The 59,951-nt window shown below is 37.9% G+C and overlaps 8 protein-coding genes, 1 non-coding gene and 2 pseudogenes across 9 annotated transcripts; 5 read left to right on the top strand and 6 right to left on the bottom strand.

Moving 5' to 3' along the window:
- Positions 1 to 2,947: 2,947 nt before the first annotated feature.
- LOC137715673 (shewanella-like protein phosphatase 1) lies at positions 2,948 to 13,686 on the top strand (annotated as a pseudogene).
- Positions 13,687 to 14,592: 906 nt separating this feature from the next.
- LOC137715255 (uncharacterized) lies at positions 14,593 to 17,735 on the top strand. The gene is made up of 10 exons (XM_068454510.1): positions 14,593 to 14,962; positions 15,727 to 15,812; positions 15,917 to 15,983; positions 16,179 to 16,321; positions 16,624 to 16,672; positions 16,768 to 16,905; positions 16,999 to 17,079; positions 17,175 to 17,351; positions 17,431 to 17,517; positions 17,597 to 17,735. The coding sequence occupies exons 1-10, from the start codon at positions 14,705 to 14,707 to the stop codon at positions 17,657 to 17,659; spliced, it is 1,149 nt and encodes a 382-aa protein (XP_068310611.1). The 5' UTR covers positions 14,593 to 14,704; the 3' UTR covers positions 17,660 to 17,735.
- A 136-nt stretch (positions 17,736 to 17,871) lies between these two features.
- Positions 17,872 to 18,771, bottom strand: LOC137715256 (uncharacterized). Its single transcript, XM_068454511.1, has 2 exons — positions 18,651 to 18,771; positions 17,872 to 18,540 (listed from the first exon to the last, which is right to left on the bottom strand). The coding sequence occupies exons 1-2, from the start codon at positions 18,682 to 18,684 to the stop codon at positions 18,038 to 18,040; spliced, it is 537 nt and encodes a 178-aa protein (XP_068310612.1). The 5' UTR covers positions 18,685 to 18,771; the 3' UTR covers positions 17,872 to 18,037.
- Positions 18,772 to 18,825: 54 nt separating this feature from the next.
- Positions 18,826 to 18,896, bottom strand: TRNAG-GCC (transfer RNA glycine (anticodon GCC)). The gene has a single exon. It is a non-coding gene; the product is annotated as a tRNA-Gly (tRNA).
- A 450-nt stretch (positions 18,897 to 19,346) lies between these two features.
- Positions 19,347 to 21,345, top strand: LOC137715672 (probable protein phosphatase 2C 26; annotated as a pseudogene).
- A 381-nt stretch (positions 21,346 to 21,726) lies between these two features.
- LOC137716229 (uncharacterized) lies at positions 21,727 to 24,272 on the bottom strand. Its single transcript, XM_068455654.1, has 2 exons — positions 23,188 to 24,272; positions 21,727 to 22,387 (listed from the first exon to the last, which is right to left on the bottom strand). Exons 1-2 carry the CDS (start codon positions 23,968 to 23,970, stop codon positions 22,172 to 22,174), a joined length of 999 nt encoding a protein of 332 aa, XP_068311755.1. The 5' UTR covers positions 23,971 to 24,272; the 3' UTR covers positions 21,727 to 22,171.
- Positions 24,273 to 26,859: 2,587 nt separating this feature from the next.
- Positions 26,860 to 28,029, top strand: LOC137715671 (protein ATAF2-like). The gene has a single exon (XM_068455007.1). It carries the CDS (start codon positions 26,860 to 26,862, stop codon positions 28,027 to 28,029), a length of 1,170 nt encoding a protein of 389 aa, XP_068311108.1.
- A 4,954-nt stretch (positions 28,030 to 32,983) lies between these two features.
- LOC137715670 (NAC transcription factor 32-like) lies at positions 32,984 to 34,204 on the top strand. Its single transcript, XM_068455005.1, has one exon. It carries the CDS (start codon positions 32,984 to 32,986, stop codon positions 34,202 to 34,204), a length of 1,221 nt encoding a protein of 406 aa, XP_068311106.1.
- A 4,972-nt stretch (positions 34,205 to 39,176) lies between these two features.
- Positions 39,177 to 41,424, bottom strand: LOC137716427 (uncharacterized). The gene is made up of 4 exons (XM_068455884.1): positions 41,228 to 41,424; positions 40,779 to 40,917; positions 40,213 to 40,346; positions 39,177 to 40,108 (listed from the first exon to the last, which is right to left on the bottom strand). The coding sequence occupies exons 1-4, from the start codon at positions 41,368 to 41,370 to the stop codon at positions 39,337 to 39,339; spliced, it is 1,188 nt and encodes a 395-aa protein (XP_068311985.1). The 5' UTR covers positions 41,371 to 41,424; the 3' UTR covers positions 39,177 to 39,336.
- Positions 41,425 to 45,606: 4,182 nt separating this feature from the next.
- Positions 45,607 to 50,011, bottom strand: LOC137716081 (uncharacterized). The gene is made up of 12 exons (XM_068455475.1): positions 49,828 to 50,011; positions 48,334 to 49,491; positions 48,083 to 48,195; positions 47,828 to 47,947; positions 47,614 to 47,701; positions 47,343 to 47,434; positions 47,163 to 47,267; positions 46,952 to 47,061; positions 46,664 to 46,751; positions 46,532 to 46,567; positions 46,336 to 46,432; positions 45,607 to 46,234 (listed from the first exon to the last, which is right to left on the bottom strand). The coding sequence occupies exons 2-11, from the start codon at positions 49,304 to 49,306 to the stop codon at positions 46,349 to 46,351; spliced, it is 1,809 nt and encodes a 602-aa protein (XP_068311576.1). The 5' UTR covers positions 49,307 to 49,491; positions 49,828 to 50,011; the 3' UTR covers positions 45,607 to 46,234; positions 46,336 to 46,348.
- A 2,560-nt stretch (positions 50,012 to 52,571) lies between these two features.
- LOC137715470 (CBL-interacting serine/threonine-protein kinase 11-like) lies at positions 52,572 to 54,198 on the bottom strand. The gene has a single exon (XM_068454811.1). The coding sequence runs from the start codon at positions 54,031 to 54,033 to the stop codon at positions 52,645 to 52,647; it is 1,389 nt and encodes a 462-aa protein (XP_068310912.1). The 5' UTR covers positions 54,034 to 54,198; the 3' UTR covers positions 52,572 to 52,644.
- Positions 54,199 to 59,951: the final 5,753 nt, after the last annotated feature.

Raw genomic sequence — 59,951 nt, 5'->3', positions numbered from 1 at the left:
ACTGCTCTCACTCTCTCTTCTTTTCTCGAGCACACACACTCTCTCTCCCTTTCAAACTCTCTCTTCTCTGTAAACCAAAGAACCCTCCCTCTCTAAGCTATATGCACTGCACAGAAGGTGCAGCAACACGGGCCATCATCATCAACACTACCTCAGCGAGTTCTCAAGCCATCACCACTTACCATTAAACCAGGCGAGTTCACCTTTGTCAACTCTCCTTTTGTGCAAGTTCAACCACCTGGACACCACCACCACACAAACCCTTCGCCATGCCAGCAAACTTCAGACCATCGCACCATCATAATAGATCATCTCATCCCTACAAACTTAGCCCCAAGTTTGGGTTACTGGAATTGAGCCTTGGAGCTCAAGCATAGCTCATTTTTGGATATGGATTCCTGGTAAGTTTCCATGAATCCCAACCAAGGTAAGTGTTAGGACCTCTCTTCCCTTTACCCTTCTCATCATTAGTGGACGATCTCAAGGTTTGGATGCTTTTTGTTAGGGTTAGAAGTTGTTTCGACAAAGGGGATAATTTTCCAGATTTCTGGAAAATTTGGGACCATAGCCATCCGACCATTTTAAGACCAAATTCCCGGCCAACATGGACCATGATTGGGCTTCTAATAAGTATCGACACGTGTCCTGGAGGTACTGTGCTTTGTCGCCGTACATGGCGGCGCCAGCAACTCAACTCAGCGCGTGGCCTATCGGGTTGTCGAGTTATGGTGGCGCGTGCGGCGGCAAGTGGAAGAACCCGAGGTCCCTCCTTAGGTTTCTCGACGTGCCGAATCCGAATCTAATGTCCGTTTTTTGAAATTTGACCATTTTAATATAGTTCCTTTATTAGCCGTACTTTGTACAAAAACGTCTAATTATGTTAGTATGCTATATTTATATAAATGATCTTGTTTCTACGTGAAACGCATCGTAAGGACCTTCGATGCCCGCAAAGCGGGTTCGCCTTGACGACATGATCTATGAGTGGGTCTTTTCTTTGATATATACATATATATGTTTAGTTTCCATATATGCATCTAATAATGAATTTTCTTTATGACTGCTGTAATTAAACTAACGTTTATGGTAAATGACGTAACGATGAGAATTAGTAAATCGTTATAAATTTTACGGGATGCTTTACCTAAATTTACAACTATGAATAATGTTATATTGACTAAAGTTATCGAATCACTGTGGCATGACTATGTTTATGTTATATGTTCATCATTTGCTGCACTGGTGTTAGTTCCAACCCCGAGCCAAGGCCATTCTTTCACATGTATGTGCACATCGCACTGTACGCTCACTTTAGATCCATTGTACGTGCCAATCTTGTCCTAGATTGTTGTAGGCAATTGGGACTCGTATGTTCTGCGTATAGCACATGTCTTCACGTGATTGTAGTACTATAACGTATATCATTGTTACACCCAGTTATGTTCATATCAGAATATCTCTGCATGAACTTGTGTGTTAGCATGTGTCGATAAGCACTTGATATGATATATTTGTTTATGCAAGATTATGCAATTACGGACGTCATTTGTTTACTTACGAAATATTGTGCCATATTGAATTTTTGAGATATTGCAGGCTATGGAAGTATTTCTTACTATGCGTAGTATGTATATTTTGGAAACATACTTGTTTTACAGCGAAGGGTTATTATGTTTTCAAAAGGGTTTTTACAAAGCTTTATTTTCAGGCCCACTCACCCTTGTTTTTTGCCCCTCCAGGTTTTAGTGCTGAGTTTTCGTATCAACGAGGATTTTTGGAAAATCTCAGTGTAGGTGGCTACCTTTGATGATATAATTCTTATCCTACCTTACTATACTTTACTTATGCTCTGACATCACGTGTTAAATGAGTTCATTCCCACTCACAAGCGCACTCTTATATTAGGCACTTTTAGACATTTATTCACATTTTCCACATCACTACACTTTACGGCTTCGTCATCCTCCTGGTGTCGGCTAGCACAGCTATATTCGGAGTCTAGGTGGACATTCTGGGTCGGGGTGTTTCATGTTACAAGTAGAGTTGGGCTCGGAAAAAGAAGAAAAAAAAATTGTTCAATGAAAAAAAATCGAAATAAAACCAAACTAAACTTAGAAAAAATAGAATCGAACCAAAAGTTATTGGTTCGATTTCGATTTTAGAGATTTAGAAACCAGACCAAATAAAATATAAGTTATTTATTTAAGATGAGTATTCATTTTTCAAGCCCAATTCTAAGTCAACACAAGCCTACATAATCCCAAAGCTCTTAAAAAGTCTAAAAAATTCTAAAAACCTTAACTTATCTTCCATCATCTCTTTTCATCCCCTGCCGTGTCCCTCCTATCTTCTTCCTCTACAACTTCTCTTTTCTCTCTCTTCTCCCATCTTATTTTTTTGTGTACGACTTCTTGATTTCTTTCTCTTTCTCTCTCATGCAACAAGCCCTTAATCCAAAGAAATTCTCATTTTTTTTTCAAAAAATAAGGATTAGTTGTGGATCCAATTCACATCAAACTTCAACAATTCGAATTATCTATTTTGTAAGTCTCAATTATATGTCTTAAATATTTTCGATTTAGCTAATATTTTGCAACAAGGATCTATAAGGTGCAACTTGAAAAATAGACGTTTCCAACTATTGAAGTTCAATGTGGTGTTAGCACCACAAGTAATCCCCATTTAAAAAAAATAAATAAATAAATATCCCTTCCTTTATAAGCCTCCCTCGTATAAAAACACATACTTGAGAGAGATAGGATTTCACGAGTGAGGTGGCGTGTGATCTTGTGGCGGAGGAAGAAGAGAGCAATTGGTGGCGACGAGATTTTGGGTATTGTTTGGATTGCGATGGGATTGATGATCCAAATACGATGATTTCTTTGTAGGGAGGAGGGTTTGTGGGTCTGAATTTGGTGAGGAAACTTTCTGTTTAAGTAGGCTGATGATGATGCTTACACAGGATTGTGTGAGGCTAGTTGGGTTTGTGACTGATTCAGAAGAGGATAAGAATGGGGTTATCAGGATTGATTTGAATTTCGAGGATGATTATGGCGCGGAGGACCAAGTTCTGGTCACTAAGTGTAGATGAGTATGTAAAGAGATAAGGAAGAAAACACAAGATGTATGTGATTCACCTTAAGTTGGGCTACATCCACGAGTGTAGAGAAAATTTTATTAGTAATTTAGTAGTTAAGAGTTTACACAATACATATGTTCAAGCATAATCTTTATTAGTGAGTTCTAATGACGAGTTTAAGTACAATAATGACATTAGAGATTAAGTGTAGAAAAATGATCTCCTTTTATAATTGAGAAGAGCCTCTATAGGACTCTATGGCCTCATTTGGCACACGGTATAAGACCACTGGATAGTATTAATAGTACAAAACGAATGTTTGGTGAGCTTCGTATTAAATAAGCATCAGATTATTTAATCCGGGTCCACTTATTTTATACACCTCATGCCCGTTTGTTTATCCTAACCAAAACCTTCGGATAATTTAGTCGGGTAGAATGGCTCTCCTCGCTTACTTCGTCCCTCTCTATCTCTTCTTCGTCCCTCTCCTTCTCTCGCAGCACTCTCCTTCCACTTTCTCACATCGCCTGCACTCTCTTGTCTGGATCCCAAGTTCATCTTCGCCTTCTTCTTCTTTTCTCTCTCTGTTCCTCCTTCCTCCTTACACACGCACACACACCTCCCACCTCATCCGTTCGCCTTCGATATTTGACAAGTGACAACAAAACCTTCCATTGGTTGAAGGAGGAAGATGATGATTCGAATCCTTCCGATCTGGGTTTTGATGAGGAAGGGAGCTGGGCTCCGACGAGGACGCGGATAGCAATTCGGATCTAGGCTCCGACGAGGAGCCTGTTGGTTTATTACCATTGAAAATATTCAATCTGGGATTTTAATTTTGGTTGGTGAATCGATGAGTGGGTTCGTATGGAGGGTCGGATTTGATAAGTTATAGTAAATATTTCTATAAGTCTGTAAATATTTATGGTATAATTTTGGGGATTTTACCATTTGGAAGAGAATTACTCTGGCGTGGGACACATGTTTACTGTCAAATCTTGTTCTTATGTTCAATGCATCTGGTTCTTTAACATGTATTTTCCAAACTTGTTTTTTCCTACCAAATAACAAAAGGCATGAAATTTATTATGAATGCTTTGTGCATGAGTTGCCTTGCTGAGCATTTTCACATGATTGCCTCTTATTATGCAAGTTGTGTTGGCAGCTAATGACTTGCCTTCTATCAATGATGTAACTTACACTGAACTGATTGAGATTATATCAATGATGTAACCTCCCTTTTCTTATCCGGTTCAGTACCAAACACAGTATAAATAATACGATCATTAGTCCGATACTTCACCAAACGCCCGACTAATTTAATCAGTACTATTCAGTGACTATTTATCCTATACGACAGAAATAGTCAGTACAGTCTGTGCTGCCAAACGAGGCCTATGAGCTTTATTCTAACATTGACATGTGTCTCATTGTGATTGGCCTTCTCATTATAAAAATATTCTTGTGCTTCGGCACGGGTCTCTTAACACGAATCTTTCAATGTGCCTTGAAGGTATAAAGTTAACCGATACTTGGTAATTTCGAGGTTAGTGAAGTATGATACAAACATGTGTATTTATTGGTTTGTATAATATTAAAAAAAAATTATTTGAACCCATATAACCTGAGCTACTCTTACAAACCTAATTTAATAAATAAATTTATCTTTACACTCATTTAAAAAGGAAAAAAAAAACCAAAATCAATGTTCTCCAAATCATTCAAGGTATGAAGAGAACAATATGTGAACGATCATTCAAAGAGGTAATTGGCTCGTTGGCTTAATTGGCTAATTCATCACTCACTTACTGTAGCCTCTCTCTAAAAGTGAACAGTTTCGAAAGCTTTAAAAAAAAAACAAATTAAACAATAATCAAGGAATGAAAAGAAAATCCTAGGACACAATGAAATCCCTTCTACAAGAATGAAGAACCATGAAACTGCATATAAAATGCTAAATGGACACAAGAACAATACATGATGAAATAGCGGAATACAAGATGTGACAGACAAAACCCCACAACCATTGTTCTATAGACTAGCACTGACAGATACACGATTGACCCCTTCCATAAAAGGCCATAGGAAACATGTCACAGTGGCATGAAGCACATCAAGATAATCAATTTTGAATAGGACGTAGGATAAAAATGGCATAATGGTAGGGTCTGATTATTGATTGTGAGTTTATGATAAATTTTAGTTTTGTTGTTAATTTCATCTTGTGTTTAATGGTAATTTTGTAATAGGGTAAAAAAGATAATTCATATTTAAAGTTTAAATTAAGTGTAAAGAGATGTTATATGAGTTCAAATAAATTTTTTTTTATAATATTATGAACACATGGTTTCGAATAAATCGAGAGCTAAATGCCAACACTAAGCTCCTCCTTGCTATGATTTTTCAGATTATTGTTTTTATTTTTTAAACCAATTTTTAGGTTTTATTAGAAAAACTAGATGAAACCGAACCGTAAAAAAAAAAATCAAAACCAAACCAAATTGAACAAAAACCGAAGAAAATTGAATTGAAAGTAATATCAGTTTTGGTAAAATAATGAACCGAATGAAATTGAAACCACCCCTAGATACAAGCTAGGAAAAATGTCAAGATTAGAGTACAACAATTACTCCATACAAAGCTAAAAAAAAATGACAAGATTAGAGTAGAACAATTACTCCATACAAGTTAAGGAAAATATGAAGAGTAGAGTACGACAATTTTCTACAATTTATAGGTAGTCCACTACTAATTGCGAAGAGTTTTGAGATTAACTTATACTTGAGATCCATCATGCCTAAATCTCATCTATATATAGGTCGTTAAGTTGGAGAAAATTATATAGGTGCATGAGTGTTTCAACTCAATAAATTTTTTTTTTTAGTCAAAGAACTTAATGGTTAAATAAGTATGATCCAACTTACATGTGGAGAATTTGGTGATGTGTAGTAAGTGTGACAGTTGGGTTTCATATATGTGTAACTTTCTTGAATATTATAAATAAAATTAAGATTTCAGTACAAAATTATTTGACAATACAAGAGTAGCTCAACTACTCTTTATAAGGACAAACAAAGTATAGTAAAATCCAATGTGAGATTTGTTCACATCCTCACGGTTGGCATTTTATTTGTATCGAATATAAGCCTACAGCTTAAGTCCAGAATGGTTATCCCTAATCACCAAAACGGTGTAATTTTTGACATAAACATCATGATATCCTGTCAACAATTTATCCTAGCTTCTATATAACAAAGTTCAACTGCTAAGCAATTTCAGTGACAATGTATTAAAAATAAATTTATAAATCTTCTTTTGATAAACTAGGTCAAGCAGAGGGCTTTGTCTAGAAATTTTTCAGTATGACCGTTATATAAGATGGTACATCACGTGTTACTATATAAATAGTGGGATATATGTGTTAAAAAGTTAATAACTCAAAAAATAAAATTTCTTACCATTTACATAAAAACATGTGATGTATTATTCGTGTTTCCGTCACAATGAAAAATCTCTCGACTCCGCCCCAACAGTCTCTTTACATTTGTTGCTCTCCCACTCGACTGCTCTGGATCAAGCACCGGGTCCCCCCTTCTCTGCCCTCAAATTCATGGCCGTGGCCTTGCTGGACTAATGCAGTGCCCCATGCATATCAAGAGTCAAGACGCTCATAGTCAAACTCCCATTCATATACTATATACCCTTATTTTTTGGTTTTCTCAATCGTACCACATAATAATAATTAAACTTTTTAATAATCCTATCATTGTACAATATTCCAAAGTATAATAGAAATATGTAAGATATCTTTTGATGGCATTATTTGACTACTTTTCCCATGATTAGAGAGCCGTCTTTCTTGAAATGGATTGTCACTGAGATCTTTGGACCACATTTTCAAAAATAGATTTAGAATTTCAATAAACTTTAACAATAAACCTTGTTACAAATAAGAGACTAATCTTTTATAATATAGCAAGATTTAAAATAAACAATGTTTAGTAGCCGACAAGCAAAAGCTAGCTTCCCGTAACAATATACAGTGAGATAATTAGATATAAGACCAACTATGTAGTCAATTATTAGTGTTGGAGATTTCACTTATCATTTTAGATTTATTAATTTATGATCTAACGAAGCAATTGTTCTATTTTATAACGATGACTCGGCCTATTTTTTAGGGTGTATGTTTACAACTTTTTCAAGTACAATTAATTTGCTCCCTTTTTAGTGCATCTTGCACCATCCGTTATTTAATGTGCACTCTTGATGTTATGGTGCTTTTGAACATTTTGTAGCATGTAATTAATAAGGAAAAGTTTAAACCATACTACACCAAGTAGGATGATAACATGGGATAGCACTAATTCGTATAGCCATCTTCGCATGGTTATGTCTAGCATGGATAGGTTTATCAAATTTGGAACCTAATTAATGGATTACTACCCTTTATCACAGTTAGAAACTATATGGATACGTTTATCACATTACAAAGATGCTAGGGAGATTAAATTTTGTAACTAACTGACACAAAAGTTGATAATTGAATTATTACTTAAGTGTTTCTTATCGGTAACGCATCAATTAGTTTGCAAATTTAATCTACCTAACATTAGCTACATTACCCGTAAGTTTACTACCCTTCATAATAGGTTTATTAACATTATAAACCACACACCAAATTTATACAATGGCAAGCTCCTTGTAAGATTTAGTCTACTCCCCCATCCCCTAATGTAGATACTATCGTTTGTTCAAATTAAAAAACATGATAAACCACACATGTTTATACACCTTATCTAGGTTCACTATTCTAACCGCGCGTACCTCTATAATAGACCTTGTATATTTGCTAATTAGGTTTATTAAACCAACGGTCCAGCTGCATTAAGGAACGATAATAACCTAATCCAATCAAGAAAAAAGAGATACATAAATGCTAGTAAAAACCCACTAGATTCGATTAGGGTTCTTCACAATATATCCAATACAGCTTTATATATAGAGCTGGATCGATGTCGGGACTGGCCCTGATAACAATTTCTGAAACCCTAGACTCTGCATATGCATGCGTTACGTACGTGAATTGAGTGAGTGTGACTGGACATATATTGGTCCGTGTTATGCTGTACGCCGAGAGGCAGGGGAGGGCTTAAAGTCTTATAATATCGTCGCCTGCATATATCTCGTTAGCCTTTTCCTGATCTGCAGAGACTCGAGACATTGTGGCAGCCCTTCTTTGAAGCCCTCTTTTCCGGCTTCCATTGCTGTTTCACCTTTTTCATCAACTCAATTGTCATCTTCTTGTTGGAGTGTTGGAGGTTTTACATGTGTACTACTAGGATAGCATATATATATATATATACTTGGAATCGGAATGGAAATGAAGATGATTTCAGTAAAATGTTTACCAGTCATAATTAAGGAACAAAAAAACTAGTTAATTACCAAAATATTTTTGTACAAAGTAAACTATATTGGGTTACAGTAAAAATTTGTGTATGGTGTCTAACTACATAACATTTGTGGACTACTTCTCACAAAAGTACGAGATTTTCTTAGTTTTAATCATGCGATCTCATATGATTAACGGTTTCACCACGTGTGAAAATTGTCCTAGTTTACTTTGACATGATTCTGAATATGTCAATTAATATTTTCTTCAATTACATGAGAATGGCACTACTAAAATATTCCTATTGCATGGCTAATTTAAGGATTGGCTAGTGGGTAAATGCATAAGGTTCCATCCAATCTAATGTGAATTTTTTTTTAAAAATAATGAGGATTAAGTAATTTTAACTCTTCAAAGTAGAACAATTTAGAACGCAAAGCGTCTATCCTCAATCTCGAAAGTGAATGATCCTGCAGTCTTTGGGAGCCCACCGTTTGTCCCTCCATTCAAATTTATTCAAAATGATTGGTTTGGACGATTTAGATATGCTAGCTCTTATTTTATTGGCATGTGAATGTTTGTGTGATTGAGTGACTCTTGCATTCATAATTTCGTATCAAGTGTTGGATTAAATAAAACACGTTTTGTTAAATTCAAGGACCCTAATTAACGAGTTTTTAATTTAGAGACCAATTCTAAACCAAGCTCAAAGTGTATAGGCCAATTTTAAATTGGAAAATTCAATAATTTCTGAACACCCAATTATTTTTCTCAAATGGATGATGCTATCTACATACCCATTTTTACTTCTACATACCCATTTTTAAATTATGTCATTTAATTTTCTTTAATTCATTTAGTCTGACGGTCGGAAATTAAAAGAAGTGTGCACTAAGTTAAAAATGACTTGTGGATAGTGCGCCCCCACTCAAATTTATTTGACTTGGGTGAAATTTTGAAAGCAGCCATTCGGTTTAGTGCTTTGGGCAATCTCACCCGTTAGAGCCCAATAGGGTTATTTTATTTTTGGAAAATAAAAGGGAGGTGAGCTAGTTTGCTGTGGGTTAAGTCCAGAACACAATACTGGGCCAAACCTAACTCAACTATTTTCGATTCACATGAAGCTTTTGCCACCACTGTCCGTTTTATATAGAAATTCTTTTAATCTAAATCCTATGTACTCTATCTAATTTCTCAACAGAAGAAAAAATGATTTTTTTTTTTTAAATAAACGACGTTGTCTACACTAAGAAAGTGGGTGAGTGGACTAAGCCTCACAATAGGTTAGTAATAATGTGGTTCAAATTCACCTTTGACAAGAATTAAACATAAAACCTCTTATTAAAAAAATTATTAGTTAATCCAATCTTCTTTTAATCCTAATACATATAAAGTCCCACCCATGAAATATGCTTCGATTGTTGGTGATATCTAAACCACATAGCTACTACTCGACGTTTCACACTAGTAGTAAAGGTAGATCATCATGATTCAAATTATCTATAGAAATGGTCAGTTGGTCAGAGTAAATGCATGGTTCAAAGCACAATCCGTACCGTCTAAGTGATAGCACATATCTTGAGGGATGTCTGACATCTGACGTTTTTTTAGTATGCATTTTACTCTTACGCTTTTTGTTGAGTTGTGAGAGAAAACGAGGATGAAGCGTTTGCAACTTTGCATTCACTAGCCTCCGATATATAACATCTCAAAACTTGGTTTCCAAGATGTTTATGATATTGAAACCTCAATTGATATTAATTATCTGTTTAAAATATAGAGAAAATAATTTGTTTACTTACTCAAATTCAACCTTCAAAGATCAACTTATTTGATCTTTGGTATATACCTTCAAAGATCAATTGTTAAAAAGCTTGTTAGAAATTTGTATGAGAAATTTTCAACTTACGATTTTCTATCTTGTTTGGAAATTTTCAATTTCGAAACTTAAGTCTAGAAAATTAAGTGAAGAAAAGAGCAAAAGAAACAAGTTTCATTTTCTTTAGTTTCTAGTCTTTTTCGAAAAGAACATTCATGACAAAGCAATGACAATCCACCTTTTCGAGAGCTCGAATACTATCACAGAAAAATATTCCCAAATACCTAGCTGAGAGAGAAGGAATTCTAGGTTTCTTTTTTATGTCCACATTCCGGGCTCGATTCCGTCATAGCACAATATTGTCCACTTTGGGCCCCGATCACACCCCATATCACGCTCTCACGATTTTGTTTCTGGGAACTCAGATGAGAACTTCCCAGGAGATCACCCATCCTGGGAATGCTCTTGCCCGAACTCGCTTAACTTTGAAGTTTCGATGGAATTTGAAGCCAATGAGCTCCCAAAAGGCCTCGTGCTAGGTAGAGATGAGAATATACATATAAGGCATAGAAGATCCACTCCCCCAGGCGATGTGGGATCTAACAATCCACCCCCCTTAAGGGCCCGACGTCCTCGTCGGCACACTTCCGGCCAGGGATTGGCTCTGATACAAAATTGTCACATCCCAGCCCGGGTCCCCACCACATCCTGGGCTCCACTCCGCCATAGCATGATATTGTCCGCTTTGGGCCCCGACCACGCCCTCACGGTTTTGTTTCTGAGAACTCACACGAGAACTTCACAGGGATCACCCATCCTGAGAATGCTCTCGCTTGAACTCGCTTAACTTCGGAGTTCCGATGGAATCCGAAGCCAATAAGCTCCCAAAAGGCCCCGTGCTAGGTAGAGATGAGAATATACATATAAGGCATAAAGGATCCACTCCCCTGGACGATGTGGGATCTAACATTCGCTGTGTCGAAACTCTTAGTAATGGCTGCAATTTAGCACATATTAAGTCTTTGACTGTCCATTGTAATTTGGTATGTATTGGCCTGAAGACATGCCAATGTTGGAATTGGATATCTGATATTATGAACAGGTTCTTGCTAACATGTTTGGTGTGATCAGCACTATCTTTAGTGTTTTCGATATCAGGTTCGGCTCGTAGGCTTACCATTGTAGCATTATTCACAAATATTTGTGCTTTTATGGGCTTGTGTATATACAGTTGGGGATCTTCATGGAGACCTTGGCCAAACAAGATGTGCACTTGAGACGGCTGGTGTGTTGAGTCCTGATGGTGAAGACGTATGGACTGGTGGAGAAACGGTATACCTTTCATTGATATAGTTCGGAACACTTAAGGTTCTTGCAATTGTCTTCACCAGGCACATATTTTGTCGTTCTGTTGTGAAAGCTAGCAACTTTTGAAGAACGTGAGGATAACTTTGTTTTCTTTATTTGATTTAGGTATTGATTCAGCTTGGAGATATACTTGATCGAGGTGAATATGAAATAGCGATTTTGTCGTTGCTGAGATCCTTGGATATACAGGCAAAAGCTGAAAGCGGAGCAGTTTTTCAGGTTTGTGTAGCAATCAGAATATCTTCATTGTTGGTATTGGATAAATGTATTTGATGGTTTAATTACACTGAATTTCCACCCTGATTTGATAGTAAAAGAATTAGTTTAGCCATTCCGATACAATGTTTTCATATCGATTGGTTTGAAAGATGAGAATCCATTATACGGCATTAATCATAAAAACTTCGTCTTCAATAAAAATATATTTTGATGTAATTTTGAGAATTGTGTATGTAGATTGTTTCCTAGTTAGTAATCTTGACGGTGTTCTCTGTGATGTTGGATGTCAATGGGAATCACCAGACTATCAATATGGAAGGGGAATTCCATTCATGGATGCTGGAGGATTTGATGAGTGTCTTGATTTCCTGGACTACTTGGATGACAACCGAGATGACTGGGAAGAAGCTTTTGTTGGCTGGGTTGGTGTCTCTAAAAGGATGAAGGAAGAGAGGAAAATGCCCCAAAATTATTGGGATCCATGCAATCTAGTGAGGGTACTGAAATCCACCGTTTCACTAATTATTCTTTTCCCGTCACTATTTCGTAATGTTTCTTCTGATAGAGTTTTCCGAATATTAGGACAGAAGCAAAAAGGTGTGATTGCCAGATCAATCCTTCTAAGACCAGGAGGTCCACTGGCATGCGAGTTAGCACGTCATGCTGTTGTTCTTAAGGTTAATGACTGGGTCTTCTGTCACGGTGGTCCTGTTCCTCAACATGGTAAAATAGTACTACAATCTGAACAAAGCGGTTTTCTGGTGTCAATGGCTGTTCAAACTTTTACAGAAGAAGCTTATATATTTCTTGTTTGCATCGCCTGACAGGAGTATTGATCCTTCTACACTTGCATACGGAGTGGAGAGGATGAACAGGGAAGTATCTGACTGGATGAGAGGCCTTGTTGAGAGTGATGACAACCCACACTTCCCTCCCTTTCATCGCCACCAGGGGATATGACAGTGTAGTTTGGAACCGCTTGTACTCGAGAGATACATCAGATTTAGATGACTATCAGATTAACCAGGCATGTCAATGACAATGTTTTGGTTCCCTTTTCATATTCAGTTGTTTCAATACTCAGGGTAAAATAACTCGATTAGAATTAAAAAGAACCGCCAGCAGATTTCATTGACTGCATTGGACAATATCTAGGAAATCCTTGGTTGTTTCGCTATCATATAAATCGGTCCTCTTCTTCTAACGAGATTGGGGTTCAAGATTGAGTTCTTGTCCTCCTGAATGTTGTCTTGTACTGACTTGTTTAAATCATCTTTCAGATAAATTATATTCTTCAACAGACGCTACAAGCAGTTGGCGCCAAGGGAATGGTTGTGGGGCATACTCCTCAACCTACGGGAGCATACTGGTATGACGCCAATCGTTCTTCTGTGCAATTTGGTTCTTGTGCTCCAACTGAAAGTACTTTTGTAGATTCAGTTCTTGAATTATGGACTTTTGTGCAGTGAGTACGATCGTAGCATATGGCGGATTGATGTTGGGATGTCCAGCGGAGTTCTTAATTCAAGACCCGAGGTAAACTTAAGTTCAGCTGCTTCGGTGCATTACTGTCAGATGCTAGTTTCTTGAATGCTTGTCGATTAGAAGCAAGAAGGATCCATCCAGTGAATTAATGGTTGTCGATTAGACGAGCAAACAAGTTGTTTTCCATGACTCAAATTGTTTGTACAGAAACAAGAGTCACTTCAACGTCGGTAAGGGAGACGCCTTTTTTTACCATATTAAGAGCAGAAGCAAAGTAGGAGAAGAATATTTACCATTTTTGGCTCAGATTCGTCATATTTACCGTGAAAAGAATTTTGTTGCTGATAATTTGACTTATTTGGATTTATCATGCAGTTTGGGTCCAGTTTTTTTTAGCAAGCTCCTCCTCCTTGTCATCAGTTGCTAGTTGGAGATATAGCTGGGGTCTCATAACCTCGTGATATTTTTATGTAATTTTTCTTTTTCTTTTGAACTTATGCCCCATTTTCAACCAAAATAGCAAAAGAATAGAAAGAAAAGATGCCATTGTATCATATATCCCACAAGAATCTTGAATTCTTACTTTAATCAAGTTGATTTGGCTTTACTAGCCATTCTATTTGATTAATTGTAATTCTAATTTTCATCTTTGATTAGTTTACTTTAAGATTTAGTTGAAGATTATGTAAAATTAAGCTTTTCTTACTTTACAAGAGTTGGGAATTGTAATTGCAAATGTTAATCATTGGGTTGGTGTTTAAATTGAATTATTTTTTTGGTAACACGGAAGAAAAAGAGAAAAGAAACAAACACTAAAGAACAATTAGTCTAATTCTAGTGATACGTGAGCAGTCATCCAAAAGAGTGAACTAAACAGAAAGGAGGCCCTGCATTCTCTTGAAAATCCTTCTTGATATTGTTGACATGGATACTTTTCAACACTATGATAGCTCATTAAATCATCTTGCTATTGTTATTTGTTTGAACATCATAAATATTCTAATAGCTCGATTTTAGGGAGGATTCGACCTTTTTTTGAACAAAAAAAAAAAAAAAAAAACGATTCGAAATAGAGTGCACAAGAATGATCGCAATGCTTTATTCAACTCGGCTAAACTCATGTCAGATTTTTTTTTTCGAATTTTATAATTAATTAATTAATTATGAAAGATGAAATTTATAGTAATTTCTGATGACCAAACCAAGACACAAAAACTAAAACGCAGTTGGACGGTATTTCTTGATTTTGATGGCCACCTCCAACGTCCACCTTTGTAAACTCCGCTAACCTCAACACCCTCTGGGCACGATATCACTCAATCCACCTACCCTTCCTTATATGCACACCTCCCACCACCCTCTTATCCTTCGCACCTCACTCGCCACCATGGCCGCCTCCATCGCCCTCCCGTCCTCCATTTCTCTCAACTCCTCATCCTTCTGGGGGATCCGGATTGGCGCCGGAGCCCAGCTCGGCGTCCGAAACTTCGGACAATCTAGAGTTTCCATGGCCGCCTCCGTTGGATCGCAGACTCTGCAAGGCGACGCCTTGTTCGCCGACTACAAGCCCTCCTCTGCTTTCCTCTTCCCTGGCCAAGTGAGTTCGTTGCTCCGCCGCCATTTAATTTCTTTAACGTGAACAATGTCGTTACTTTACTGCTCAAATTTCCAGTCTAATTTAGGAATTGGATCCAAATTTTGAATGCTAATTTGATATGAGAAGTTTGTAGTTAGGGATAATTTGTAATTTGGGTTAGTAATTGAATAGTTCAATTTTACTTCGTCTACACAACTCAGAAGCTCAAAAGTGGTTATGGATCATAATACTTTTTAGTGCAGGGCTTTTCCAAGGCGTACTTGGAGTTTTAATATATACTTTGATATGTTTCTGCTAGAAGTACTTCCTCCCCGGACAGACCATGCGTGTTTGTTTGTTTGGGGTGTCATCATGCTATGGTGCTAGGGATAGAGACTTCTGATTCACCATGAAACTTAGTCATTCTGATTTAGGAATTGAATTCTAAATTTGAATGCTGGTTTGACATGAAAAGTTTGTAATTTGGGTTGTAATTGAATAGTTCAATTTTGCTTCTTCTAAACAAACAAAAGCGCTTTTGACACCGTTTTGCGGAGAACTCAAAAGGGCTTATGGGACATAGAAGTACTTCTAGTAAGCCCTTGGATTTTTGATAACCTTTTATACATGCTATTTATAAAAGCGCTTCTTACAAAAGAGCTTAGGACACTCCCAAACGAGCCCTATGTGTTTGGAATTTCATCATGTTATGGTGATAAAGATAGAGACTTTGAATTTTGGGTTGAGCTTCGTTCTGTTAATGTTGTACTGTTTTTGCAACTCAGGGTGCACAAGCAGTTGGAATGGGAAAGGAAGCTCAAAGTGTTCCTGCTGCTGCAGAGTTATACAAGAAAGCGAACGATATTTTAGGGTAACTTTATAGTTTTAGTTTAGCTCTGAATCAGATATAATTACTTTCTTTCTGTTAACGAGAAGTCGTTTTCATGAGTGATTTAATATCTAAGCTGTGTGCAGGTTTGATCTTTTGGATGTTTGTATCAATGGACCGAAAGAGAAGCTAGATTCAACTGTTATAAGCCAGGTATGTGCTGAGTTACTTGTTAGGTAGTGTAGTTCTACTGAAACAGGATTGTTTTATGCCATATATGTTTTGAATGTGCACATTATAGTCAATGGTTTTCGGGGTCAGGATGCAACATTTATGTTCTATGTTCGAGAATGAGGTTTTTTTTCTTCTTCTGATTGTCGTTAATAAGTATCTGCTAATTCTTTGCAGCCGGCTATTTATGTCACAAGTCTAGCTGCTGTTGAGTTACTACGTGCACGTGAAGGAGGTCAGCTGATCATTGATTCAGTTGATGTCACATGTGGCCTGAGTTTGGGAGAATATACTGCTCTCGCATTTGCTGAGTCGTTCAGGTGAGTCGTCAAACTGAGCTACATATGCTGGAATTGCAACTGTATCCACAGATGCATACCAAACGAAAAATTTGTTGACTTTTTGTGATCTCACTTCTGTTATGGCAGGAGCATGAAAGAGTTTATACATGAAATTAACTGTTATGCCACCTTTCCATGTTTGTAATATGAGGGAGAGGAAGCATCACTTTCGTTGTTCACCTAGTGCTTGGTTTAGGAAAGAAGAGTAATGTTAATGTAGTCGTGGTACTTGGCCACCTTCTTGTACTAATTTTTTTTGTTGACTTGATTCAATATGTAAGCTTTGAGGATGGGCTCAAGCTGGTCAAACTGAGAGGAGAAGCCATGCAGGTAAATTTTTGGTTGTGTGTCGATTCATACTCCTCGAGGGAATAGGTTCATAATTCCGTACACTAACATGCTCCCTATTGTACAATTTACTTCAGGCAGCTGCCGATGCTGCCAAAAGTGCCATGGTCAGTGTCATCGGGTTGGACTCAGACAAGGTTCAACAGTTGTGTGATGCGGCCAATGAAGAAGTTGATGAAGCTAACAAAGTTCAAATTGCAAATTATCTATGCACCGTAAGGACTTCAACTTCGCAAGCCTGACTTGTTGATTGCATCTTAGTCGATTTTAATAAAAATTTTGACCGTGGCATGATTTTGTTGCGGTAGGGAAATTATGCTGTATCTGGTGGTGTGAAGGGAATAGAAGCAGTAGAGGCCAAGGCAAAGTCATTCAAGGCCCGAATGACGGTACCATTCTTCATTTCCTACTTCGATGCAATTTCATTCTTCTCCTATTACCTAGTGATGACGAACGCACTTCTTCCCTTTTCCATTATGCTCAGGTGCGTTTAGCTGTTGCTGGCGCTTTCCACACTAGTTTTATGGAACCAGCCGTGTCAAGATTGGAAGCTAAGTTGGCAGAAACACAGATTAGGACACCAAGAATACCAGTTATCTCCAACGTTGACGCACAGCCACATTCAGATCCTGAGACAATTAAGAAGATATTGGCTCGTCAGGTAAGCTAGCTAGAACAGTCTCCTCCCTATCACGTCTCACGACCAAGATACTGATTAAGACCTAAACTCAAAATCACAGGTGACTTCTCCTGTTCAATGGGAAACAACAGTCAAGACCCTCCTCGGCAAGGGGCTGAAGAAGAGTTATGAATTGGGACCCGGAAAGGTACACAACACTACACAGAACACTAATAGAATTTCAGTTGATCTTCGTCGTAGCTAAAGTTGTACGGATCATGTATCAGGTTATAGCTGGTATTGTGAAGAGAATGGAGAGAAGTGCAGACATTGAGAACATTGCTGCTTGAGAAAGGCCATAATGCACCTTCTTCTCCAAGGGTATCCGATTACAATGTAATACGTTTGCTAATGGCGGCACCTGGCGGCTGTAGGCGGCAAATGGAGAGAACGGGGCAGATGAAGCGGCTTCAACGGCAAAACTTTGCCCGAATTTACTACTGTTTTAGAGTTTTGTAGAACTAATCAAAATTAGTAGTGCATAATAAGCTGGAAGAATTGGTTTTTCTCTTTTTTTGTAGATTGCCCCAGAATTATGTGAATTGCTGGATAGTAATGTTATTGAAGTTACATTTTACATATAAGTCTGATTACACGCAAATCCAACAGATTTGAAAATTTGCAATCCACTCCAATCGGAGAAAACGAGATACAAAGATTAAACATTTTCACCTCCGGGACGAAGATTGCCCGAGCCCGCGAAGGCGGTCCATCCAGTTGTTCTCGGGGATCAGACCCGCCCAATGCGGAGGAGCTCCGGCGAAGGAAATTCCACGCATGGCCTCCCTGACCCTCGTCGCGTTCTCCGCCGTAAGCGGCGCGTTTCTGCGATTCTCGTCTTCTCTGAAAGCCCTGATTATCTCCGAGTCGGAAGCGACCTCCGCCTCCACTTCTTCTGCTTCCGCTTCGTCATCGCTGCTGCTGTTCAAGCGATCATTGCGCCCGACGCCGTCGTTTAGCTGGAGAGACGAGATTCCTCCGTCGACCTGATTGACAGTGACGCCGTTGGAGTGCAGCTGGGAGTGGATCGGGACGGCGTCGTTTCCGATCTGGTCTTCGTCGTCTTCGGAGTCGACGGCGGAGACTGGCTGGTAGAACTCGGCGCCGGCTGCATCGCCGTCGTCGTCGTCGATGTTGGTGTCGGAATCGCTTCCGTTCTGGTAATCTGTGACTGAAATTACAATGCACATACCAATAATAATTGTAAAGAATAATCGACGAGTAGGGAAAATTAACAAGTGAAAAAAAAAATAAAGGAGAAGTTTGTGGGAAATCCGAAACCTTGGATGACGTCAGGCGGAGCTGTGGCGTTCATCGTCGTTGTTCCAACTTCCAGCGGTGAAGAGAACCAAAAATGTGAGAAGAGAGAGCGTTTTGGGGGAAACAGACCGGAATATGTGTGAACCGGAAGTTGGAAGCGATATATATATATAAAGAATAAATAAGGAAAAAAGTATGCACCAGCCGGGAATCGAACCCGGGTCTGTACCGTGGCAGGGTACTATTCTACCACTAGACCACTGGTGCTTTGTTGGTACTTTAGAGGAAAAGACACTAAATTGCTTTCGGCTAATGCTCACACACCCGTTTTAGCCTATTACACACTCCCTTGTCTTTTCCTATGAAATTGAATAAATCAAATAAAAACGGCAGCCAAAATAAAATAGAATTGTGTGAGAAGCTAAAAAAATATGTATTTATCATTTTACAAAATACTTTTGTTGGTTTATGACAACAAATTTTTTTTTTTTTCATGACGTATATTTCACTGTCTAAACATGACAACATGCATCATTGTTTTCTTAATATACATTTAAACATTATATTTGCAGAAGAAAAAAAAATCAGATTAGTATCATTTAATCATGTATATGTATGAAATAAATTAATAATTTTGATAGTAACTAATATTTATACGATCAAAAATACGTTAATTACAACAAAGTGAACAATGACGTGCAACTAAAAGATGGACACATGTATTATCCCAAGAAAAAGGTAAGTACTTTTCCACTTTGGATTTTAATTGAAGAGGTTTTAGGGATTTTAATGGAAGGATCTTACACCTTGCAATTCTACCATTTATGGGGATTGGAAGGGATAAGATTCTTGACGTCTAATCCATCTTCTACCTTGAATTATCTAATTCAGTTCAATCCTAGATGCTAAACGAGACCTGCGTGTACTATACTTGATACTCTATATTTTTTTGCGTGTTGAAAAAGGTTGAAAAAGGTGGGGAAGATGCTTTCTTTGTGAGCAGCTACAATGGGGGAGTTCTTGCTATTGCTGATGGTGTTTCTGCGTATGGAGCTTATGTTGGCTTGCTTATCTACCCTATGACGTTTTACGATTCGAAAAAAGAACAAGAAATCCAGGGAAATTTGGTTTAAGAAACTCCAAGGACACATAATTCATCTGTTGATTTCGGAAGTTCAGATCTTCTCATTTTTTTGGCTTGGCAGTTGCGCTGAACAAGGATGTGGATCCTTCATTGTTCCCCAAAGAATTGATGGCCAACGTCTCAAATCTTGTGGGAGATGAGAAGGTAGTTTCTCTCAAAACCAAAGTACCACTTTCACTTTGTTAAGTAGATTTCCGAGCTTGTGCAAATTTCGTGTTTGCTAAGAAACGCTATGCATGTCCTGCATAGCAGGTGAACAACAATCCTCAGATTCTGATAGGAAAGGCACATGCTTATACAGTTGTACCTCCTCGATAGGTTCTGCTACGGTGTAAGTTCATCATTTCGATCAAGAAATCTTCGCTGTAGTTTGCCGCATTTGTTCAAGAGATTCTTACTTTAGCTTTCCTTTATCTAAGCAGAATTATTGCCGTGCTGGATAGGAATGGGACTCTGAAAATTACCAATGTCAGGGATTGCGGATTAAGGGTTATTCGTGAAGGTAACACCGGATGTTTTTCTTGTGCACAAGTTCTGATCAACTCTCGACTGCTCTCTTCAAATGAAATGTAAATGTGAATTGCAGGTAAAATTAATTTTTCCACATCTCCACAAGAACAATATTTCGATTGTCCATACCAACTTAGTTCGGAGATCGTTGGTCAAACGTACCATGATGCGATGGTATTTACACCGATCTAACAGTACACAATTACTGTCAACATTTCTACTTCGAAGCAACTCCACACACACATACACCAATACCTTAGGGAGCTTTATATCTCCTCTAGCTGCTCCCTACATTGAAACATAACGGATCTACGAATTTTGAGTGCTGGTATGAAAACAATCACTACTTCATAGTTGCATAGAGCCTACAACAAACGAATAAACAGATTTCCAAAACGTCTTGGATTTGCCCTAAATCTAATTGTTTTTTGTGATATGATGATTTTTGGTGATTATGCCTGTGGAGTAATCTCTCCATTTGCAGGTTTCCAATGTTGAGCTGATGGAAGGAGATACCGTAGTTATGTGCTCCGACGGACTTTTTGACAACGCTTTCGACCGTGAAGTAGTTTCGAGAGTGGCCGGATACAGAGACCTTGCTGAGGCTTGTATGTGTTTCCGCAATCAAGCAAATATGATTAGAGCTAGCGTAAGTTTTATGTTCTTTCTAACTGAAACTGATCTTAATGCTAGCTAAGGCATTAGCTAATTTGGCAAACAATCATTCATTGGATTCAAACTTTGATTCTCCCTACTCCATGGAGGCTAGATCAAGGGTAAGACAATCCATCCGACTTAACCAACTTCGAAATCATAATACTCTCTCTCGACAAAACATAATTACGTATTAATTCCCTTCCTCCGTTACACCTTTCAGGGTTTCGAGCCTCCTTTATGGAAGAAGATTCTCGGAATGAAGCTTACAGGCACGACCTATCTCGGTTTATACCATGACGATAAGGACCTCAATCTTCAATGTCATGACGGACCTGAGTTTTCTGTTGTGCAGGTGGAAAGCCGGATGATATCACTCTGATCGTTGGTCACGTTGTAGGCTTATGAAGCATTTTGGTCTCCTCCAAGAGATTGAAACTTCAAATACAAACATTCCCTTTTCCGGGTAGCCGTGGTTTCACGTCGATTTTCATCTGTTTTTTTTATGGTCTTGTAACAGTGAAAGATCCACGGAAACTTACAGCAAGTGAAACTTTTGCATACACAAATTGTGCAAGCACAACTTTTGTGTCAATGTTTGGAAATGTTTTTCGAATGGCTAGAAACTTCAAATAATTAAAAGCACTATTAATAACGCCCGACAAAAAGATGTAAAAGCACTTATGGATTATTTAGTGTGTTCAAAGTGCTTTTCCGAGAAGCACGTGAATTTTTGAACAGAAAGTGTCTAGAAAAGTAGGACCGATATGGCTCTAACATGAAGCAGAAATCAACAATACGCCCCCAAAATTATTTTCGAGAGATCGAATATAATTCAAAACTTTATGATTGATTGATTGATTCATACAACAACAAGAAACCCAATGATGAAAAAGACTCCAAAGGGTTTCGTTCATGTAACACACTCTGAGGAATGAAAGAACAAAACATTTGATTTCTACTTTTATTCCAACAAAATCTGTGACCGGGAAAAAAATTATTAAAACAGATAACAATGCTGAAGTACAATTAATTTAACCTACACCAATGAATCCAACTCACCGGACTACCACTGCCCATTAACTAGACTGGAGTCAGGTATGAAAAAAATTCCGATCGACTTTCTTACCCTGTTACTCATCCTTTGTGTGAAGCAACTCCGATTGTCCATTATACAGGCTACAGATGTATCGCTAATGAAACGGAAAAATCTCGTTTGTCTTTAGAGGTCTCTTCAGGTTACAGTGCCGCTGTTACTACTACCATTGAGATCTTGGAAGAAGGTTTTTGAGGCTTCATATGTAGACCAGCAGATGGCGGCAGCCGGGGCATGGAAAAGCATTCTCGGAGCCCACCCCCTCACAAGCCCTTTGTATCCATCCTTTCTCACTATTGTTCTGAAAACATCACTTATCGAACCACTTTTAAATCTGTCACATCCGCAAATACCCTGTACAACAAATCCATGTTAAGAAAAGCAGAAAAGCTTCAGACAGGTTTGCATTCATACAAGTATTTAAACCTTCAATCAAATCATCCAACGCCTAGTAATACCATCATAACTAAAGGTATGTGAATCATCGGAAGAATCAACGGACATAGTAATTCAATTACAACTACAGGCATATGAATCATCAGTTACCATAATTCCATTACAACTAAGGCCTATGATGTATCAGTCATTCGTTCCAATTCTTAATAGTATGTTGTCCAACCAGACTAACTAATCGTGATTGTGACACAGAATCCCACTTTCAAGAGACCGCTTAAACAGGACTATACATAAAAACAGATACAATCACTGAATCACATAAGAGAGCGCTTTAACCAATCGACTTTTGACAAGATTATTTGGTCTCTCTGCCCCATATTACCTCTTTACATGAGAAGAAAGAAAAACACACTAGGCAAGCACAAACAGCCAGTCCACGTAACAATAACCTAGGATTTCATCTGAAGACAAATTTTGCTGAAACCTACAAAACAGAACTGCCACCTCATTGCTATGGAACATCGCTATTGGATGCTGGGAATCGAAAAGATCACATGGCTAAGCAATCAATGTCAACATTTTCTTAGTAACCACAGGCTATCAATTATCGCTGAGCCTAGTAACGGGGGCTTGAAACTAGTGGTGCATTAAAGTGATTGATTGTATGATGAAACTAAAAGGTTATCAATTGCATCCGAATGTATTTAAATCAAACCAACAAGTGAATCTCAACATAGAAAGGCCAACAATTACCATACCTGACACTGTAATTGAGTTTTAACCACATCAAGCGGCGTAGTTACCACCGAAGCCAACCCCCCAGCGGCAGCACCAGCAGTGGCATGAACAATCAACCGCTCGTCGTCCGCATGCTCCGACGAAATCTCATTCAAAGCCCTCTTTGCCGCCTCATACGTCGCGAAATGCACCGCCGTGTACGGCGCATTCATCAGCACCGTCGTTCTGTACGACGCGTAAAACGCCCTAACCCCGTCTTCCCTGAACACCTTCCGCACACAATCCCACACCCCATTGTACGGGCTGTGCAAATTAGTCCCCAGCTGCAGCCTTTGCTTCACCATATCCATCGGGGTAAAAACGGCGTCGCTCGCCACCGTTGCAAACACGCCGGAAATTGCGTGGGCGCCCGGGTTGTTCGGGTTCCCGCCCGAGAAATACTTCTTGCACATCTCGTACATCGAGAAGTAGACGGCGTGCGCCGGTCCCGCGCCGAGGCCCATGGCTCCAATACCGCGGTATAGCGCAGCAGGTCCCTCGGACTTTAAAATTGACCCGAGGGCCTGCCGGACCCCGACGGACTTAATCGGGCACGACCCGAGAGCTTGCATATGGGTTTTAACGGTGTCGACCGGGAACATAGCCATATGTTCGACCATGCCGGCAATCGAACCGGCGATCATGAACTGCCAGTAGTGTAGGCCGTCGTGGGGCGAGACAGTGGGGGTTGGGACGTAATCCTGCGGCTTCGAAACCGGGTGAAAGTCCGGGTTTTGGAACTTGGCGGTGGCGTCGGTGGCCATGGGGAGTGAGAAAGCGGCGGCCGGCGAGATGGGTCGTCGGAAAGTTTGGTTTTGGTAATGGGTTCGGGTCGGATTAGGATAAATTGATTGATTTGGTGTTGGGTTGGAGTGGATTGGGATTTTATCTCCATAAACTGGGGTTTATCAAAGGAGAGAGGTTGAAGATTGCATCTTTCGGATTTAATAGTGTCTGAAAGAAAAAAGGCGGTGTGGGGTTACTGAGCCAACAACAACGAAAGGTAGGTTGGGATACAATATGAATTGGGAGATTTGGGTAATTAGGGTTCCAGAGAAATCGGATTTTAGGGGTTTTTTTTTTTTTTTTCAGAAACAAAAGAAAAAGAAAAAAAATGATTTTTCTCCCTACTTCGTGGAGAGTAATTAAGATTTTAAGAGAACGTTTCTGATTTTAAGGCCTGCAGGAATGGGTAAATGGGCTGCTTTTCCCTTGTTATTATTTTAAGCCCATATCTGACTGGGTTCTGCCTCTTTCCTTGCCGAAGGATGTTGGAGATTTTCCAGCTCACTTCAGTTTGTGAGAGTTTTATAGGACAGTGAGTTAGAAAATATGGTACATTAAAGCAACGAACACCATCTTGTATAGACGAGGAAGTTTAGTAGCAAAGGAGATTGTGCAGTTAAAAGTGGTTAACAACATTAATTCTTACACACACAGTTCTATACAAACAATGATATTAAATAAAGATTCCTCTTCTGTTTTCGAAAAACATGATGCCCATATGATATAATAAAATTCTTTATATGTGTACGAGATACCATAAGGGCCCAATATCTCAATATCAACTTTATCTAATGCTTTGGATAAGACTTCATATCCGAAACATAGGAACAAAATTATAATAAGATTGTTTTCAACCACATTAGAGTTGGGCTTTAGGTTAAGCCTCTTAGGGCTGGTTTGGTATTGCTGTGCTTTGAAAAAAAAAGTTGTTTTTGCTGTGCTGTGAGAATAAGGAACTATGAAATAAAGCAGCAGAGTGTTTGGTAAATTTTTTTGTAAAATTGCTTTTGGAAAAAAAAAAAAAAAAAAAAGCAATATGATAGTGTTTGGTAAACTTTTATGTAAAACAGTTGTGACTGTGTGAAATGACCAAAAATGGTATAATGAAATGACCAAAAAGGGTATAATATTATATTATTATTATTATGATATTTTATTTAATATTACTATTTTTATGTGAGGATTTTGTGTGGCCATGGGGCCCACACCCCATTTCCCTTATCCCCGTGTCTTTATTTCCCTCTACACTCCTGAACTCTCACGAAAACTTTCAGCTCTCTCTCTCTACACTCACTCCTCCACCGAGACACCCCCACACACAAACCTTCGATCTCAAACCATCTCACCACCAGATTATCATCATTTCCACCCCTACGAATTTCACTCTGCTTTTGCTTTGCTTCACCACACAGTCCAATGGCTTCCTTCACTGTCCCCTGTCCCAAGGCGTGCGCCGCCCCCGTTACCTGCCTCGGTTCCTCTGCCCACGTCTTGGATCTCGTCGCCCCTCCCTCCTCTACATATCCGATGAAATAAGAATATCAACTATGAAAATTCGATCTTCAACTCAGCAAGAAGGAGAAACAGAGGAGGGTATTTTTTAGATTGTGAAAGTTTCATTAAATTCTACTATTCACTCGTCTCTTAAAAAAAAAAAGGGTGGTTTTGAGAAGCAGCAACTTTTCAACTTAAAATAACAGTGACTTTGAAAATAAGCAGAGTTACCAAACAAAAAAATTTTTACTCTAGCTTTTTTTCATCCCTACTTTTTCTTTAAGCACCTCAATGTCAAACCAGGGTTTATTGCGTACTCTGGTTTTCTTTTTAAGAAAACAAAGATGTGAGTTGTAAGACGTTCCTTGATCCTTAAAAACTGTTTCTCATAATACAATCAACAATTAATTTAGAATCGCCTTCAGCACAGTGTTCTCTAAAGTTCTTCTACCATTCTTGAGAGAATCCTATCAGTCATCCTATATAGGAAGTGGCAATCCATGAAGTGATGTTGAATATTATTCCAAACAGCTAGAGCTATTTTACTTTTAATTCTTGTACTAAAAATAGAGCATGTATTAAGTGGAAGATAAACAAATTTGAATAAATTAAGATTTTTAACCATTGCACAAGCCTCATGTTTCAGAAGATTCCTAATTTTCTACTGTATATGCTATTGACTGTTTGATAATGTCACATAAACCTCTTCTCTTTAGGGAAGCATATTATTTCCCTATTTTTTATAGTTAAGTCAGAAATTAATGTTAAAAATTATTTTTCCAAAGCTTATTCCCTTCGTTTCCCAAAAATTTCCGTAGTTTATACAATTTCCGTTTTAAAACTTTATGGAGTTAACAAGGAAAATAAAACGAAACCATAGCATAAACTATCACTATCTGACGTGTAAGATTGAGCAATGATGGCTTACCAATTGAGTTAGGGATTCGTAGTATAGTTATACTAATTACCTAATAGAGTGACTCTTAATTACCTATGCAAAATTTAACTTTTAATTTTTCAGACCTCTCATGTACCGTCAAAATTATGGTTAATCCACTAAATCCTAGTAACTTTAGGAGTCTATTCCCTGCTCTCCAAGCAACTTACCAAAACCCTAATCCTGTCAGTAATTCCTACAAGCATCAGGAGTTTTAAATCCCTAATCTCTGATTAACTTACCAATATCCCTGTACTCGTCGGAACCTATAAGTACCCAAGTAACAATCCACTCAAAAATCTCACGATCACTTGCTCAAACCAAAACAACTACAGGGAGAAGAAACAAACTGCGCCGGTTCTTGTCCGATCGAAACCACAAGAAAACAGACAACATTATTTCACTTGACTCAGTCTCTTCTGGTGTTACCTTAGCTATGGAGAATAATTCCCTTGTGCCATTCGGCTTCCGCTTCAAACCCACCGATCAAGAGCTCGTGGGCCACTTTCTCTACAACTTTTTGGAGAACATACCGCTAATGTCGCTGTACAACACCCAAATACATGGGTGCAACATCTTCGGCAACAAATCAGAACCCTCAGAGATTTGGGAAGCCTATGGAGGAACTCAACTTGCTGATGATCAACCAGCCTTGTATTTCTTCTCCGAGCTCAAGAGGCTAAACCCTAAGGGTACCAACATCGATCGCAAGATGGGACGTGGAGGTACTTGGACTGGAAAAGCAGCCACCGTACGGGTTGAGGGGATAGTTGATGGGAGGCCTACCGACATCGGACTAAAAAGAACATTTCGGTACGAGAACGAAGGTTCGGAGGACCACAAGAGGTGGCTGTTAGATGAATATAGTCATTTTGCTGGTCCTAGGAATAACAAGAGTAATTTTAGCTACGATTTTAATGTTGCACTTTGTCGGTTGAGGAAGAAGGAAGGGTCCAGAATTAACAAAAGAAAGTGTTCGACTTCATCATTATCAAAGGATCAACTGCCGAATTCGAAGAAGCAGCGCAGTACAAACAAAAAGATGAAAAAAGAAGATGATCACGTGGTGTCAAAGGGTTCATCATCACAAAATATCAATGTGATTAATCTTGCTGTGGAGGAGGCACCACAAGGCAGTTCTTGTTTAAGTAGTGAGATCGTGGCCGTGAGAGAGATCAAAAAGTTTACAGATGCAGATGATGTTGTTTATGATCATGATCTCCTTGATGAAACACTCACCGTCGATGAATTATTGCCTGTGCTAGAAGCTTCCGGGATCGTTTCTGGTGAAGCAGTAGAAGAGCAAGCTTTGAATCCAATTATGTTAGAGGAGTTCACTCCTGAAACCCAAGAACTGCCTCTGCCAGCAGCTTCTGTAGTTGCTGCAGAAGGAGCCGTAGGACAGAAAGCTTGGGATCCAAGTTTGTTAGACGAATATTGGCTTGCTGAAACCCAACAAGAGCCTTTTCCGACTACGACTGGGATGTTTCCTTATTTAGAGGAAGCTTGCAATCCAAGTACCTTTGAGAACGTGGTCGACCAATCATTATTGGACATCAACTATTGGAATAATTCGTTTATGGATGATCAGTTCATGTCACCATAGTTTGATCGGCTTTAATTTCTTCTATTAGTACTTTTTGTGTTTCTTCAATTTCAATGATGAACTAACTTTGTTTGTTCTATAAGTTGAGTCTTAAGTCGTCATTCCTTTGCTTTACATGTTAACGGTTTCCTTTTAATTTGCAAGTTCTTGTTGGCTGCTTAATTAATCATGTTTAGGAAACATAGCATTCGCATTTTGAAAACAAAAAATTTAAGCGTAAGCAGGTAAAGAGTTAATTTGCAGGAAATCAATAATTTATTCTTCAATTGAATACAAGTCAGGTACTAATTGTACTGAAATTCTTTCAACCCCATAAAATTGGAAACACCGCCATTGTCAAATTTCAGAATTCCTCTACCTAAGTAGAACAGATGGAATGTAACATACAACAAACACAATGCGATTAGAGTGGCAACAGGGAAAAAATTATTTCACTGAAGCCGGTAAGATTTAAACAATATTTCACACTTGTTTCCTACAATGTGCCATCAGGCAAATATGACAATGACTCCTCTAAATTATTTGACCAAACAATAAGAACAATCATGCACTTGTTTGCTTCTCCTTTGTAGTAAGTCAATAAAATGTTTCTGCATAGCGGAGCTGGAGCTGTAAGTACATTACCTCAGCTCCACGTCTGAGGCCTGAGATAGCTTCCGCTGGGCGACTGATCATTATCTGCAGCTATAGTTGGTAATTGATCCCTTTGTCCCAGTTCAACACTACTGTGAACAGCAGAGTTACGCTTCTATCTGATGCGATGAAACTAAATTTCTTTGTGCAATCATCATCTTACTTCTTGATTGCATCCATATACATTGTTATTATCTTTCCAGTATCATTTTGCTGATCAACTGATGGATTACGAACTATAAAATCTGATGTTTCTTCCTGCAGGTACGGTCATTCAAAGCTTGACCTTCATCTATTCCGGCAGGTGTGTGTTGGATATAAGTCAACAATCTGTGATAAAATTATATATGCTAATAAATAATGAATGCGAATAGGAAATTAATAGAGTATGAATAACGAAATAATATTGAACAGAAATATAGAAGATCGAGGCTTGCGTACCGCAATGTCCTTGAAATAGAAATTTCGTCCCTACTCAGTGCTTGTAGTTCTACGGACGTCTGCTTTACCAAGATTCAACGATCAAGTCAGAATTCCAGCACCAAAAAAATTGACTTCTGGCGAGTGGTTCTCTCAGTAAGATGTTTTGGATTATAAAAGAAAATTTGTTTTTTCTGTATTCTAAATGCCATGCAGATGGATGTATATATAATATGATTATGCATGTTCGCAACAGGTATGACGAAGGGATGCATCTCTTGGGAGAGATCTTCTCATAGGGGTGTTTTCTTTGTGCGTTTTTTCACACTTCAAACTTCATTTGAAAAGATGAGTCTGTTGGTAAAAAAAATAATTAATTAATTAAATTCGAAATTAATTAAAAATAATTATTTAAATCCGAAAATAATTAATTGATTTAATTATTAGAGCCCATCTTTTGATAATTAATTATACATTAATTAATATGATTATGCATGTTCGCAACAAGTATGACGAAGGGATGCATCTGTTGGGAGAGATCTTCTCATAGGGGTGTTTTCTTTGTGCGTTTTTTCACACTTCAAACTTCATTTGAAAAGATGAGTCTGTTGGTAAAAAAAAAAAATTTAATTAATTAAATTCGAAATTAATTAAAAATAATTATTTAAATCCGAAAATAATTAATTGATTTAATTATTAGAGCCCATCTTTTGATAATTAATTATACATTAATTAATATACCCCAAAGCTCAACCCCAAGGGTGAGCCCAATTTTAGTCTCCAAGACCTATCACTCCAATCACTTTCTATAAGGGACAAAACCTTATAAAGTGAGAAAACCTTTAGGGAATGACTAGGGGTGGGCACGGTGCGGTTCGGTGCGGTTCCACCCCTAAATTGGAACCGGAACCGAAATATATTAATGGTTCGATTTGGTGCGGTTCCACTTAAATTTATGACTAGAACATTACGGTTCGGTCTACACCGGTTCCGATTCGGTTCTTACCGGTTTACGGTTCCTAATAATAAATTATTTGAACACCAAATCATCATGCATTCAAATACATCTTCTAAAACTGATTACATAAAGTTGCATACAACACATCTTTTTTAATGCAAATGTCTTTGGTAGTGGCACCAAGTCAACAAAAAGACAACTAAAATACATATGCACTGGTCAATCAGTCAACAAACAAAAAAATGATGAAACAAATTGCAAGTTTTCAGACTTCAGAGAGCAAGCAAGAAGCAGCAGCTCCTGTACACAATTTTTCAACCTATTATACCATGACATGTGTGTGTATATATAATTTATTTATTTATTATTAATAAAACGGTTCGGTTCGGTTCGGCCGGTTCTTGGTCATTCGAAACCGGAACCGGAACCGGTTTGAACGGTTCGGTTCGGTTTTTCACTCAAAGTTGACTTTTCCGGTCAACACGGTTTTTTTCGGTTTTTTTTCTTACGGTTCGATGCAGTTTTGCGGTTTGGCGGTTTTTATGCCCACCCCTAGGAATGACCAATGTGGGATAATGAAATTTCTACTCAAAATTTCCAACAGTGTGGACAACCAGCAGAATACTTGGTGTACAGGTATAACTTTCTATTAGTCCGTAGCAGCAAAGGCATGTGTGCAGGGTTCAATTTCCCAGCAACATTCTCATCCTTCATGAAGTTCCACATGTAGTAGGTGTAGTTCTCGAGCGAACGAGTTCTTGGCATTCAACTTGGTCTTAACCTCCTCACTTTCAGCTTTGTACCTCTCTGCCTTCTGTACAATCTCTCATCCTCTTCCTTTTCTCAGCCTGAGTTTGTCATTGGTAATAGGGGTTTCTCAATCTCCTGTACCGCCAACTTTTCATGTCATGGAATCGACATTGTTAGAAGAGATTTTAAGTTCAAATTTCCTATACAAGAAAAAACGGTACCACCAATGAAGTTCGATAATGGGTGCAAATCGATGTTCTAAAATTTGTGGCTATTTATCGTACTGCTGAAAGCATTACACATTGTTACAAACATCGCGTACAATAAGTGGCTATTTATCATACTGCTGAAAGCATTACACTTCTATTTAATGAAACCATGAAAGAGTACATGCTATAAAAATATGTAAAAGATGAGAAATTTTATTTAAACCCATTTAACCTCTCTCTACATGCAACTTAAATTTTAAATATGAAATATCTTTATTATCCTATTGCATAATTACTATCATGTACAAGATGAAATTAATTATAAAAGTAAAATTTATCAATATACCCCCTCCCACCCCCAAAATAATCAAACACTAACCATCACTAATCTTTCTTCGACGTTCTATTATGACAAAAATCCTAAGATGCATTCATAGAAATAAAAACCGTTTTTTTTTTTTTTTTTTTTACGTATGAATGTTGATTTTGAAGTTTTAGATCCTCCAACTTTTTTATCGTCATCATGACGACCACCACCACCATATCTCCAACACTACTCGTCACCTATAGGAAACTTACTTCTACCCCTACTACTACTGCCGCCAAAACAACAAGCAACAACTTATCAAGGTCAACGACAAGAAAAGATGGAGGAGGAGGAGAAGAGAGTTGGCATATGCTTTCACTAGTATTGCTACCTCTTATATATGAGATCAAAACCCATAAGAGTAGGGTTTCTTTGACAAAAGGATGGCTCAAGGGGAATCAAGCGTATCAGTCTGATAATTCGATATTATTCCCAGTACTACAATCTGGCCTGCAAAATATGCATGCATTTGTTAAACTAGTTAGGGTTTAGTTAATTTAGTTTGACTCTCATAGGCTCATGGCACTGTGTTTAATTAGATTAATAGATTTAATTAACATGGATCTTCATGAGACTGATTCGGGTAGCTTCTAATGTAAAAATAATGAGTGTAAAGATAAATTTGCATATTGAATTGGGTTTGCGAGGGTAGTTTAGGTAATAAAATTGGATTTAAAGAGATATTGATAGTTTAATTAAAAATGATATTGGTGTAGAAAGTAAGTTGGGTGTAGAGATAGTTTATAGGGGTTCAAATAAAATTTCCCAAAAGACAATTAGGATACAATTCTCAATAAATTTGCATCTAATCTAATCTCAATCAGTCATAATTAAAAGAAGAGTTTTTATCACAAATAGTCCATGAAATTGACCCACCACATCAAGATAGTCTCTAAAATTGATAATCAACCAATGTAGTTCCTAAAAATGGGTGTTGCAAATCAACAAAAATTCTGTTATGTGGTGATGTGACACATAACTGGGCCTCACAAATGTAATTAAATATTATCACTTGAAATTAAAAATATTTAAGTATTAACTAATTTGCATATACTATTTTTTCATAAATTTGCATACATACTATTTTTTTTCTTCTTTTGAAATTACAAGAATTAACGAAAAAAAAAGTTGAAAATTTTGAATTAAAATAAATTAAATACGTGGGTAATTAAAACGACTTATCGGCTATGAAAACATCACATAAAGGAAGGGAGCATATACCGTTTTATCTGAAATTAAAAGAACCAACGAAAATAAGGGGAAATTTGCACGCGATTAATTAAAATGAAGAGAGTCGGAGTCCTACTAAAAGTGGGTTTCTCTCTATTTCCTAAGACAAACAGGACGACTTAGAGTTAGGGTTTCTATTTTCTTACCCTCCAAGCAACTACACTGCCACTCCCCCCCCTCTCTCTCTCTCTCTAAATATACCTCTAACTTTTCGCTCTCTCTCTCTCTACAATTCTAAATCCAAATTCGGTAAATCCTAATAGGTTCAGGAGATTGCATTCTATAAATACCCAAACAACGCCCTCTCTAATCGTCACATCAAAAGCCACAGCAACCACAACACAAACCTACTCTTCACTACTCCACTTCTTCTGCGTTGTGGTGTTAATGGAGAACCATTCCCTTTTCCCGCCCGGGGTCCGCTTCAAACCCACCGATCAAGAACTCATCGGTACCTTTCTCCATTACTTTTTATTGAAGACACCGCGGCTACTGCCCCTGCCGCCGCACAACACCTTCATGCACATGTGCAACCTCTTCGGCAATAAATCCCAACCCTCTCAAATTTGGGAAGCTTTTGGGGGAGGAGCAGCACTTCAACTTGCTGCTGCTGATCAACCCGCCTTGTACTTCTTCTCTGAGCTTAAGAAGATAACCCCCAACGGTTCCAATGTTGATCGAAAGATGGGGCTCGGAGGTACTTGGGAAGGCAAGTCGGTGCCCGCTTGGGTTGAAGGGACTGAGGGTAATTCTACCTGTATCGGACTAAAGAGAACCTTCTGGTACAAGAATGAAGGCTCCGAAGACCACGGTGGGTGGAAACTGGATGAATACAGTCTCTTTGCATCTCCGAGGAAGCGCAACAGCCATACAGGTTACGATTTCGATTTTGTGCTTTGTCGGTTGAGGAACACGTCTGGCATTAACAAGAGAAAGTGTTCGACTTCATCTTCACAGGATGATGAAGTGCCAAAGATGAAGAAGCAGCGTCCTAACGAAGAGATCGAACAAAACATGCATGCGATCAATGTTGAGGAGGAAGGACGACAAGGCAATTATTCTTGTCTAACCAGTAATTCTGTGGTTTCTTATCAAGAGAACAATGAATTTGCAGTCGGTGATTATGTTGATTATGGTTATGATGATAATGATCTGAGATTGACCATCACTGTTGCCGAATTAGACAAAATATTGGCTAAAGAGCCGACCGATGGATCAGTAGAAGCGCTTTTTCCAACAGCTTCTGCCTCAGAGGAATTGTTATTGGGTAAAGAAAGACAAGAAGTGCCACTGTCGGTTTCTTCCACCGTTGTCGTTGCCCATGGAGAAGTGGAAGATGAAGCATTGAATCCAAATATGTTAGAGGAGTTGATTCCTGAAACCCGAGAACTGCCTTTGCCAGCATCATCTGGGACTGCTGAAGATGGAACCGTTGAAGAGAAAGCTTGGGATCCAAGTTTACTAGAGCAATATTGGCTGGCTGAAACGCAAGAAGAGGAACCTCTGAATCCAAGTTTCTACAGGGATTCTATGTTTGCTGATGGAGGAGTAGAGGAAGCTTATCATCCAAGTGCCTTCGACAATGTGGTCGACCAATCATTATTCTGAAGCCGCTAATTGGATAGTTATTCTTTTACGGAAGATCAGTTCATGCCACTTATTTTGATGTAATTAATTTCACTACCTGCAGAACTTGGTACTGAATGAAGATTTGTAACACGATTTTCACCGGCTTTAATTTCTCTTCTTATTAATTTTAGTGTTTCTTTAGTTGTCTATTGTGTTTTGTTCCAAATGATCATGTAAAATTATCAATGAACTGGCTCCGTTTTTCCAGTAATTTTACTTTTGATGATTTGTAAATTTGATGACCAAATAATGCTCTCTTAAATTCAACTTGATTTTCTTTTTAATTTGCACAGAAATAATTTCTTTTCTGCAGCCAGTTATAATTTAAATTCAACTTCTTTATGCGCGAACACAAAGCTTAATTACCGCAAGAAGGTAAAGAATGAGCAGGATTTGGAGAAAGAAAGTAAAACTAACTCAAGATGTAAGACAGCTCACACCAGGTTGCAGTACTTGCAGATATCAAAGCAGGGCAGTACAAGTAGAAAGATTGTTTGTTCCAGTAAAAACTCAAAAGGTTGAACAAAGATTAATTTGCATCTAATTTGATCCCAATCAGTCATGATTAAAAGAACTAACTTTAGGTGGAAAGAAAAGACATGAAGAAACCTGGAGAGCAATGCGTCAGTTGTGAAACCATATATTTCCCATGGACGCTTTGCCATTGTGCTCTCGCATTCGATGCCTTGGATTCACATTGAATCTGCATCAAATGGCATATAGGAGTCATGAAAGATACAATTACAAAGCAGCATCAGGAGTTTAGTCCTAGCACTAATCTAAGAGGAAAATAACCCCTAGCACAAGAGAAGATACGATTGCAATAAGCAGCATCAGGAGATCAAATTTTGGTACTCCAAAGGTGCCAATGATTCCGTTTATTTGAAACATTGTTCCAGAGCTAGTTGCAAAACATGAATGAGACACAGATATCCTACACAAGTGCCAATAGTGAATTGTGCAATCTCCAGACAGAGCCATTCACAATATGATCATACAATTTACTCTAAGCTATATTCAATAAAAGAAATACCATTTTCACTGCCAGCAATTTCAAATTTTGAAAAACAAAAAAAGGACTGAAAAGAAACTATACCTGAATTAATTTGGACTAAATTATCATACAAATGCAAATTGAAAAGCGTACGTGTCCGTCTAATAAATAATAATACTGACCAACAGTTGCATAAACATCGTCATTGAATCTGGAGTAAAACTCAGCATTCCAATTTTCAGCAGCATGAGCGATGAACAGTTTAGACTTCTTTGGGAACTGTTGAGGTGCCTCTACATGGTTCTCCTGCCAACAATGGGAGGGAAAATGATCACATTATTGTGTCTGGACTAGATTGAGATGATTTCTTCCTCAATGTCGCGAGTCCAAAACCACTATTCTGTTTGGGAGCAATGGGATGAACTGCATGTCCCTCCTTATTGTATCTGGACTAGCTTCAATAATCAACTAAAACGACCAGGAATTTTGGGAAAAAAAAACTAACCAAAAGTTTTAACATTGCAACTAAATGCGAGGAAGTATAGGTAACACTTTCAGTGTCCTCTATGAAGACTGACGTATCTACGTGTTGCAGATAATAATGATCAATGTAGTCCACACCAAGGCGTTTCAGGCTACCTTCAACAACATGACTGGACATATTCAGGAGTGCCATTTACTACAACGTCATCAGTGTCAAACCTTACGAGACCAAATTTTGCAGCCAACTGAACCTTGTCTCGAGGCAAATGCTGCAATGCCCGAAACACAAGCCATGTACGTGACAACGGACGAACAATGTAAGCATATGAACTTACAATGCAAGTTAGCAATTGTGAGAAGGCTAAAAGAAGCTATATTTAAACAAAACAGAACAAAGCAAACGCAAACCAACCACTAAGTTGGAGAGGACGGCATTTTATCAAACATTTTACATGCATACAACTGACTAGTCACAACCCAATCCAAATTACATATAGAGATTAAGTTAATACCTGATCTCCGACCCAGCCCGGCTTTCCAACTTCCAGTTCCGTAGTCATTGTTGTGGCGGGACCTATGGCACAATGCCGGTTGCTAGAGAAATTGGCGCGGCAAGGTGCGCAGTGAAAAAGAAAGTTGGAGTTTGAGTTTGGTACATACCAAAATTGAAATTTCTTAATAATAAACCACAGCAAGTGGCCCAGTGGTAAGGATGCGGACTACGGCTCTCTAATAAACAAAAAATGAGAGGCCCCCGGGTTCAATGCTCCAAGCCGATGAATCTACTTGACTGTGGCCACGAGCAGAGTAAAATTCTCCATAATCTCTCCTGAAAAAAGAAAAAATTCTCCATAATCTCTCCCTTTAATGAAAAAAGAAAAATGTATAAGCGAATAATATAAAAAAGAAAACAGAACGAGCATATACAATTTTTTAGAATTAAAAAAACTAACGAAAAAATTTGAAGAAATTTAAATTAAAATCAATTAAGCACGTGGTTAATTAAAATGAATTAACGGCTATTAAACTTAACATAAATGAAGAGAATCCTACTAAAATTGGGTTTCTTTCTGTATTTCCTAATACAATCAGGACGACTTAAAGTTAGGGTTTCTAATTTCTTACTTACCCTCCAAGCAACTACACTGCCACTCCCCCTCTCCCTCTCTCTATCTCTCCCTAAAATTCTGAATTCAAATTCAGTAAATCCTAATAGCTTCAGGAGATTGCATTCTATAAATACCCAAACAACGCCCTCTCTAATCGTCACATCAAAAACCACAGCACAAACCTACTTCACTACCCGACTCGAATCATCTTCTTCTGCGTTGTGGTGTTAATGGAGAACCATTCCCTTGCCCGGCCCGGTTTGCGCTTCAAACCCACCGATCAAGAACTCGTCGGTGGCTTTCTCCACTACTTTTTGGTGAAGACACAGCGACTACTGCCCCCGCCTCCTCACAGCACCTTCATGCACAAGTGCAACCTCTTCGGCAACAAATTCCAACCCTCTCAGATTTGGGAAGCTTTTGGGGGAGGAGCGGCACTTCAACTTGGCGCTACTGATCAACCCGCCATGTACTTCTTCTCTGAGCTCAAGAAGAAAACCCCCATGGGTTCCAATGTTGATCGTATGATGGGGCTCGGAGGTACTTGGGAAGGCAAGTCGGTGCCCGCTTGGATTGAAGGGACTGAGGGTAATTCTACCTGTATCGGACTAAGGAGAACCTTCTGGTACAAGAATGAAGGCTCCGAGGACCACGGCGGGTGGAAACTAGACGAATACAGTCTCTTTGCATCTCCAAGGAAGCGCAACAGCCATACAAGTTACGACTTCGATTTTGTGCTTTGTCGGTTGAGGAACACGTCTGGCATTAACAAGAGGAAGTGTTCGACTTCATATTCACAAGATGATGAAGTGCCGAAGATGAAGAAGAAGCGGGCTAACGAAGAGATCGAACAAGACATGCATGCGATCAATGTTTTTGACGAGGAAGGACGACAAGACAATTCTTGTCTAACTAGTAATTTTGTGCTTTCTGATCAAGAGAACAATGAGTTTATGGTCGGTGATTATGTTGATTATGGTTATGATGATAATGATCCGAGATTCACCATCACTGCTGACGAATTAGACGACATGTTGGCTAAAGAGCCGACCGATGGAGCAGTAGAAGCGCCTTTTCCAACAGCTTCTGCCTCAGAGGAATTGTTATTGGATAAAGAAAGGAAAGATGTGCAACTACTGGTTTCATCCGTCGTTGCCGATGGAGGAGTGGAAGATCAAGCTTTGTATACTAATATGTCAGGGGAGTTTATTCCTGAAACCCGAGAACTGCCTTTGCCAGCATCATCTGGGACTGCTGAAGATGGAACCGTAGAAGAGAAAGCTTGGGATCCAAGTTTATTAGAGCAATATTGGCTTTCTGAAACCCAAGAAGAGGAACCTCGGAATCCAAGTTTCTACAGGGATTTTATGTTTGCTGATGGTGGAGGAGTAGAGGAAGCTTATCACCCAAGTGCCTTCGACAATGTGCTCGACCAATCATTATTCGGAAGCAGCTACTTGAATAGTTATTCGTTTACGGAAGATCAGTTCATGCCACATATTTTGATGTAATTAATTTCACTACCTGCAGAACTTGGTACTGAATGAAGATTTGTAACACGATTTTCACCGGCTTTAATTTCTCCTCTTATTAATTGTAGTGTTCTTCAGTTGCCTATTGTGTTTTGTTACGGATGATCATATAAAATTATCAATGAACTGTCTCCGTTTTTCCAGTAATTTTACTTCTGATGATTTGTAAATTTGATGACCGAATAATGGAGAACTGCTTTCTTAAATTCAACTTGATTTCCTTTTCAATTTGTTCAAAACGTATAATTTATTGTCTGCAGCTAGTTATAATTTAAATCCGACTTCATTAGGCGCGAGCACAAAGCTTAATTACCGCAAGAAGTTCAAGAATGAGCAGGTTTTGGAGAAAGTAAAACTAACTCAAAGATGTAGGACAGCTGAAAACAGTTTGCAGTAGTTGCAGGTTTTGAACAAAGATTGCTCACACCAGTATGCTTACAACTTACGATATTCCATCAGGCACCAAACTATAACAGCGTCAAAGATTCTATGAATGGATGAAATTGAGATCTTCTTCCTCATCCTTCACAGTGTTCCTCATCTTGTGGGTGCAGTTCTCGAGCGAACGAGTTCTTGTCACCCAACTTGGTCTTAGCCTACTCCTTCAGAGCTAGTTGCAAAACATGAATAGCACATTTCAAATCGACTCAATTAATTGCACTGCAGAAACAAAGCATAAGCTTTTACAACACAAAGCTTGATTAACTCGAAACTTTTAACCATAAGCAGGCTTTTGAGGAAGAAAGAAAACCTTCCTTGATATGCAAGTTAGTCCAAACCTGTTTGTAAAGATAAAATGTAAAAAACAGGGGAGTAAATGCAATTCTCATCAAGCCATCAAAGCAAAAAGCAGTAAAAGTAGCAAGTGGGTAAAAAGAAGACTCTCATTCCAGTAAAAACTGTAAGAACAACAGTATTACAATAATATGCCATCAGGCAAAGATGACAATAATTCCTCTAAATTATTCAACCAAACCACAAGATCATCAAGCACTATAACTGGATGAAATTTGGTGACATAGTCAAGTCAATAATCTCAGGATAAGCACTAGTAGCTCTGCTCTTTTTCCCGCATAAACCGCCTCTGCATTGGGGAGCTGGAGTTGTCAAATCTATTATCTCGCCTCCACAAGGCCTGAGATAACTTTTGCCCGGTGACTGATCATCGTCTGTAACTGTAGTTGTCAATTGTTCCCTTACAGGATGCCTCAATTCAACACTACAGTCATCAGAAGATGTAGTACTGGTAGCCACATTCGAAGATGGAATTCTCACCGGTGATGTTATAAAACTGAATTGCTCTGTGAAATCTTCTCTTACTTCTTGACTGTCTCCATATACGTCGTTAATTGTCATTCCTGTATCATCCTGCTGATCATCTTCTGAATTATGAATTATAAAATCTGATAATGTTTCTTCCTGTAATGTGCTGTCACTCAAGAATTCATCGCATTCTTTTTCATTGTAGCACTCATAATTTCCAACTTTATTGCCGATATCATTTTGCTGATCGCCTGCTGAATTATGACCCATGATGTCCGATAATGTGTCTTCCTGTGGTGAACTACTGGTACACATATCTTCATCACATTCCCTTTCATTGCACCAATCATCTTCATTTTCGAAAATGTCATCAGACAGTTTGGTTGAGGAAGGAAGATCATCCATGGAACAAACTTTGACCTTCATCTGCTCCGGCAGGCGTGGACAGCCGACAGAATGCTTGATGTACTGGCTCAAAAAGAAGTTCACGGTGAGGTTCAAGCTGGTGATCCAAACAAACAAAATTTCACATCCCATTAGTACGAGTAAAAAAAGCATATGTGTATTCATTCACTCACAATTCACATGAAAACTATAAAACGATACCTGTGCCAGGGCGGAAGAGTGAGCATTGAGTATGCAAGCTTGATCTTGCTGACAAGTCCTCCAAGGGTTTTAAAACTTGCAGCAGCCTGCCTAACTGCCTTTGATACAGTTGGATTCTGCCAGGCCCATTCAAACTGCAATTTCCAAATCAAGTCGATATAAATCGGAAATCCTCAAACAAAAATAATCCCAACCAGGTATTAACTATTAACACATAACTGATTTCAAAATTAGTTCCAACCCAATGTGGATTCCAATCAAACTGGAGATATCCTTAAATGAAACATATTAACAACATAATTCTCAAGAAATTGGAGTTTGAAAGGTCCCAAATTCCGATTAATAAATCTTCATATAAATTTGAATCCAATAAATCCATAAAAAAATGGGGACCAAATGGATGCCAGAATTAGTACAAACTCAATGTGGGTCCCAATCAAACTGGAAACATCCTCAATTGGCACATAATTAGGATACAATTCTGAAGAAATTAGCATCTAACTTGATCCCAGTCAATCATAATTGATAAATTAACTAGATTTGGAGGGAAATAAAAATGTAGAGACCTGGAGAGCAGAAACGTTTGTTGGGAAACCATAGATGCACAAGACCATCTCCCAAGGCCGCTTTCGCTTCGTTCTCCAAGCTCCTTGCGATATTTCTCCGTTGTGCTGCCTTATTCGCCGCCGCGGATTCACTGTGAATCTGTATTCAGCATCACCCAGATAAACAAACAGTCAAATTGGAGTCACTTGTTGATCCAATTTATAAAAGAAAGCAGAAGAAAGTCTCAAAATTTAAAAAAAATTCAAACAAGAAAGTCCCAAATAAACAAACAAGCAAACAGTGAAATTGGGCTGAATTATTAATCGGAGTTCTAAACGGAAGTTTCAAAATTTAAAGAAATCAGATGGGAAATGATCAAATCAAGAATGGTATGATTACTCCGAACTGATTGGAGATTAAAAATTGATAAAAAATAATTAAGGAAATTGGGGGAAATTGGCAAAATTACCCAATATAAGTGTGGCCTTTGTAGCGAGGGCTGAGAGAGCTCAACAGATAGCAAGCAAAGAATCGACCTTCTCCTTCTTCTGCTGCTGCCATCGCCGTTAGGGTTTCTGGGATTTCTGATCCTGCCCTTTTCTTCTGCCTCATCTCTCAGACACTCTCCCTCACAAGCAGACAGAGTCACACTGAGAGGTATATTGAAATCGGAATGAATACGATTCGACCGTTGGAATATTTTACCCTTATTTGACTGTTTGAAAGCCTCGTCATTCGACGGTCGTGATCTGTCGGTGGTACTGAAAGAGCCAACAGGATCCTCTCCGGATCATTTTGGTGAAGATAGCATGGATTCGTGAATCGTGTCTGTTAATTGTATATCGTGGAATCAGTTTTTATCAAGTATTGTTTGTGTTTAATTTTAAATAAAAATATTTACAATAATTTCTGACCGTATGATGTACGATGAACGAATACGAAATCAAGTTTTTACCACGTGGCTTGCTGTTTCTTTATTCGCAAAAAGAATAAGCTGATTAGTGCCACTTCAAATACTTTTTTTTTTATATCTTATTCCATATTTGTTGAGCAAAAATTTTAAGGAGGTTATAACCACTAACTTTTATGTTTTGTGTTTTTAAACGAAGATTTGAAGGTTAAAATAACCGGAGTATCTTAAAATATCCAAAGTATTCTAGAACACTTGAGTGTATAAGTGTTTTATACTCTAAAAAATCATATAAAATGCTTTGATACAAGTTACAACACCAAATCAACTATAAATGACCTTGTTCTCTAATTTGGAACCAGAGAAAAAAAAAACCCCTTAATTTGCAATTTTCTTTTAATTAGATAGTTTTTTACTGTAACAACTACGTAATATAATAAATTCACTCATGTTATAACAAATCTCTCGCAATAACTGAAGTTGACTGCATATTTTGATACAGGTGAACTTTATCTTGATAAAAGTTGACCACCGTTTCTAACGATCATTATTCTGAATTTTTCAAGGGAGAGGGAGCTGAATCAATCAAGTTGTGGATGGATGGATCATTTGAATGTGTCACATCCTACATGGGAATGAGTCCATTAATTGATTTATTCCACTCTTACCTAATCCATCCACTTCCAACCAAAAAAGAAAAAAAGGAAGAAAAAAAGCTAATCTGTTCACTTGAATGCATCATCCAACCATTTTGAAAAAGTTTTCAGTGTACCAAAAATATGATTTAGTAAATTAAGTGTCATAAAATAATTTTTAGTATCAGCCAATTATTTTATAACATTTGATGTGTCGGGTCATGTTCTCACCCATCGGTTACCAATAGCAACCTAACATTTCGTCAAAAGGTTGGCCAATAAGGAGAAATAATGAACCCAAAAGTACAAGAAAACAATATATTCAAATCCCCAAGTCAGAAAACCTAGCACAATTTAAGCACAAAAACTAGGCTACTCAACTGTGAGTATTCACTCCATCGTTTCCGTGTAGATTGTTGGCCAAGTCCTTCTACTATATGCGGGGAATTCTATACACCAAGACTTTTAACCGTTAGATTATTGGTCAACGATATATTAACAAATATCTAACGATAAAAAAACCCAAGAGTATAGGATGCTCCGGGGAACCATTGAATTTTCGTTGATGGAACTCCTCCAACAGCTCATCAAGGAATGAAAGTACAATACCAATGTCAGGTACATAATGAGTTTACTTACTGCTAACATTACAGAAACAGAAATCCAGGCCATCCAAATCTTAAGATACCATATAGAAATTGCCAAGCCAACCTCCTATTTAGCAGTAGAGACGTCAAGAAACATTTTTTCGACAGAAAATACAAGCCCATGCTAGTGATAAGTTGCACATACAAAGTCAATTATCTGTCAGTAAGCTCAAGTAGGTCTAACATTATCCTTAAGTTTGTCATCTACACTTGGTTAGTTGGTTCATGATCCTAACATTATCCTCAGATAAACATTCCATCACAGTAATGTAATGAAGACGAAATGGTGATTGCAAAAGAAAAGAGAATGGCAATCCAACTTAATAGAAATGCGTCATAAACTCACGAATATGAAAATCTAATCCAAGCATTCATCTTTCCGATGATCTCAAGTCAAATGATCCGATACTCGTGAAGAGTTGAAGATTGAAAGAGCTCATTGCAACAAAGGCATTACTATTTTCAACACAGACGACATCAACTAAGGGAACAACAGCTATCGGATTTGAGGTCGGCAACACAGACACAGAGGGGCAGATACAAGAAGAGAAGCATTAACGAGCAAACCACTATACAAAAGCGTCATATTCCAATTCATTTGACGGAAAAAATTACACATTACAAGCAGAGCGCATCAACAGTCTGCAACCAGAATACCAGAAATGTAGAATCTTGGCCTAAATAGTCACATAGCAAGCATGCAAAAGAGAAGACAAAGAATCCACATATCAAATAGCAGTAATATGAATGGTATCACAACACTCCCTTCCAGATGCCCTAACACTCGTCAACAAACATTAGTTCATAGGATACGACAGCAGCATTGGTTACACATGTGCATGTGGGCATGTAAGAGAAAGATTATCTATATTGGGCTGAAATCGCAAACTCAATTAACCATAAACCAGCAGCCATAGCAACCAACAATTTCCATTATCCCTAACTGAGGAAAAACACAGAAAATCCATCACCATAAACAGACAAATGATCCTTACATTTGTCCATGCAAGCGTGTATACCAAACTTCGACATTCTAAATGTGCGTTTCATAAAATCCTCCCTCGGCCTTTTCATTAACATCAAGTATTGTATCTATTCTAATCGATTAATGAAACTCGAATGGATTAAAGCAGGAGACTTTCTTATATACTGACAACATGCTCTCTTTATAAATAGCACTGGCAAGGTAAAGTATAATGTATGAAAGCTGCCAAAGTTCGCAAGCCTTAGTTTTATAGAGGTGGATAATGTCTTAGTGAAATTTCTCCACACCACATTTTATTAGATAATACAGAAACCAGAACCAGATAGTGTAAAATACCAATTTTACAATACAAATTGGATTGACATTGTTTCTGAATAGTAGTAATTACAGCTACAGCACACCATTTGCAAACATTATACAACATTTCAGATTTTTTTCAACTGGATCCTTCCAAAATTACAACATCTTAGATTCATACGAGTCAATCTCAAACCTGGACTCATGTGCTATTCCCATCAATTACAGCATCAATCCGACTGCTTCGCTGTCGCCGGCGACGACAAATGCCTCCAGAGGTAGCGTCCGCTGGCCATGTCCATGACGGTCCAGAACCCGGATTCCACGGCGGAGCGAACCTGCAGAAGCACACAAAAAGAAGCAAAATTTGTTAAAACGGAGAGAAACCCAGAAGAAAAAAGCTGAAATTGGGTAAGAATTGAAGGGGGAAATGGATTGGGAACCTTGGAGAACCGGTCGGGAGATTTGTTGGGGTTTTGGAAATGGTGGGTTTCTTGTTCATCTTGCGGCGGTTCCAATTTGGGGTCGTCGGATTTGAGGTTTCTGAGGACAAAGAAGCCGGCGAGGGTGGCGGAGAGGAATATCAGAATCAGTCGGAGGGGACACATTTCTCCTTCTCAGTCTCATGCACAGAGAAAGAGAGGAGAGAGAGGGTTAAGAAATGTGTGTTGGTTATGAAAAGGGAGGGAGGGAGTAGGAAGGGTGCAGTTGAAGAATGCCAATGGTGAGAGGGAATGGTCAATTTTATTTTTTTTGGTTAGGTCATGAATTAAACTAATTCAAAGTTGGGAACTTTGGATCCATTGCGATAATTGCATTTGACCTGACACACACACACATGTCTCTAATTTATTTATTTTTAATTGCTTGAAGATGACTTTAGGGATAAAGATTACTTGGGGAATCGAGGTTGAGTGCTTTTAATCAGAATTCTGCTCCGGACCTTAGTGTCCGGAGTTTAAAGATCAAATCATCTGGGTCACTAATTGGTGTGTAAAAAAAATCAGAACTATTGGTTTTTTGTGGTGGACCAAGAAAATAAGTTAATAGGAATTGTTGAATTCAATTTGTGCGGCCTAGATGAATTGATTCCCAAGCTCCGGACATTAAAGTCTGGAGCGGATCCAATTCCCTTTTAATCAACTTAGTTAATCTTTTTTTTTTCTTTCTTTTTTTTTAACTAGAATTGAGTTTTTTGGGTGGATTTATAGTTAAAATTGTTTATGAGATTGCATAACTTCTTAGACAATGAAAATCGATAAAATTGATTCATAAATTTGTCTAAATTATTTTGGTCATTCGGTAAAAAATCCGTCAATATCCTAGCAAAGTAAAGGGGTTAAAATTATTCTTAAAAAGTTTAACAAACTCAAGAACTACTTCTAATTTTCCATTAACTTTCATTGTCACAAATCAAAATAAAGAGTAAAATCAATCTCAAAGTCCACTTTGGACAAAAAGGACCGCATAAATTATTTTAACATTTGCAATTACAACTCCCAACTCTTGGTACATTATCCAATAAAGTCCACACCATGTTGCATTTGCACTGGTTTCCCACTATCCTTTTTAAATGATCAAGCGATAGTGCAGCCGCCCGATAGCGCAGCCGTTGATAATGACAGTGGAACTCACGATCATCAATGGCTGCACTATCGTCGTGACCGGCGACTGACGATAGTATGTTAAGGGCATAATTCGAGAATGCGTGATCCATGGCTGCATTTTGCACCATTTGCACCAATCAGCCGAAAAAAGCCTTTCAAAATTATCTTTAAAATGTCTGCGATCAAATGGTCCTATAATCTGTAGAACCTTCAACTTCAAAACTTCAAAAAATAAATAAAGCTAGAATCTACAAAACTAATTCTCATTTAACTGCTCAATCTGTGGAGGCGAACAATCTGCGTGCATCCGGCATCTCCATGAGTTGGGGACCTTCGGCTTCCAAGCCAGAACAATCGTACAAGCAGCCCGCCACAGCCAAGAAGTACATAACCACCTAACATAGATGATTTCACAATATTAAGAAAGAACTTGAATCCGCCCCGGATGAAGAGCTAATGGTATGACATAACAATTGGTTCTAGAAGCAAAATTTACCTGACACTACGTATTAGACTTTGGCAACACGAGCAATCTTTGCTAGCACTGTTCTTAAACTTCGAATACCAGCTCCAGATTTTGAGCTCACCATCACCTGAAATAAGAACCAAATCCGGAGTGATTACATCATTTTATGAATTGATACACATAAATAGTCTGCTTGTGCTTATCAACTGATCAAAGAAAAGCATACCGCAGGTTGGACCAAAGACTTATTTGCTTTCAGACTCTGAAAGATCAAATATGTTGTATTGAAAATGTTAGTCTTAAGGAAGAAAATCTACTTATATGCTATATATTGTCAGCATAAATAAGCCACACTCACCTCTTCAATTTGCATTGCACGACGTGCCACATCAATTGGGAAAACTGTATCCGTCTTCGTCAATAAAATCTGATATTTAGTTTCAGCCCTGTAAATCAAGTAATAAACATCATAAAAAAAATTGAGAGCGAGCCATACAGTTCCAGAATGCACATAACAAGTATTTCAGCGTGCATTTGTATATATATACGAATACCAAACTTGAAGATAATAAAGGTGTGATTGCTTCCACTGTGGTAATCCCAACAGTCATTAAAATAGTAGTTTTATAGAAGTGTCTACTGGTACCTTTCCATCAAGTCAATGAGTTCACGATCCCTTGGCTTCATTCCCCATTTTGTGTCAATAAGTAAGCACACTCGTTTTAGACCAACTCTTGTCGAAACATACTCCTTCACCTACAAATTTCAAAGCGTCCAAGAAAATAATTATATTGGCGTATATAAGAGTTAGACTGATTCCACTGTAGAAAAGAAAAGAACTTAAAGTTGTTACTCACAAGCTCCACCCAAGCATCCTTAACTTCTTCTTTAGCATAAGCAAAGCTGTACCCTGGCAAATCAACCAGGCAGAGCTTTGATCCTAGATTGAAGAAGTTAATAGTCTGCAGAAAAAGCACATTTGTCATCAACAAACTGAACAGCTAACGAAATCATAGCAATAAAGCCTATTTTGTAACCTGAGTAAGACCAGGCTTGTCTGACGTTCGTACAACACCCCATTGTCTAGTAAGTGCATTAAGTAGTGATGATTTTCCAACATTTGACCTCCCTGAAAAAGCAAATGGAAGCCAACAACATCACTCATTGTCTCTTATCACAATAAAAGTTCTGATCAAACCATTGACATACTTAAGATGATGAACTCATAAATCAGATCAGAATTAAACTACTAAGAAAGGGATACAAAAGTAGAGCTAATTGGATTGCATCGAGGGAAACAAAACACACCTGCAAATGCAATCTCTGGAAGATCAGGAGGTGGAAATGATGATGAAACTTTTGCGGCGGCAAAAAATGTCAATTTATTTCTAAATATCTGTAAAAGTAGTAAAGGTTCATATTAATGCGATTCCATAAAACAGTAAACAGAGAGTCACCCTAACACTATATTGATTTAAGCTTGTTCTGAAAAATATATGAAAATTGAGATGTATAAACATACATTTTCCTCAATATTCTCTCTTTCTGAGCTGGTGGAGAAAGGAATATTATCCAATGGGGCAGAAAGTTCAGTGTTGTAGCCTGCCCTCCTCAACTCTATCAAGCGTCTACGACCCAACAACTTTAAATAAATAAAAAACAAGAGTTATATTTCAAGAATTGAAAGGTTAGAAAATAGAGAGAGTCTCCATACTTAGAAACATAAAATCGAAAAGCATATATCCCAAACATCAAAAGACCTGTGCATACAAATTACATTATCTTCCACATAAGTTAGGATTGAGGAACTTGGTTGTATTGCACGAAACTGTGCATTTTTTGAGATTTCAGCTTTTTCCTCCTCATCTTTTTCCTTCTCCTTTTTGCTTTCTGGGGAACACGAAAAATACGAGGTGTCAGGAAAATGAAAAACTCTACATTTAGTTAAAAAAGTAAACACAAAAAATACTAGTAGTAGTGATACAAATTCAAATTATACAAAAAAACGGAAGTAATTGATAAACTGACCGTTTATAACAATAGTATCATCAAATCTTTTATTTGAGATATCATGAGGATCTAATCGAATTCGCTTCCTCTTCTTTGGCTGATCATCTATCACCCCTGATTCTTCATTCAAAATTTTCTTATCCAGCTTAAATTTGTTATGTTTCTTCAGTGCACTAGCCTGACCACCATCGGTATTAACAGATTCCATCTTATCGCCCTCCTTATATTTGGTTTTACTGGAAACTTTTGCACCTCTATCCTTAGATGAAAAACGTTTATTTTCAGAAGTAGCATTCTCTAATCCATTAGAAACCCAGATAGAGCGAGGATGCCCAGGAGATTCACTTGCGTTCTTTTCATTTCCAAAACCATCCTTACTTTTGGTTTTATTGGAAACTTTGGGACTCCTAGGAGAAAAACGTCTAGTTTCAGAATCAGCATTCTCTAATCTATTAGAACCCCACCTAGAGCGAGAACGCAAAGGAGATTCACTTCCGTTCTTTTCATAACCAAAACCATCCTTACTTTTGGTTCTATTGGACTCTCTGGGACTCCTACGAGAAAAACGTTTAGTTTCAGATTCAGTGTTCCCCAAATCATTAGAACCCCACCTAGAGCGAGGACGCAAAGGAGCTCTAGTATCGTTCCTTTCACTATCAAAACCATCCCTTACTTGGTTCGGTCCTTTCCTAGAAAAAGACTTCCGATAAGATGCCTCTCCATTTCCAGATGACTGAGAATCCCGATCTGTGTCTTGGTCACCATAGATTCTCTTCCTTCTCCTATCACCATTCATGGTTTTAGAATCGTCCCTTTTATTAAGATCTCCACGACTCCCTTCTTCAGAATTATGAAACTTTATCCCCTTCTTATTAAAGCTCCCCTTCCTATTATCATCGTCCCTTTTTCCATCACTGTGAAACTTGGGCCTTCCAATAGATGCTTTGAGTTTCTTATTGAGCTTAAACCTTAATTTAGCCTCTGCAGACATGCTCTAACCACTAGCACTCAATTAAATACCCCGAATTCTCAAAAATCGAACCCACCCAGCAACAACTTAAAATATTCAGAAGCCAAAACCAATCCCAAAATTACAAGGCAAACCTCCTATTTTAGCACACACTTCAGAGCACCACCCTGAATATGCTGAAATTCAAGCAGATGTATGAATCCGACCTACAAAACATACGCAAAATAAACAATAAATCCCATTTCCAGTAGCAATTTAAGCAAGAAATTACACTCGATAGATAAATTCCATCAGAAAGTTTCACAATTTAATTGCACAAAGTACCACCTACAAAGACAAAGAAAAGGCATTTGCAATAAATGAATAAAAATAGAGAGGCTATGTTTGTTTCCATGGATTTGGCATTTGAATAGGGAGATTCCCACGCCGAATCCATCGTTTGGACACCGTCACTTGGAATGTAATTCAATACCGAATGTGCCCAGTTGCCGGATTCGGATAAAGCAAGGAACTTGAAATGTGAAATTTCATTTGGGACTTACCAGACTCCTCCTTTCGACCAAGCCTGAAGCCTCTCAAAGGCGCTGTAATCGCTGCAAAGACCGAATTGGGGACTTGGGATTTGGAGCAGTGCTTCAGCAATCAGCGCCAGTTCTCTCTGTAAAACGAGTGTTTGGCATGGACGCTTAAACCCTAAACCCTGATTCAGAAGTAAGGAGTGTGAGTGACGACTGCTCACATTGTTTACGGCCCGTTGGATTTACAAATTGGGCCATTTGAGAATGAAATTCTCATACGCATTACAACACTAAAGAAGAACTAGCCTAAAATGTGGAGTCGTGCTTGTTTAATTAAACGATCTAATTAAACAAGCACGACTCTATATTCTCGTGCAAATTAAAAGAAAATAAGATTTGATAAAAGTGAGACAAGGACAAATATAAGTTGTACCATGTTATGTAATTGTTCTTTTCCCATATGCCCCTATAGCCAAGGAGAAATTATTGGTTTGGCACTCCGTACCACGTCAACCGTACGACACTCCTCACAAGACGATTAGATTCTCTAAATTTAATTTATACAGTAAAAGGAAATCATTGCATTGCCTATTGCATGAACGAGGGTTGTCAAGAGTACAAAATTCTCCGCCATCACAAGCATTGGTGGAGCTACGATTTTAACCCTAAAGAGGCCTAGAAGTGTAAATCGGAAACGCTCCCCTAATCTTGCAAAAATTACTCTGACATGTGGTGAACAACCTACCACCGTCATTTGTATTGTGTCATCCTCATCATCCTCTTAGTTAAACCTAAACCCTAAGCCTCTCTAAGTTTCTTCCTCTCTCCCTCTTCCTCAAAGCTCACAAGCAACGAATTACCTAAACTCCATAGGAGCCACCAACCTCAAATCAAATCCGATAAAAGTAATTAAAGTAAAAACATCGGATTAGGGCCCTGAATCTATGAAAAAACCTTGAAAATCATAAGTATTACACTACACTTTTATGCGTAAAAAATATCAGACTAAACCTAAGACAATCCTTGCTCCTTCGTGGCTCCGCCTCTGATCACAAGTTTGATAAACTCATTACTGATTTTACCAAACGTGAAAAATAGGTACCACATAATCATTCAATTCACGAGCCAATGACCAAAAAAAATAAAAATAATAATAATACATATTTTGTATGGTTGAGAATACGAATTAGGTTGGAATTGGGTGGTCCTCAAACTGGACAGATCTATAATTTTCTCCTTGATAGGCGACTAGAGGTTTCATTTGCTTGTGATTCCTCGAGCTCTTATTAGACAAACACAACTCCATATTCACATGGATAAGATAAAAGTAAGACAACGATAATACTATACTATGCACATATTCACATAGATAAGACAAAAGTAAGACAACGATAATACTATACTATGCATTTGTTCTTTTGCTAAGGAGAAATTCTTGGCTCAGCACTCCAAACCACGTCAATCGTCCGACATCTCTTACTAAAAGACCTGACTCACTCTATTTGGTCTCAATTAAGTGTGGTACCCTATATACACGTCCACACAAAAATTTCTTTTGATTAAGCTTCATTCTTTCGTCATAGAATCTAGAGCTAGCTTCCTCCCAACTCTATTCTCCCAATTACCCTCTATTCTTTACTTGAATTGAGAGAAATGATAATGGGATTATATGCATTCATTCTCTGTCATCTCATGATTTTGACATAACATTTTATAATATTGAAGCAACAATTGACGTTAAACTGTAAAATGGCAGAAAAAGCAATTTAAAAAAAAAAAAAAATTGCTTTGCCATTTCTCCTTGAACTTATTTGTTTCATCATTGATGCCCATAATTTTGTTTATGTCCCTTCTTGTATCATTGCGTATAATTGCTGGCTGACCTAATCACTTTCTTGATGAATTATTGAAGCAATTAACACAAAACAAGGCATCAAAACGTCACTCCAACAAATAAAATAAATAATAAAATGATGCATAGCACTGTGTCACATGAAACTGGGTCCTAAAATCTAGCAAATTGGCAAATATTCCAAGTTTCCAACCAGTCTGGACCAAACAATTGGTCCGGTCAGACTACCGCATGTAATTTTTTAATCATTTTGCCCACAATTTACAGCTAGGCTACCAATGTAAATCAATTTAAAACTTGGTAGGCCATTCCAATATGTGAACATCACGTTTAACAAATTTGAGCTGGGATTCAGATTTTCTTGCTATCGTGTTTATTTATTCGGAATGGACAAAATCATGAATTGAAAAAGTTATGAACGAGAAAGAAAATAAAAATGTATGTAATCAGCCAGCCCTAACCAATCAAAATCCTTAATTGATAGACTTTTTCATTACGAGTTTTCCGGTGTTCAATCTCAGTTTTTGTTGTGAGACACTTCTAGTTTTAGTTTCGTACAAGCAGTTAGAAATCAAAACTTTATGATCACATTCTAAATAAATAAACATGTCATTAGACCAACGACAAAGAAATTAATATGAACAGGGAAATACAAACACAGAAATTGAAATCATAAAAAGAATGAATTAATACAATTATACAAGATGCATTGCAAAAAGAGTCAGAGTTTTGATTCGATTTGAATCTAACCCTTCATCCTCTGTTGATGAGGCCTATCAAAGGCTACATATTATCACCTGTACATACACATATATCCTCTGACTAATCCCAGCATTAACCCCAGATTACAAAATCGGCTTGTAATCCTGTATTTTTATTTATTTCCCAGTACAAACACAACAAAACCATCACCAATTTTTTTTTTTATTAATTACTTGATTAATTTTAATTGCCACTCCAGAAAACGACCTGTCGTTCGACACCGACGATCAACATTCGTTGACTGGGCAAGGGAGCGAGGAGGAAGAAGACGACGGAGTTGATATGGACGATGAGATGCTTTGATCATTTGGGCAAATCAGATAAGGCCTGAGCTTGTTCTTCCACATCTCCTTGAACGGCGCGGCGTCTCCGCCCGTCCTCTTGGCCTCCACCACCACCAGATTATCCGTCAATCTGTAAACCTCCACAGCAATTGATAAATTTCCATTCTGCCCTTCCATCTCCAATCCCCAATCCTTCTTCCTCCTCACCCTCAACTTCTCCGCCTTGGCAAACTCGGCCACTCTCTCCATCACCTTCTCCACCGTCTCCCCCGATATAAAGCGCTCGCCGTCCTCCGCAGGGCTGCTGCTCGACGACTCGAACAACCCGGACAGGTCCAACCCGGCCGAGAACGAAATCAAATCGAACGCGTTCAGGCTCGTCACGCCCTTCTGCTCCTCCTCGCCGCCGATTTTGGCGTCGTCCATCGAACAATCGTCGTCGTAGAATTTGATCTCCTTGCACCCGCCTTTTCTGAACCACGGGTCCTTCAAAATCTCGTCGATCGTAATCCGGGTCGCCGGGTTGGTATCCATGAGCCGACCCAAAAACCGCTTCAGATCCGCCGACATCCATTTCGGGCACCGGAACTCGCCCTTGTAAATCTTCTTATACATCGCCATCAGATTGGGGTCGTTGAACGGCAAATATCCGGCGTTCAAAACGTACAGTATCACGCCGCACGACCACACATCCACCTTCGCGCCGTCGTATCCCTTCTTCGTCAAAATCTCCGGCGCCACGTACGCAGGGGTCCCGCAAAGCGTGTGGAGGAGCCCGTCGGGTCGGATCTGGTCGGCCACGGCGCTGAGCCCGAAATCCGAGACCTTCAAATTCCCGTTCTCGTCAACCAACAAATTCTCGGGTTTCAAATCGCGGTGGTAGATCCCGCGGGAGTGGCAGTACCCGACGGCGGAGATGAGCTGCTGAAAGTATTTCCGGCTGAGATTCTCCGAGAACCGCCCCTTCGACACCTTGGCAAAAAGCTCACCGCCCTTGACGAACTCCACGACGAAGTAGATCTTGGTCTTGGAGGCAAGGACCTCGTAGAGCTTGACGATGTTGGGGTGGCGGAGGCGGCGCATGATGGTGATCTCGCGCTTGATGTTGGACATGAGGTTGGTGCCGGTGAGCTTCTTCTTGTTGATGACTTTCACGGCGACACTCTGGCCAGTGAGGACGTTGCGGGCGTGGTAGACTTTGGCGAAGGCGCCGCACCCGAGGAGCTTGCCGAGCTCGTACTTCCCGAACAGGGCATTGTCGGGGATACGCTGCTGCTGCTGCGGCGGCGCAGGCACCAGCAGCGGCTGTCGTTCTTCGCTCCCCGGCATCATGGGATGCCGAGATGAGATCGAACCGCGGTAATCGTGTCGGTCAGGGCTGTGGGTTTTGATAGCTTGGAAGAGAGAGAATTTGGGGATTTTTATTTTTGTCAGAAGGAGGAACGTTGGGAGTTTTAATTGGAACGAGGAGGAGTGGGAGGAGAGAAAAATATGGAGAGACTTTCGGTGGAAGCATTTTAACTTAAAGGGGGATATTTTTCCATACGCGGGAGAGTAATTTTATGGTTTTTTAGTTAAATAGGCAGCTTGTCATAATTATTTACTGTGATCTCATAAATTTAAAATCTATAGAAATTGCTTCTGTAATTAATTAGATAACATTTTGGTTCTTCTGGAAAATTCTCTATTAGTTTGAAAAAAACCACCCATTCAACGTTTTTGGGATAATGATAAGAAGATTAAATTTACAAAGTCAATGACGTGTCACTAATAAAATTGAGTATGTTTATTAATGTTTAAGTAATAATCTAATATCATTTATTATTACGATCTTATGGTATTCCTCTTCACTTATAAGTGAGAGGTTTTAGATTCGATTATCGTCAAATGCGAGTTTGAACCACATTATTCCTAACTCATTGTGAGACTAAACTCATCTCATTCCCTTTAGTATAAATAATATTATTTGTTAAAAAAAAATAATAATCTAATCATCTACTTTCATATCATTTAGTTTACAAACTTTTATTTACGCATTTAGTTTCTCTCGTATTAACTTTATTTAAAGAGGATACTTTCTGTTGAATTTAAATCTCATGAATTAAAATAAGAAATCATGTGAATTTTAAAAACTATTTTAAATAAAAAAAACCTGATTTTATTTTTTGTACCAAACAATAATTTTGTTCGGTTTTTATTTATTCGGGGTTTGCTGCGAGACCAAAATTAAAAAATAACAAAAGACGGTTTTTTGTTTGAATTTGTTTTATTTTATTAAGAAAAACAAAATAATATTTTTTTAATAAGTGGTAGGCAGGACTTGTCTGGAAAAGTAATTGCCGTACACGTGTTGTAGGTTTTGTGAATAGCTTGACGAAGGAGAGAGACGGAGGTTGGGGGCCCAACACGGCAGTTCTGTAGAATACTGACACGTCGTGCCGTCCGCGTTAGTACGTTAACTCCAACGTGCACGTGAAAAAAAAAAAAAAGTGCCTTCGGTAAGAACACTTGCTTGGCTACCTCTCTACCCGCCGAAAAATAGAATATTTACACACGTGTGGAACTGTAATTCCAAGGTAAATTATTCTTTTGACGCTTGTCGGAAGTATATTTTTTTTTAGGCTTGGAGACACGTTTTGCAATTTTTTAGGGTTTTAAAATTTCAACGCTTAGTTTTACACGTGAAGTGAATTTGACCTTGTAGTTCTAATTGTATTCAAACCTTTTGTTTGCTTAATTTGTATTCGAGAACAACTCGAGCTCATCTTGAAACCTATTGCTTTTGGGGAAGTATATTTTTTTAGGCTTATACACACGTTTTGCATTTTATTTTGGACTTTAACGAAAATCTTATGATGCTGTTGATTTTAACGAAAAATTAAATTTTTACACTAAAAAAATCAATCTTGGTACTATTCACTTTATCCTTTATTTTGTCATTATCGTTAAAACTCAAAATTTTCAAATCGTTTTCATTAGCTTTCTTTTTTATTATTTTAGGGTTTCGATCGAGTTGCTTACTAGGGGAGGGCCAGGTTCGAGTTTTTCTTTTGGGGTCCTCGTGTGATGGGAACCAGGCAAACAAAGGGTATGAATGTGATTAGAAAAACTATTAGGTTAGTATTTTTATTAACTTGTACCACTCGTTTGATAATTTTTTTTTTTTTAATTTATGATTTAACTTTTTTTTGTTAGTTGGATCAAGAAGTTAGATGAAAGATGGTGGGAGAAATTTAGAAGAAAAGACAAAGAAAGACACAAAATGATAGCTAAACACCAAATACTTTTTACGATTTTATTTTCATTCCTTAATTTTTATTTGAGTGCGTGGCAACAAAGGTTTATGAACTCTGCCTCATATTTAGTTTTTGTTCCTAAACTCTCTTATTAATTTCTCCCGTTCTCTAACTTAACTTTGTATTGTATGAGTGGTCATTCCGTCAAATTTAAGAGTGTAGTGGTCTTTTTATACATAAAAAAAATTAATTTATTTTAAAAAGCGAAAAGCTTGTGCTTATGATCAGGACTATTTATATTAAAAATCACTATGTAAGATCATCTCTACAAAAATCAATTAAAACTTAAATCTTTTAGTCAATTCTTAAGGAGTTTTAATCATAAGCACAAAATTCTGTAGAAAAGTAACGAGGTATTTTATAAATGAGTTCTTCCTCAATCTTTGAGCCACATCTTTCTCTTTAAAAAATTATTTTTTATTTTTATATTGTGGATAAAATTTCTACTTTATCCATCAACTTAAGAAAAGTTGACAGAACTAATGAAAAAGACTACTAGTACAACACATGACATAATTCGACGACTAAAGACGAAAATTAAACTCATGGTATAAATAACCTTTGCTACAATTCAGCCTTTTTATTTCTTCCTCCTCTTCATCATCCTTTTTCATTCACCTTTCTCCTAAGACATAAATAGTTGATTAAAAGCTGAAAACCATTAAAATTTTAGTTTTTATCCAAAATTTTCAAACCATACATTTATGGGTTCAAAATTAATGATGAAAATTGCGAAAATTTTCGAATACGCTTTTAAAAATATCCAAAATTTTAAAACCATACATTTACGGGTTCAAGTCAAATATTGAATTATATAATGTTAGAGTGGAACACACTAGAATTTTTCTGGACCATGTAGGCAGACTTTAAGGACAATCTTATCCGGTATGTGGTAGAATTTCTACCGTAGAAAGCATGAGAACCTTCATGGATGAAGGTTTAGGTGTTGGCCGTCTGGGTTGCATGTTTCCCACTGTACACGACCATCTGAAATGATGCAACATATTTTGAATATCGATCTGTAAAGGACAACAATATGTGTCCCCCTTCGTGGCATGATGCATTAATATCCCGTGATACAATCTAGGACGGTCCTGGCCTGTGGATGGATGTCCTTAGACCTGGTTTGGTACTGAGGTGATTCTGAAAAAAACTGCTATAAAAAAAAGCTAAGAGCTGTTTTTGTGTTTGGTAAACACTCAGCTTCAGCTTTTTTTCACAGTTTTGGATGAAAAAAAGCCAAAAACAAGAAGCTGCAAAACCCAGCTTTGAAAAACCGGTTTTTTTTACATCTGTTTTACATAAAAGTTTACCAAACACTCTAATACTGCTTTTTTTTTTTTTTTCAAAAGCACTTTTACAAAAAAATTTACCAAACACTTTGCTGCTTTATTTCACAGCTGCTTATTCTCACAGCACAGCAGAAGCAGTTTTTTTTCAAAGCACAGCAATACCAAACCAGCCCTTACTCAGTTAACCCTCCTAATCTCTCTACTCTTCTATACCATCTTATTTGAACGGTCACGGTTAAGCTACGTCAACATTATATATTGATTTTTTTTATAGAGATAATAAGACAAAAAAGCAATGTATGAGATGAGGGGATGGGAATAGGAGGATAGATAATCCTTCTCTATTTTTTACTTCTTGCTAATGTTAATGTTAAAAGAACAGTTTCAGTCATGGAATTTTAACGGAATCGATTAAAAGTTTGAATAAAAATCAATGAATAAATGATAAAATGGTTATTTGATAGAAAGATATATTTTATGGTATTGGTTTACTTTGAAGTCTTTGCTCAGCCCCAACATTTCTACCTTGCCTCGAGCGCTAGGGAAGTATACAATGGACCAGATGTACCTGGTTGCAATTAGATGTAGGAGAGAAGTTAGTTTAGGAGCCACCGCAAACGTTTAGGTAGGCAGCGCTTCGAGAAAGACCATAAATAAAAAAAAGAAGGATTAAAGCATATGTTTGATTGCAAAAGGGAAGACTCAGGGGCGAAGCCCTGGATTGAGCTTCTTTTACGTACCTCGGGGTTGGATAATCTATCAAATGATGATTAAGTGTGGAGGATATTGATAATGAAGTTGTTATGCAACACTTTCAAAACATGAAAACGTGTCGAGGGATAGTGGATGTATTGTATGAAAAATCTTATGGATTAATATGTAACTATTTTGTTTAGTAAATTCTTAAGTTGTTTTTAATTTGTTACTTTGTTGTTTGAGAATGCCCTATCTATACAGATTTCTGACTTTGTTTATGAAAACAATGTATGTGTCATAAATAGAAGTCGTTGAGAAAAATACTTTACTTATAATTATCAATTCATTCCAAATCAATCAATCAATCAATACAATTGGGATTTCGTGATACAACTAAATGCGATGTAGGGTGCCTAACCGAACTTGAACACCAAAAAAGTTTTGAATTAGGAGATATGAAGTATGAGTGGAAAGGAATTTGAGTGTTTAATAAATCTTTAACTTGTTTGAGAATTAGCGTGTTTAACTTCATCTTTTTTTAAGAGAAACAAGACACAAACAACATAATTTTGGGTCGTGTCAATTTAAAAATAATAATTAAATGTCTCTTTATCTCATTTGCCTTAACCAGCATAAGGAGCAGCAGCCAGCAAGCCATGCCCCCATGATGGCTTCGCGACTGCCTCCATCACTAAGAAAGTGTTCACACCTTTTTTTTTCTAGCTAGATTTTACCGAGTAGATGATCATAACATGTCACCTAATTTGGTTGCTTAACTTCGATTAGTACTTCAAATACAAGCTTAGCCAACAATTGACCATTATATTATATTTCATATATTATTAAGTTGCTAACACTCTAAAAATTCATTTTGCACTTTTTAAAAGCATATATTTTTTTTTAAATATAAAAATTCAAAATAAAAAATAAAAAGTTTAAAGGATCAATAACAATTTTTGTATATTATATTATATTCCAATGTCAATAACGAGTTGCCACGATTAGAAACAAAACCTTCTTCACGTCAAAGGCAACAATGACAAGTTTTTTCTTCTTTTATTTAACAACCGATATTATATACATTAAAAGAAAAAGAGTGAGTTTGTTTTAAAATAGACTAGCAATAACGTGATTCAATTTACCTTTAGCGCATAACACCTTTCATGTAAAGAATAATAGCATTATACCGTAGTACAAAATGACAATAACGACAGGGTTTACTAAGTTAATAGATATTTGATTTAAATATAATACGACTAATTAGCAGAAATATTGAATGGCTAAAGCACCTTGACCAGATGTAATGTCAAGGGTCAATTAATTGGGACCAACGGAAATATTGAACGGTTAAGAATTAAACGACAGCTTTAATTTATTTTGAAATGCATGGCTGCCATTGATCTGACAAAAACCAAACTAACGACTGATCAGGAAGCAAACTTAGCTTATACTCCAAAGCTACAAGAGCCAGTGGATAATAGTCTGACAGAGATTACAGAGCGTGGCATAGGCACTACAATCCCTTTCTTTAAAGAAAATTCATGTCCGATTTCTGTCTCAATCCATTAAGGTCAGATAGTTCACACCGCTACATAGCGTCACTCAATGAAGTTATATTATACCACACAGTGATGGAGGGTGCATATTGGGACCAAGTTGGTTCCAGAATTACTTAGAATCTGAGAAATATATATGTGAAGGTATTTCAAGAACTTTCTAAATATTTGGTACGTGCCATTTTTGTATTCACCAGGTGTTTGACGAAATGCCTCTTGCAAGTTGCATTTACAACTCTCGACAAATTTTCTCAATAACACTCATTATATTGCTTCGGCATATGTGAATATCTTTTGACATGTGCAGAACCTGGTTCGGTAGACGATAACAAACCCCACCAAGTGTTCAATGAAATGTTTCAGTGAATAAATTGAATTATTTTTGCTCGTTTTGCGCTCTGTTTCTATCT

The sequence above is a fragment of the Pyrus communis genome, chromosome 14, assembly GCF_963583255.1.
Source record: "Pyrus communis chromosome 14, drPyrComm1.1, whole genome shotgun sequence".
Lineage (NCBI taxonomy): Eukaryota > Viridiplantae > Streptophyta > Magnoliopsida > Rosales > Rosaceae > Pyrus > Pyrus communis.
This window is presented reverse-complemented; position numbering and strand designations above follow the sequence as displayed.

Coding starts and splice junctions, on each gene's coding strand:
- LOC137716427 (XM_068455884.1), bottom strand. CDS start 41,370: ATGAGGCAGAAGAAAAGGGCAGGATCAGAAATCCCAGAAACCCTAACG. Junction 40,918..41,227: donor AAAGGCCACACTTATATTGG/GTAATTTTGCCA, acceptor TGCTGAATACAG/ATTCACAGTGAATCCGCGGC. Junction 40,347..40,778: donor CAAACGTTTCTGCTCTCCAG/GTCTCTACATTT, acceptor TGGAAATTGCAG/TTTGAATGGGCCTGGCAGAA.
- LOC137716081 (XM_068455475.1), bottom strand. CDS start 49,306: ATGTCTGCAGAGGCTAAATTAAGGTTTAAGCTCAATAAGAAACTCAAA. Junction 47,702..47,827: donor GAGAGAATATTGAGGAAAAT/GTATGTTTATAC, acceptor CTACTTTTACAG/ATATTTAGAAATAAATTGAC. Junction 47,062..47,162: donor AGGATGCTTGGGTGGAGCTT/GTGAGTAACAAC, acceptor TGAAATTTGTAG/GTGAAGGAGTATGTTTCGAC.
- LOC137715255 (XM_068454510.1), top strand. CDS start 14,705: ATGCACACCTCCCACCACCCTCTTATCCTTCGCACCTCACTCGCCACC. Junction 16,673..16,767: donor TGAGAGGAGAAGCCATGCAG/GTAAATTTTTGG, acceptor AATTTACTTCAG/GCAGCTGCCGATGCTGCCAA. Junction 17,080..17,174: donor CATTCAAGGCCCGAATGACG/GTACCATTCTTC, acceptor CATTATGCTCAG/GTGCGTTTAGCTGTTGCTGG.
- LOC137716229 (XM_068455654.1), bottom strand. CDS start 23,970: ATGGCCACCGACGCCACCGCCAAGTTCCAAAACCCGGACTTTCACCCG. Junction 22,388..23,187: donor AAACTCAATTACAGTGTCAG/GTATGGTAATTG, acceptor TTTGTTGTACAG/GGTATTTGCGGATGTGACAG.
- LOC137715671 (XM_068455007.1), top strand. CDS start 26,860: ATGGAGAATAATTCCCTTGTGCCATTCGGCTTCCGCTTCAAACCCACC.
- LOC137715670 (XM_068455005.1), top strand. CDS start 32,984: ATGGAGAACCATTCCCTTTTCCCGCCCGGGGTCCGCTTCAAACCCACC.
- LOC137715256 (XM_068454511.1), bottom strand. CDS start 18,684: ATGAACGCCACAGCTCCGCCTGACGTCATCCAAG. Junction 18,541..18,650: donor TCCGCCTGACGTCATCCAAG/GTTTCGGATTTC, acceptor TTGTAATTTCAG/TCACAGATTACCAGAACGGA.
- LOC137715470 (XM_068454811.1), bottom strand. CDS start 54,033: ATGATGCCGGGGAGCGAAGAACGACAGCCGCTGCTGGTGCCTGCGCCG.